This window comes from Cynocephalus volans, chromosome 1 (genome assembly GCF_027409185.1).
Source record: "Cynocephalus volans isolate mCynVol1 chromosome 1, mCynVol1.pri, whole genome shotgun sequence".
NCBI lineage: Eukaryota > Metazoa > Chordata > Mammalia > Dermoptera > Cynocephalidae > Cynocephalus > Cynocephalus volans.
The window spans coordinates 43,289,737-43,361,825 of NC_084460.1; positions in this window are offsets into that span (position 1 = coordinate 43,289,737).

The following is a 72,089-nucleotide window of genomic DNA, read 5'->3' on the forward strand; positions in this document are numbered from 1 at the left end:
CCTGCCTCAGGGCCTTTGCACTTGCTGCTACCTCTGCCTGGATCATTTCCCCCCAGATACTAGACTGTCTCCCACTCTCATGTCCTTCAGGCCTCTGCTCCAAACCAATGTCCTCTGAGGAGCCCCCGACTTTTGATCCCAAACCCACCATCCCCGGCCTTGATTTCTTTCTTAGCATCAGCCACTTCTTGATATGCACTAGACATATTTTATCTTCTTATTGATTGTCCCAGGTCAGAACATGGGCTCCATAGTGTCAGGACCTTTATTTTTGATCCCCTGCTTTAGACCTCAAGCCTAGGAAAGTGCCACAACAGGGACCCCATCTCCAGCTGATGTTGGGCACTGTGCCTCTCAGCCTCGACTGACAAAGGCAGCAACTTCTTAACTTGGCTTCGCCTTCTCCTAAGTGCAAACCACTCTGCAACCAGACGGGCCATGGGGACCCAGGAGCCCAGTGGTGGCTGAGCAGGTGGAGAAATGCTTGTTAAAAACAGCAAGGGGGAAACTCCGTGTTTAGATGGTTTCTACAAAAAGCATAAAGATTGGGAGGTACTTGTACATCTCCATCAGAGCTCTTGGGTGCCCAGGTGCATTGTCAGTGAGCAGTGATATTTCAGAAGGAACCTTCCTGAGTAGTAGGTCTCAACAGTGGGTTTAAAATATTCAGTAAACCAGGCTGTAAACAGATGTGCTGTCTTCCAGGCTTTGTTCTATTTATAGAGCATAGGCAGTGTAGATTTAGCATAATTCTTAAGGGTTGTAGAATTTTTGGAATGGCAAATGACCATTGGCTTCAACTTGAAGTCACCAGCTGCATTAGCCCCTAACAAGAGAGTCAGCCTCTCCTTTGAAGCTTTGAAGCTGGGCATTGCCTTCTCCTCTCCAGCTGTGAAAGTCCTAGATGGCATCTTCTTGCTGTATAAGGCTGTTTGGTCTGCACTGAAAATCTGTTATTCAGTGTAGCCAGCTTCCTCAATGATCTTAGCTAGATCTGAATGACTCGCTGCAGCTTCTACATCAGCACGTGCTGCTTCACCTGCACTTTTATGTTATGGAGGCAGCTTCTTTCCTTAAACATAATAAACTAACCTCTGTGAGCTTCAGGCTTTTCTTCTGATGCTTCCTCACCTCTCTCAGCCTTCATAAGATTTAATGGAATCAGGGCCTTGCTCTGGATGAGGCTTTGGCTTAAGGGAATCTTGTGGCTGATTTGATGTTCTATCCACACCACTAAAACTTTGTCCGTATCAGCAATAAGGCTGTTTCACTTTCTTATCATTCAGGTGTTCACTGGAGTAACAGTTTCCTTCAAGAACTTTTCCTTTGCATTCACGACTTGGCTGTTTGGCACAAGAGGCCTCGCTTTTGGCCTGTCCTGGCTTTCGACACGCCTTCGTCACTGAGCTTCATATTTCTAGCTTTGAGTTTAAAGTGAGAGACATGTGATTCCTCCTTTCCCTTGAACACTTAGAGGCCATTGCAAGGTATTAATTGGCCTAATTCAAATTTGGTTGTGTCTCAAGGAACAGGGAGGCTGGAGGAGAGGGAGAGAGATGGGGGAACCACTGTTCAGTGGGGCAGTCAGAACACACACACCTATCATTTCAGTTCCCTGCCTCAAGTGGGCGCAGTTCACGGTACCTCAAAACAAGTACAACAGTTACCTCAAAGATCAGCGATCACAGATCACTGTAACAGATTTAATAAATAATAAGGAAAGAGTTGAAATATTGTAAGAATTGCCAAAATGTCACACAGAGACATGAAGTGAGCACATGCTGTTGGAAAAATGGTTCCAATAGACTTGCTAGACACAGGGTCACCACAAACCTTTAGTTTGTAAAAAACATAGTATCTGCAAAGTGTGATGGAGCCAATACTGCGAGGGGAATAAAACGAGGTGCGCCTGTGCGTGCATGTGTATGTATATGTATATGCATGTGCATGTATATGTGTATGCACATGTATGTATATGTACATGTATGTGTGTATATGTGCGTGCATGTGTATGTATATGTGTATGCGTGTGTATGTATATGTGCATGCATGTGTATATGCATACAGGTAAATCCCGGTTCATATGGCTCTTCCCCTAAGGATGGACGTTCAGGCTGTGAGGTGGTCATCAGTATGCTTATGAATGATTTCCAGTTCTTCTCCCTCTGGGCAGATGGTACACCTGCACTTCTCTGCCCTGTGCTGAAGGTAGTCATGGTCATGTGACTTACATTGACCAGTGACATGTGAGCACAAGTCCTACATGTCACATCTGGGCGGAAGCTGAAGAGCCAGTCCCTGATTTCCAGGTGCCCTTTATCCTGCCTGGGCTGTCATGGGCGCATGAAGAAGGAGCCACCCTCAATCTGTGTCCCTAAGCAAGGATGAGGCAGAGTAGAGCCCCCAGCCCACCTGACACAGCAGCTGCAGACATGCAGCATGCGTGAGAAACACCCTTTGCTGCTTACGCCCCCGTTTTTTAGGGCGGCAGCTTCTTGTCTGTCCTCATGGATACAAATCATTCCAATGTTTCTGTAACATAAACAATGCTGCAATAGCCTTCTCAATTTCTCCTTGATATGTGTGAGTGTTACTCAAAGTTAGATTTTTAAGCAAAAGATGTATCCTACAAAAGTGTTTTCTTTTTGAAGAGTAAAAATAAACTTTCTGCTAAATAAAATTTCATTTGAAACTTCTGAAGTGCCTGAACTTAAATATGTATTTAATCGATCACTCCCCATCCAATATAAAGCTCCAGGTAACTGCCATCCATTCTTCCCATCCTATATTTTTGTTGAATTAGGCACAGTCATAGTCTGTGGTTGGCCTGGGGATAATGAATTTTGAGGTTCTCAGCCTGAAAGAACTCACAGAGACCCTCTTGCTGAGAAGAGATAAATTCAGATCCTCTGCCCCTCCCCCTCTCCCCTGTATTTATTTGCCCTGACCATAACCATGCACTCTCTGTTGCCTATTGATCTGCAGCTACAGGAAATGGCAGGACAATCACTTTGCAGGGTGTCTCCTGATCTCAGAACCCAGTGTCAATTTGCACTTTGCTCCCCTGTATTTAGCCCAGGAGGAGTTAGCAAAAGTCAAAAAACTACTGGTACAATGAACAGTCTTCAACCTTGCCAACCTTTGTCCAGGCCTGTCCACACGTTCCCTGCAGTTTATGGCTAAATCCTGTTCCCTTTTCCCCATGATATTTTCTCACCAGGATCCCTGGGATGGAACAGGTCTGTGGACTAAGCAGAATTCTTGCCAGCTGGTTTTATTACTCAGGTCTGAGCTGGTCTCTCAAGCTGGCCACAAAGGTTAACTGAGCTCCATCTGCAGATCAATTAATCACTAACAAATGTGGGCGAGTTTTCATCCCCTTTCAGGCCACAGGACATGTTATAGACAGACTGCCAAGTCATTTTAAAGCTGTGAACATTCAAATTGCTTCTGAGCTGAGTCTATTCTAGAACATTGCAATTTTGAGCCTTTGTGTAGCTCTGATTCTTCATAAACTGGTAATGGGTATGTGGGGAGCATAAAGAGAAATTGGATGGCTTCCATTTAGGATGGCAAAAATGGAAATTTGAACAGAAGCAGAGGAATCATCATTAACCCTCACAATGCCCCCTGCACCTTTAGAGGTGGGAAGCAATATCTCTAAAGTGTCTGTGTTGTTTACTAGGCATTCAACTTGGCCTGCGTGACACTGGTCAGGCTAAGGTTCTCTGAATTCCCACTTAAACGGTAATTGTTTCCAAATGGGCAATTATAGACATAGCAAGGGAGATGGGGGGGGGGCATGAGCAGTCCAGAGAGGAAGAAAATAGCTCATGTACAAGTCGCTTTCACCATTCACTGAGGATAATCATGAGAGAATGGCAAGAAAGCTAACGTCTTGTCCAACACCAGCTAGAAATTTAGTCATGGGAATCAACAGGACCACCAATAACAATTATTCCATGTTCATGTGCTTCACCAGTGTAAACTTACTAATCTGAATTTCTGGCACCTATTTCCTGGTCTTATAGTAACCACGCACTGATAAACAATCACTCTCCGTCTGTCACTTCCTGGGTTCCCAATGTGTTCCATGTCTGGGGCTAAGGGTGGAGCATGTGACCTGGTCTGGCCAGTCAGCTCACAAATCCCCTTACCTGGAAGTGATTTGAGATGAGCATGTGACACTGGGTGGTCCACGCAGGCTGAGCCCTGTCTCTGGAGCAGGAGTGACTGGAAGAGATGCACTCTGGGGCAGGTGCTGCCAGGTGTCCCCCACCAGCTCCCTGCCCATATTCCTCCAGTCCAGAGGCTGAGAGGGCCCTTAACTTGCTTCCCATCCTCCTTTGCAGTGAGGGGTAGTGACACGGCCCTCTCCAGCCCGTGGAATCGGAGGGGGTGTCTGTTGGGGTGTGTGGGCGGGAGGTGGAGGGGTCCTGGGGAAGCTTCACTCCACCTGGTAAAAAATGAGAGACGTGCCAACAAGAGGTTTCCCTTTCCTACTTTCGTTGGATGCTGTTGTGTGAGCACGACATGCTTAGAGGTGCAGCAGCCATTTTTTCACAAGAAAGAAGTACTCAGAGCTCTTACATTTAGAGTTACTGAATCACTCTCAGAGCTAACTACCTTCAGACTTCTTGGGTAAACAATATAAAACAAAACAAAAACCACAACTTTATAATTAAGCTACTTTTAGCAAGATTTTGTTACTTATGTTCAATCTTGTAAATAGAGCTAGTGGGAGCCATGCTGCTACCTTATTGAGCCCTAGAATGACACTATAATAAAGAAGAGCAGAGCTGCAAGTGTCCTGCTGGCATTGTTTGAGCCCCTAGATCCATCTGCAGCTAAAGCCTTATCGCTGAATTGTTCACTTACACGAGCCAATACATATTCTGGTTGCTTTCTCACACAGTTGAATACATCGAAACTTACAACTTCTGCATAACAAAGGATGGCATAAACAAAGATAAGGCAGAGATAACTGGCTCATACATAACAAAGGATGAATTTAATATGCTGCAAAGCAGTAAGAAAAATACAAATAATCCAATAGAAAGATGGATAAAAGATATGAATGGATAGTTTACAGAAGAGAAATGCAAATAACCAATAAATATATTTAAAGATGAGACTCTGACCTTTAAGTAGGCAAATGAAAATGACAATAATTTTTTTTTTCTTATCAGATTGGCAAGGCAAAACTTGCTCTGCTGTGAGTAAACAAATACTTCCTTTAACCAAACTAAAGAGGTACAGGCATTTTGGTGAGTACGTTGGCAACAGCTACCAAATTAAAATAAGAATGCTCATACCTTTTGTGTAAATCGGGGTCTAGGCAGGAAAAATGAAATCATTCTAATCTGAAAGACAAATAGCAAGGATAATTTCCACAGGTTATAGAAAGGCTGGAGGCCAAATGGTAGATGCTAACGCAAACTGGAGTAGAAGGAAGCCACTAGCATCTCTAGGGATAGTGACAAAATGAAGAGTGTAATTCCTGGAACTCAGGGCTGGAGTCACCCGAAGGTGACAGAACCACACAGGGGCTCTTTTCAGAAGCTGAAGCCATGGGAGAGGCACAGGTACTGTTCAAAGCAAGGCAAGAGAAGGAAAAAAATCAGTGTTCAGACTTTCACTTCCGGAAGGAGGGAGTAGATGCACTTTTCCCTACTTTCCCAAGTACAGTTAAACCCCTGGCGATTATATGTAAAAGAAATATAAGACTGAAAAGCAGGGGAAGAAGGCAGACCAGTTAGGGACCTCAGGAAAGGAGGGCTGGCATGGTGGTGAGTTCCTAGGCTTTCTTTTTGACTCAAATATTTTGGACTGAAGAAGTTGGCAACCTGGAAATGCCAACGAGCACGGACAAAATGACAATCTCAAGAAAAGCCTGCTTTCTCTAGCTGAAGGACCAGAAATGGGGTGGCCTAGCAAGAACAAAAATTTTTAAACAATAACTACCCCACTCCAGACAAACACACAGAAAAACCTCAGTCCTACCTCCACTCATTCCACCAAAGACCAAGTGAGAAACCTCACTTTCACTTTCACCCAGTAGTGGCAAGACGCCCAAATCCCCACTGGGGTGGTGTCAGAGAAGTCTGGAAGCCTAGACTTCCATCCCCACCTGGTGTAATGAGTCCCCACCCCCATAGTGTCAGTGGAGGCCAGGTACAGAGCCTAATGTGACATCCCTGTGCCTCCAAGCCAGGGTGCTGTCAGCAGACCTGGTGAGAAGCTGAACTTCCACCCCCACCCAGCAGTAACGAGGTGCCCCTCTCTCTCCAGGGTGTTGGAGGCCAAGAAGGGAACCAGAACTTCTACCCCAACCTGGCCATAAGGAGGCACGTCGCTCCTTCCCCCACCAGCATGGTATGAAAGGGAGCTGCTAACCCCGAAGATTTAGAGAATATCTAGAGGCTCCTAGCATAACACCCAAGACATCAGGGATTCCATTGAAAATTGTACATCTTAGCAAGAAGCAGGAAAATGTTAACTTGAATGGGAAAAAACAACCAACAGATGCCAACATTAAGATAACACAGATGCTGGAATTATCTCACAGTTATTTTAGGGCAGCCTCTGTAAAAATACCTCAGTGAGCAATTGCAGATGCACTGGAAACGAATGCAAATATAGAAAGTCCCAGCAAAGAAATGGATAGTTTTAGCAGAGATAGAAAATATAATAAAGAACCAAATGGAAATTTTAGAATTGAAAAAACACAATAACTAAAATTTAAAAATACTAAATAGTTCGTCTCAATAGAAGAATGTAAGAGACAAAGAAAAGTGTCAGCAAACTGGTGGATAACACAGTGGAAACTGCCTACTCTGAACAGAGAGAAAATAGAAAGATGATTGAATAAATAGCGCTCTAAGGCTCATAATGAAAACCTGCAGACCCCTGCCCCCTCCCATTGCCACAATGATTTCTACTCTTCAGAAACCACCACTCATCTCTTTTAGCTGTTCGTTGTTCTATCTCTATATTTCTAAATAATATGTTTACATGGCTACCAGTTGACTTCTGTATTTTAAATATCATCTATTGCCTACCTGCTATAAAGTAATGAATATTTCGTTCTTAGACCAGTGCCTCTGAAACGTTCCCCTGCTCCGTTGTTCTGTAGAGTTCTATCAAGACTTCACACAGTGCTCACACTACCAGAACTGGGTAAAAAGCATTCACAATTGACTCGTGCTATAGACTTTAATTGCCTTGCTTTTACAGCTTTATTGTTTTCCCTAGAAATAATTGATCTTCTCCCACTTCCTTAATTTTCTATGGTGCTATCATGAATCCATTTCAAAATCCTCTGCCCTGCCCATAACCCACCTCCCGATGTGATCACACCATTAGGTAAGAGGACAGTTTTCTTTCCTGGCAGCATCGCTCCAGGAGTGACTGCTCTCTAGATCTGCTGCAGAGCAGCGATCTGGACATTGTCCTGGTTCTGCAAGTCCGTCCTGGGGACTCTCTCCCATGTCCTGTGGCTGGGATCCCACAACATCCTGCTCTCGAACTGACCCTCATTTGGGTGGAGCACATCCTCCTGCCAGGGCTTCCTGAGAAAGAGCCCCAAGGGGATGGTTCTCTGTGAGCTTGCAGATCTGAGATGTCTTTATTTTGTCCTTGCCCTTGATCTGTAACCTGACCCTGTTTTACATTCTAATTTGGAAGTAAATTTTCTAAGACGTTTGAAGGCACTGCGCCATTCTCGCTTCCAGGGTTTCGTTCTCAGTCCTGGTCCTTAATTTGAGATCAACTCTTTCTTTCCGGAGGCTTTTAGGGCTTTCTCTTCCAGACTTTTATGAATTTATGATGATATTCCCAGTGCTGGGTCTTTTAAAATAAATTGTTCTGAGCACTATGGGGGCTCAGAAAGTTTATCTGTTATGTAATTAAAAATTAATTGTAAAATCCCAAAAATGGCAAAAGGAGAAAGTCACCCATATCCTACCACTTTTTCCTTTTTTGGTAGAGTTAAAAAAGTTAGCATAGTCAGATTCACCTACCACCGCCTCTCTAGATCAGACCCAGGACCTTGGGCCACCGTGCTGGGAGCTCCCTCGATGCTTGTCCAGCCTCTCCAGGAGAAACTCAGACCCCTGGGCATGTCACCCAGGCAGCACGGGACAGGACAGACCAACATACCCCACCCTGCCAGGGCCCTCTGCCTGAGGTGACCCCTATCAGAGCAGCTTTGTAGATCTAGAAGCAGAGCCAGCCCTAAGGGCTGTCACGAAAATATCTTTCAAACACCTTCAGGGCTGGCACGAGCCCCCCTCCAGCCTTGGGATACAACTCCTGTTTTACCTTCTGTTGCTGAGGGCAGGAAACCCTCCAGCAGACCAGGAGCCAGGACACAAGCCAGCAGCTGTCGCCTCTGAAACCACAGCCCTCCCTGTGCCGCCCCTGCCCTCTGTGTGCTGGGTCCAGCTGGGCCTTGGCCTGGTGCACAGACGGCCTTGGGGAGCCGGCGTCCTGGTCGGGCTGGAGCCTCGCAGATCCACAGGCAGCCTCTGGCTCCTCCACCCGCTGGGCTCCAGCCCTGTCTCTAACTCTCTTTGCTTGAGTTACGTAAATAAACAAACACACGAGTATGTGGCTGGATCCCTGCCCTGCTTTGGATCCCTAACCCCAGCTGGTGTGCTCCCGACTTGCCAAGATCTGAGTAATTGAGACGAGGGAAGACCTCTGACTCCTCGGGTCTGGGCCATCTGCGGGAGCAAGAGTCCCTCGCGGAAGACAGTCATCTTACAGTTTCTTACACGGCAGCCATTTTTGCTCTTGTATCATTGTCTTGCTAAGCCCTAAGCTCCATAAAAACTAAACTATATGTTTTCAATTTATCGATCATTTCTCTTCCCTCTCATTACACACAACAGATTATTATCTCTTAAAGGCAGGTCTGGAGCTTATAAAAAATGCAGATTCTCAAATTTAACACCTAAACTATAGAGGTTGGACCCAAAGAATCAAGCATCTTTGCTAGATCTTCAGGCGATTTGTAAGCACATCTACCCTTGAAATATTTTGCTGTAGATAAGAAACAGACCTATGTTTCTCTACAGCTAAAAAACAAGACTGGCCCTTCTCTTTTGGAATTTGTTTAAATTTAATGTAATTATTCCTATGATTTAACCTTACCTTCCTATTATTGATTTTCTATTTGCATCACTTTTTCTCTCCTTTTCTGCCTTATTTTGTATTAATTAATTAAGAGTTGGGGTTTTTTGAAATTATCTTATTTGTTAATCTTCCATTAGGTGATCAGTTTTATTTCTATTATTCTTTAGAGTATATCCTATAGATGACAATATATATCTCCAACTTATTAGAGTCTATTTAAATTGCAGCTTTACTCCTTGGACAACGGAAGCACTTTAGAACTCTAAAATCATTTAACCTACTTCAGGCTGTTATATCATTCTTGTCATATAATTCAATTATCTCTCTCTATATATATATTATATACTTCCACAGCTAATTATTATTGCTGTTTTGTGCACTCATAGTTAATTTAAATTTCCCAATATACTTACTTTATCTATTATTCTTCATTCTTTGTGCATTTTTTCATTTACAATCATTTTTACTTCTGCCCAAAGAACTCCATTTAGTATTTGTTTTAAGGCAGATCTGCTGACAAAAAAATTACCTCTTTTTGCTCATATGAAAACATTTATTTCTTATTCGCTTTTAATGAATATTTTTAATGGGATAAAATTTTGGATTGACAGTTATTTTCTTTCAAAAATTTAAATATGTTATTCCATTATCTTCAGGTTCAATTGTTCCTGTTGAAAAGTTGGCTGTCTTTCTTAGTGTTTCTCCTTTAAAGGTAATGTCTTTAGATAATGTCTTTTAGGTAATGTTCTCAGAAGTTTTATGTAATGTAACTAGGTATATATTTTTTTCTGTTTATCTTGCTAGGGATTATTGATTCTGTGATTCTGTGACTTAATATCTCTCATCAACTAAGAAGAATTGTCACTTATACATCTTTAGTATATAGTACTTCATCCTGATTTTCTCTTTCCTCCCTGTTTAGGATTTAAGTTACACTTAAGTTAGAAGTTTTTATCATGATCCACATGATCTAATGCTCCAATGCTCTTTTGTGTATATTACATCCATTTTGTTCTCCATGCTTCAGTATTGGTATTTCCAACAAACCTGTCTTCTGCTTTGTCTAATGTGCTGTTACATCAATCTATTGTATTTTCCATTACAGTTACTGTATTTTTCAGGTAGCAGCTACTCATGTAATTCTTTTATAGATACTGCATTTCCCTAATATAATTATTCATTTTTTATCTTTTTATTGAATATGCTAATAATATATATTTTAAAGTTTCCCTCTGATAAGCCTCATTAACAAATAATCTGTGAACTTTTTCTTATTGTCCACCATTTTTTTCTCATGGTTTTTGGTTATTTGGTCTTCATTCTGATATGCCTTATAATATTTTTATAACTGCTAGGCATTTTTCAAAAGATTTTGTGTCTCTTGATGAGGTTATGTTTCCCCAGAGAAGATATACATTTTTCCCCCTGACAGCCACTGTAGTGAGGACAGATCGTAGTGATTGTAATAATTCAAGGTGGAGTTTTCATCTTTATGAGTTCCAGTTTATTTTTGTTTGTTATTTCTTTCCTAGATCAAGTCCTTTGAGAGACTCAACAGAAACCATTGTTTGTTTTTTTGTGGCTCCACTTGTTTAGTGATCAATCCCTGAACTCTATGTTTTGCTGTTATGGCATTATAATATTTGGACAATTTTAGTTTCTTAGCCTCTCAGCTGCATAAAGCTTGGCTTTAAACCTCTCACTCTGCATAGCTTAGGAATGAGTAAATGCCTCAAAAGTGAAAGTACTGCAGAAAATCAGACTCCTTTCTAGTAGCTCTCAGATTCCATTTTCTCTGAGGTCCCAAGATCTCAGACCCTGGCTTTTTTGGTAGCACCAATCTTCAAGTTTTATGTCTCCACATCCTTGAGCTTGCTGTAAAGGTATGAGTTCCTATAACTCATGGCTCCTCTCTGCTTACAAATTGGCAAATTCCTCAAAGGGAGAAGAAGTAGAGAATGTAGGGTTTACTTCAATGTTTTTCCCTTCACTCTGGAATCTTGGTCATTTAGGTTCTGACAGCTTATGTTGCTCAGTGATGCCTTCAAATAGGGTTTTTTTTCCTCAGCAAATTGCTAGTTGTGCTGTTGGTCTTTTTGTGATATGGAGTTCTGTTATTGAAAGTTGCCATATCTTCCGACAGATAAATACTAAATGACATCAGTTATTAGGGCCTTGTGGAAGCACAAAATGGCAATATTCCAGAGATGGTCAACCCCTTAGAGAGCACCTATGCAGAGCTTCCCATTTTCTAATATGAGGGATCTTCAAAAAGTTCATCAAAAAATGCATATTATCTTTCAATTCTATTTTTCCACAAACTTTTTGAAGAAAACCTGTGTATGTAAGTTCTATGTTTATAGAAAAATGCAAATGTTTTAAATTTTGATACCTGATTATTTTTGAAACACTATACTTGAAAATAATTCAAGAATAAAAAACTTAAGGAACTGTAGCACAGATGTTAAAGCATAGATTCTGAATTACACCATCTGGGTTCAAATCCTGCCCTAACTTCTGCCTAGCAGGTGACCCATAGTAAGTCATTTAATCCCCATCTGTAAAGTGGGAATGATAAGAGTACCTACTTCATGAGATGTTTGGGAGAGTAAGGAAAGTTAGCATACATGAAACACATAAAACCTATGGTCATAAGGGCTAGGAAAGTGATTATTAAACAAAGAAACAAACCAGTTTGCAGGACAGAGTCCCTATTTAAGCTGATTTTAGCCCACAGGCCACCATGTTTAACATCTCTCTGGTTCACCCCTCTTTACAGATGAGGGCAAGTTTGAGGTATAGGAAAGAGAGGGGATCTGCTCAGGCATACATGCAGCTCCTTAACTGTAAAACTGGATCTAGGACTGGAATTTTCTATTGATGAATCTTATCAATTAAATTGTGTGCTCTGCAAATCAAGTGGCAATTTCCGTTGAAGGTAGAGAGGTCAAATCTCCCTCAGACTATACATAATTCTCTAAGTGGCACATCTGCCCTGACTTCACTGCGATCATTAGCAGAGCCCCGTGTGCTCCAGCTGTGAGAGGAGAGGGAGGCCCTGACTTATCATAGCTCATCTAAATGTTTAATAATGCTCCAATCTTCAGATCACTGGGGTAATCAAACCCAAATGAGCCTGGTGCTCAAAGCCACAGAATAACAAGGGGAGTGAAAGGAGTAATGTTTCTTTAATGAAAATTTTATCAACACAGATTTCTCATTGAATATTAAGGTCTCGGCATGAAGACTGCAGCAGAGCAGCTTCTGCTGCGACCTTGACCTTTATCCCTCAGAGACACAAGTGCAAAGTCAGGCTGGTTTCACTTGCTCACTTGGCAACACAGGGGATCGTCCTGACAGCTGAAGGAGGATCCTGAGCCTGGGGACAGTCGTCTCAGACCCCTGTTCCTTCGGAAGGTTTCCTGCAGGTCTCAGCACCCCTCTTCCCACGGGCTGCTCCTCCAGAGACATCCCACATCCTAGGCAGTAGCACCTCGGTTCTGCCAGCTGCTCAGCCCGCATCCTGGGAGTCGTCCTTCACTTGCTCATGCTTTCCTCCTGCTACTCTATTCATTCAACTCATCCTCAACCTCCCTTGGCCCGACCTTCACTCAGATCCCTGAGCTGGGCATCTTGGACCTGCCCAGCTACCTGCCTGGCCCCACCCACTCGTCTCACCTGAGTCCCTCCACGGCCTCCTCACTGGTCCAGCCACTTCTGCCCCGGTCCCCTCTGTCTCCTCACAAGGTCCAAGGGCCTGTTCAGAACAAGTCACAGCATGTCATTCCTTTGCTCACATCCGTCCAAAGACTCCCATCACACACAATGAAAGCCAAGTTCTTTCGGTGGCCTGCAAGGTTGCACAGGGATCCGGTCCTGCCCTCTCCCTGATCTCAGCCCCGACTGTCCCCCTGGCCCACCGCCCTCCAGCCACACTGGCCTCCTGCTCTCCAAACCCACGGCACATGCCTGCCCCAGGCCTCGCACTGGCTGTTGCCTTTGCCCTGGACCATCTCCCCAGAACCCACAGCTCCCATTTCTTCAGGACCCTGCCCCACGTCTCCGTCTCAGAGAGGACGCCCAGCACCACCCCTCCCCACCTCGGCATCTGCTGCAGCTGTCTCCTGGTCACCACTGCCTGGCTCCTAACGTCCTGTGGTCTAGCGTTGCTGGCTCCCCTGCCAACCGGGGAGCTCCCTGAGAATTTGCTCTGTTCGCCTTTTCCTCCACTGCCTGGAAGAGCCTCAGCTCATGGCCTGGGGTCAACAGCGATTCCTGGGTGAGTGCAGAAAAGAGCAGCGAGGCTCGGCATGTTGCTAAAGTAAACTCACCTGCATTAGTGGAGCACCTGCTGCTGTCAGGCCTGATCCGGGTCCTGGGGACACACCAGGGGACAAAAGAGCAGGAGTCCCGGCCTCGTGGAGCTGACCCTCCGTGCATGGACAGACACTGAACAACCCACATGCTGGTGAGGCACTTCGGTGCAGACAGAGCTCCCAGGAAGCCTCTTCAGAGAAGAGGCCATTTGAGCTGAGCTCTAGGAACGAGAACAATCCGTGTGAAGATTGGGTGAAGAGCACAAAGGTTTAGAGTTTTCCAGGCACAAGGAGGAAGCCTTTACCTTCAGCCATAGAGACCGAAGGGACATTATGACATGGCGACGTCGTGCTGGGCCTTATGATGATGACGGCAGCTGATGCTCACTGACCCCTGCACACTTTGCAGACATCATCTCACTTAATCCTCAAATGACCTGATACGGTAGGTACTGTTATCAGCCCCATTTTACAGATGTGGAAACTGAAGTTAATGAGTGCCCAGTCACATTTCTGTAAGGCCATTATCACAATAATGCTCTGTGATAATCCACCCCAAACTCAGTGACTTATAACACCCGTTACTTCCCAGTGCCCAGAGCTGCAGGTCATTTGGGGTCAGCTGATCCAACTAGGCTCTCAGGGGGCTACTCTGCTTTGAGCTCGGCCACAGGCTACAGGTCAGGTTCAGGTCAGCCCTGCGAAGCTGTCATCAGCCTTAGGTCTTTAACAGCATCTTTTCATGGGAAATGGCAGGAGCCAAGACCCAAGCCAAACCCCACAGGTGTATTTAAGGTCTACGCCTGCATCATTCCCCCGAGTGCTCCATGGGCCAACGCAGGTCCCCTGGCTGAGCCCACATCACTGGGAGGCCCCATGATGTCATGTGGCAAAGGGAGATGTGCTGTCCTCTAGCAGGGGAGTGAGGCACTGGGACCCAGGGTCCCTGACCACAGACCCTCAGGGTGGTGACGCCGCTGGGCACTCCTCTGGACAGTCCCCCACCCCCAGTGTTGTCTTCACCACCATGTGGCACTGCCTCAAAGTCACAGGGAGGGGTTGAGAGTTTGATCTGGGAGCAATGGGCAGCTGTACTGGGTGGAATAGTGTCCCCCAAAATTTCACGTCTACCTGGAATCTCAGAATGTGAACTTATTAGGAAATAGGGCCTTTGCAGGTTTAATTAGTTCAGTTAAGATGAGGCCATACTGGATTAGGTTGGCTCTAAATACAATGAGTGGTGTCCTTATAAGAAGGCCACGTGAAGACACACAGGGAAACATCATGTGACAAGAAGCGGAGACTGGAGTGATGCATCTACAAGCCGAGGAACACCAGGAGCCACCCGAAGCAACAAGGGAGGCCTGGAGCAGACTGTCCCTCAGAGCCTCCGGAGGGAGCCACCCTGCCAGCACCTTGACCTCAGACTTCCGGCCTCCTGAGCCCCAAGGAAAGAATTTCTGTGGGTTTAGACGCCCAGTCTGTGGTAATTTGTTACAGTAAACCTAGGAAACTAACACAGAAGCCCTCAGAAGGTTCTCCGGGGGGAAGCACGTGGTCTGATCTACATTTTGGCTGTGACAAGCAGACAGTGGGTGTCTCTGTCCCTGAATTAAATCCCTGAGGGCTGCCTCGGCCGTGCTCTGGCCTCAGCCTCCGTGAGGGGAGCGCCAGGCTCGGGCTCACGCCTCCTCCAGCCCGTCCTCACCTGCTCGCTCTCACAGGGCGTTTCTGGTCCACTCTTCACCCCAGCACCAGCTCTGTGGGCTGAACGATGTTGCTTGTAGTCACTTGTTTGTTGACATATTTGTGCCTTTTGTCCCTATTTTCTTCAGGAACATGTCAGAGCATAGAGGAAAGCCCTCCACCCCCCACAGCCACACATGACCAGATACAGCAACGCTAAGCGGGTCCCTCTCCTGTCAGGGCAGGGAGAAGACCCTCGGCCTGAGGATGTGGAGCAAATCACCTTTGGCTCCTGAGCCTCAGTTTACCCGTTTGCAAAATGAGTGGGTTTGGCTAAATGTCTTCCGAGGGCTCCTCTGACTCCAACCTTCTATGATTCAAATACTTACAACTTCATTCCACGGTTCTTTCACTCATTCCACAAATGCTCATCAAGAGCTTAGTCTGCAGTTGGCCCTTTTCTTAGACCAAGGATCCCACAGCGAACAGAGAAGTTCCTCTCTCGTGCAGTTGATATTCCTGTGGGTGCAAATGACAATAGGGAGATATAAAAAGAGTAAATCAATTTCAGATGGTGACAGCTCTGTTAAGGAAGTAGGGACGTGGTGGAGCAGAGCCATGGGCTTCCTTGGGTAGGATCGGGGCGTGTGTTCTCTGAGCAGGTGACCCCTGAGCTGAGACAGGAAGGGCGTGAGGGAGCAGGGCACGGGCAGGCTGTGCAAGAGCCTCCAGGAAGAAGCGACAGCAAGTGCGAGGGCCCTGGGGCAGGACAACTCGGGGTCTGGAGGAAGAGCTGGAGGCCGCTGTGGCGGGACTGGAGGGAGTGACGGGAACGGTGGTGGGAGACGATCTGGGGGAACCAGCGGGAGCCACGTGGGGCGGTGGGAGGTGATTGGGAGGTGGCGCCCACCCTCTCCCTAGTGCAGGGGGAGCCACTGACACTTTTACTCAGGAGCGACACAGTCTCACTTGCATTTTAAGGTGCTCACTCTGTGCGTGTAGAGAGTAGATTTGGGGGACAGGAAAAGAGTGGGAACAGGAGAAGTGTCAGGGGCTATTGCAGTGACCCAGATGAGGACAGAGGTGCAGACTCGGGGACAGCACAGCAGCGGCAGGAGGGGAGAGGACAGACTGGAGTCTGTTTGTAACTGAATGGATTCGTGGTGGCCGGAAGAAGAGGGAGGACCCGAGGATGCCACACGGGTCATTGGCCTGAGGAACGTCTGGTGGCACCACCTACTGGGAAGGGGAACACTGGGTCTTCGGTGGCTTTGTTGAAAAGGGGCCAGATCTGAAAGCCCAAGAGGCTGCGACTGCTCAGTCCCTGGGCTGCCTCCCGCTGGGTCATCTGGACTGGGGGCCGGGGGCACGGTGGGACCCGCCTGCCAGTTCCCATGCCCAGGCCTCGGCGAGGACTGAGCCCTGTGAATACCGTGGATGAGGGCACGGCCAGCATCTGGTGGCTGCTGGGCAGAGCCGAGTCCGAGATTTATGAAGAAACCGTGAGGAGCTTAGTGATCCTTCAAGGAGCGTTTCACTCATCACGATCCTTCCTGACACCCCAAACCACAGGATGAAGAATTGTCAGAGGACGGCGTTCTCCCAGAACCTGCAAGACTGCCATTTGGATTTGAACAAGGCTGCTTTCTTAGCCCCAGCCTCCCTCGAAAGCCCGTGCTATCCACTGGAAATAAATTTAGCTGCAGAAAAATGTTGAGATTTCAGACACTTGGCTTGATCAAGGACACGTTTTTCATCAGTCCAGCTGTTGTACTTCTCAGAAGGCTCTGGGGCCTTCATTAGACACCAAGTCGTCTTTTACGTGCAATAAAGAAGGAAGGAACAAAGGAAAGAAGAAAAAAAGGAAGAAAGGAAGAAAGGAGAAAGGAGAAAGAGAATTTTGAACATCCAGATGACAAATAAAAGATTCACAGATCTGTTCAGATGTTCTGTTGACAGGACACCAAATATTCAGGCAGTTTTGCTTATTTAAATGTTTGAGATGGTAGGTCCACAAACATCTCCCTAAGAATCAAGCCTTTGTCTACATTTCCTTTTTTTTTGGGGGGGGGCGTTGGTTACTTTCCCAAATCCACACAGAAACCCCCCCATTCAGAATAGTAATCACCATGGTTCGTGAGCATAAGGCAGACGCGGTGGCCCCATGTGTGCCAGTGTGATGCGCTGGCCCTCGCCACCTGGTGTGGCCCCCCCCAGGGCCTGTGAAGAGAGAGCAGCTCTCAGCTCCGCCTCATGGGGAAAGGAAAGCGCAGGAAGTTGGAGAACTTTCCAGGTCAGACGAGGCCCTGCAGGGCCGGATATGCCCCCGGAGCCTCCTCCCAGCGCCCTTCTCCAAAGACACTTCACTGTCTGCCCAGGCAGAAGATTCATTCCTGGTTGCCTTGGCCTTCAGAGGACCTGCCCTGGGTGTCAACAGAGGGTTTGCCAGGAGGGCGGGACTGGCCTTCCTTGGTGAGTTCCATGTGTGTATGGGGCCAGAGCAGGAACCTGGCAAAGCCAAGCTCAGTGTCACCTTACAGGGGAGGCCCAGAGGCTCGTGCGCTCACCTGCTGTGGCTCCCACCAGCCCCCGGGCAGCCGATGCCCCCACAACCCAAAGTCAGAGAGAGGCGGAGAGTCACACTGCCTCCTGCATTGCAGCCACAGGGCAAGAGGTCCTCAAGATGCGTCCTGACAAAATCTAGGGAGTAGGGTCAGCCTGTGCGTAAGAGTCACAGGGCCCTTGCTGTGCAGTTGGTTGTACATTTTCCCAGGCTAAAAAGAATCAAAACAAAAAATTCATTATATATTGATACTGTACAGCTTCTTTTATTATTATACATACACAATTGCACAAAGTAGTAAATCAACTTTATTCACTTTAAACAAAGTTCCAGCTTCAATGGAGAAGTCATTTTTCTACCCTTTTCTGAGATCCTGCCTTATGGTATCTTTTTTTCTGTCAAGGGAAGGTTGCAATCCTGGTTCTCACGATTATTGCTCCTGACAACACTGAATGGAAAGTTATAAATGCTCAAAGGCCTTTTCCTCCCTTATGAAAGACACATTGTAATACATATTTTCAAGATCCATTTTATTCCTTCAAGAAAAAAGATGTTTCATAAACTAATAGCAGGTTTGTCATTTATATGTTTGGAGGTCATTGGGGAAGGAGATATGAATTATTCTTTCTGTTTAAACAGATTTTGTTTTGTGGCAGCAAACTATCAGGCGAACAAGAAGGGCATAAATGTAACTCTAAAACAGAAGGAAATCACTGATTTTCAAGGAAATATGTAAACAGTAAGAGAATGCATAACAGAATGTGTTTATGGATTTTGAATCTTGCCAAAACTAAAATAGTTTTTAAGAAAATGTTTTAAGCATTGTTGTAAACCTTGAATGCATCATGTTCAAATATCTTAGTAGACATGACAGCATCGGGGAATTAAGGTCAATCTTTAGAAAGGAATAAAAAGCTAAGCTAGAATTAACTTTTAATCTCATAATGGATGAGAAAAAGCATTTGGATTATAAAAAGGAAGTCCAGACAAAACAATATCCTTTTTGAAGTTTCAAAAAGAATAAGTTGATATTTTTATTTTATGTATATTTTTCTGAACATTAATGCTAATTGTGTGCATTGCATTCATTTTTATTTGTCTTATTGGAAAATATAAATGATAAAGAGGCTAATAAACTTCAGGCATGGTTCACCTGTGATGTCTCCATATTCACAAGAAGACACTACTGGATTGACACAGCATCAGGGGATTATCCAGCACACTGTGATCCAAACTGAGGCCTGCAGAAGAGAGAGCAACGTTACCATGAAAGGCTAAATCAGCCCCAACTAAAAGGCAATGTTTTGTTCTTACCAGAGAGGATGTTCTCTGTGGGGTCTTATAGCTGGTCTCCAACCAGTAAGTTTTCATTTATCAGTGCATCTCAGATCTTTCCTAAGTCAGTCTCTGTTTTAGTTAGACTGTCCTGATTACAACGGACAGAATCTAAATAAAGTTAAAAAAAATTTAAAAAGACAGAAGGAGGGGTTATTAATTCATGTCATTAAGAAGTTCAAGGGTAACAGCTTCAGGCATGGCTGGATCCAGGTACTCAAATAATGGTATCAGAAAGTGATCTCCTTCCACCTCTTGGCTCTGCCTTGCCCTCTGTGAGTCCTATTCTCAGGCAAGCTCTTCTTTTCTGGCATCTATTCACAACCTCAGGAGCTCCAGGAAAAAGATTATTTTTCTGTCCCAAAGTTTCAACAAAAGTCCCCAGAATTGAGTCTCACATGTTTATCCTTGATCCAATCCCTGTCACCCAGAGCAAAGAATTTTCTGTTGGCTCAAGCTCAGTGCTGTTGTAGGAAAATTACCCATACTCAAACTTTGAAACAAGGCTTTGCTGCTTAGAAGAGCTGTGCTATGGGAGAGAAAGTAGAGAGAGAAGTCACCAGTTCCTACATGGGCTTTTATTACCTTGCCTTGGAAATGGCATAACAAAACAAGCCCACTCAGACTAAAGGAGAGGGGACATAGACCCACCATTCATAAGAGGAGTGTCTAAACCCATACAGCCATGTTTTAAAACCACCATACTTTGTAGTCAGCTCACAACATGTCCTGGACTGGATTTTCCTCTCTCCCCGTTTCATTCTTTCCAGTCCCCCAAATCCAGGTCCTAGGATCACTTCCCCAAATATCCTACCTGCCTACAAAGCTTTGTCTCAGGCTCTGCTTGTGGGGGATCCCAAGTGAAGACACTTTCTATAGCATCAACCTCAAGCAACTTGGGGACCCTCCAGGCTTATCAGATATGGTTTGATTTCAGTGGAAATGAGTTTTACATTGAGCCGCTTCAGTTAAAATATGTGATTATGCTCGAGAGAAAAGGAAACTCACTCGGGTAAATTCCGACATAAACACACCCTCCGCTTTCTTTCACAAGACTAGTTTATCTTCCACTTTTTAGATCTCTCCCATTAGTGGCTGCCTGCATTCCCTAAACCTTGCATTATTTGGAAGAGCTTTGTAATTATCTTTTAATTCTTTCTCAATTTTCTGATGCATCAGCATGTATAAAAGAGAGAAGAAAAATTGCTCTCACTTTTTTATTTAGCCTTGTCATTCCTTTGTTACAGTGTGGCAGGGTCTGGTTTGACTCAAATTGCTCCACATCTGAGTAGCCCCATTAAAAAGAAATTTCCGGGAGTTCAGATTTGCTTTCTCTGCTGTTAGGTCACTTTACCCCCATCTACCTCGAGCATATATAGTTCAGAACTGGAGATCAAACAGAATTCTGGTTTATTTCAAAGCATTTGCCATCAATCTGGGCCATTCTTAGTGATTTTTCTCCCTTTCCTAAAAGAAGTAATCTGTAGTCTTTTAGCCCTAAAGAGCAATTAGCATGCTTAAAATCTTCACTGATTAAGAAGTTATTTCAAAGACAACCTCTGTTTGATTTACTTTATCTCACTTATGGGAAGCTATTTCAAAAGCAGGGTTTTTTAATAAATTAATGATAGTGCTAGGACATCACGGGTCACAAAGATCTTCAAAGCTCCCAAGTAGACAGGTAAGGCACAAGCAAGACTGTCGCCATGTTGGTTGGATTCTCATCAGCCACTCATCACACTGTGGGTTGAGAGGATGCCACCTGGTCTATATGACAGAAGACCAGAAGTTTATCAACTACATCAAGGTGAGAGTTTACTCTATGCCCAGAAACTCTTCCAAGTGCTTATCGGGTATTAACCCATTTAGTCTTTCTGAGGAAGACACTACTGTCTTCTACCTCAAGCATAAACAAGAGAATACTGAGGCCTGGAGAGCTCCTGTAACTAGATGGTAGGTGGTTCACCTTGAACCCAGAACTCCAACTCCAGAGCTAACTAATGTATCTCTCTACTTGGAAACTGAGCCCTTCTTTGTGTCCCCTTACTGGAGACTGGCTCCTAAGAAGCCCCTCATGCCATGAATAGATAAGAGCACTAGGTCAAGGGCATGTTAGGAGGGTTTTCTCCTGTCATCAGTAGGAGAAACCGTAGATCTTCTTGGTTTTGATTTTTTCAGTCCTTCTACCTTCAAGCAGGTCAGCCAAGTTCACAAACCACCTCCCTCGAGCCAGGCAGTGTCCAGCGACCTGCCCTACAATGGATGACCCAGAAAGGAGAGGAGAAAAAAGAAGAAAACACGCTCCCTGGCTCACTCCTTGTATCTTCCTGCTCTTTAATTTCAAAATAAATAAGTGGTGAACATTTTCACCCTGCTCCTCTGGGACAAGACAGTGATGGTTATAGAAATGAACGTACTGATTAGACACCCTTCACAGACCTGCTGCCTTTTTTTGTGAGAGGCTGTAATTTGAGTGCTGTTGAATTCTAAGTCAGTGAAATGCTAAATGGAAGCACATAAGCCAGTATAAAAGAGATCCCCAAAATAACATCACAGGGAATGGGTCTTTTGATAATATATTCCTAAAGAGTTTTAAGCTACGTAACGTTTTCTGCCCCCAAATTGGCAGCTCTTACCTCCAGTTTCCAAATTTCCAGATTTCCATTCCAGAATGTTTTTCATGTTGCGAAATGTGCTTGCTGCTGATCTCCCCGCTACGCTGAATGGTCTCTTTTGCATTTTGCAGTTAATTTTAACCTGAGATTGATGACTTCTTTCATGCTGAGTCACTGGAATGGGAATGGCCTGATTTTCAGTTCTATGTGGGCAGAGAGATGGGGCTTTTAACTAGCGGAGAAGCAAAGCTCAGCATATCCCTTAAAAGACCCAAAACAATAAACCCTGCTGGCCACATGAATCTCTGATGCTCTTGGAGAATGAGCCTTCTTTTGTAGCTTTTTTGTTACAGAGAAAGGGAGTCTGTCTGGCCATCTGTCAAAATCTAGACAAGTAAAGAAATATTTAATAAGTGTCATGGCAACATTTTAGGGGTTATGAAAGGAATACAAGGAGAAATCTCTCTCTTCAGGGAACCCACATGATTTAGGCAAAGACAAGTTTTTAAAACGTACAAGAAGGACGTGTGTGTGATGTTACTGTGCCAGATGGACATGTTAAAAACTCAGGTTCCCTGAGTCCCGACCTCCAGACAAGTGCTTCTATTATAAATTATGTGTTTTAATTAAGTATTCTTGCTTTCCCAGCTAGACCAAGGATGCCAGGAATTCAGAGACTAATTGTTCATTGTCAGCATCATCTACTACCTCTTGAACCAGAGAATAAGAAATCCTCAGTCAATTTTGGCCGACAACTTAATGACTCTAAGAATCCTGAGAAGACAGATCTTGCTTTTGGCTGGGAGAGTTAAAAAGATGGAAAAGTCTTCATTTCATGAGAGATCGTCATGTTCCCTTGCACAGGAGTTGTATTTTCTCAGAAGCTGACATCGCTTTCAGGCATGAGGCCCGTGAGTGAAATATGATGTATATTTCATGTCAAAGCTGAGAGTGACCAGAATGTAAACCTGAGCTCAGCTCTCAATTTGTACCTGGTCAGATGAACCTGCTGGAAAATGCCCTCTCCCTAACAGCCTAAAATGATTTGTAATCGCAAGGAGAGGAAAAAGTGGAGTCATTCTTCAACATTAATATTTGGAGCGCCCCCCCCCATACAAAAAGGCTCTTAGATATGTCTCCACACTGAACTGATTTGAGCAGAAATTCCAGGCCCTAAAGGGAGACACTTAGACCAGAACAGCTATTAGCAGTGGATACAGATAAACCAGGCAGTTAATATTGTACAAATGTGGCAACAGAGGGCGTAAGTCAACAAAAAATTAATAAATCAAAATTAGCATATTAGAATAGCCCATGTTTAGTTCATGCTGAGCATGGTGCCAGCTCAGTACTCCCAAATCACTGCCTCCTTCTCTCCACTTCCCTGTTTACAAATCTCCAGGTTCCCTTAAATCTCCTCCTCTCTGCCTGCTTTCCCAGCTCTCCAAAGCATGCCCATCTCCTCCCCTGGCGGGCTCCCTCTCCCTGAGCCCTGTGTGCTCCCAAAGCCTGGGCTGGGTGCAAAAGGGATGTGGCCCTCTGTGCTGGGCCTTTAGGCAGAGGCACAAGGGGCAGGAGAGGGCACAGACGTGTCAGCTGGCATTCTCCGTCCTCCTTCCCCCATATACCAGGTCCCTTCTCTGCTCGTCCCTGCCCAGGGCTCAGTGTCCAGGAACTAGCTGCTGAGAACTGCATCTCTTGGGCTCCCTGCCCTCTGGTGTGTTGGGTTCAGCCAAGGGAGGCACCACCAGAGGTCAAGGGCAGGAGAAGAGGGAGGTGGGGATGCCTCTTCCCCACTCCATCCCTCTGCACCTGGTGTGACCACAGCCCTGTGGGCAGCCCCTTCCCTGCACAGCTCTCATGGGGCTTTCCAAACCCTCTTGTCCACTTGCCCCTTCAGCCCTAGAGCTGCCAGCAGCCCCCTCTCTTGCTAGTCCCGAAATGCTTCCAACCCTTATCAGTTCCCTTCATTCTGCTCAAAATTCTGCAGAAGTGCCTTGTTTCCTGCTAAGGCTGAGTCTGAAAGAAACTGCCAGACCAGCATCTGGAAGACAGACAGGAATCAAGTCTCTGACTCAAGGGAGTCTCAGCACAGAGCAGGAGCCCAAGTTTGCAGTTCTGGGTGTGATGACCCTGTGTCCCGCAGCAGAAACCAACAGTGCCCTGTGTGGCCCGCATATCCCAGCCCTGTGCCTCCTCAGCCCTGCACACACCATGCCCTCTGGGCACCCCAAGCCACAGTCTGCCATGGACTTTGCTCACGCAGTTGAACCAGTTTACAGAGTGGTGAGGGGCCTGGGCTCTGCTCGGAATCCTGGCTCAGCCCCTTCCAAGCTGTGTGACTGTGGGGACGTCACTTCCCTTCTCTGGCCTCAGTCTCCTCCTCTGTAAAATGGGTGTCATTTTGGGACCTGCCTCATGGGGTAGGTGGGGGCTTAAATGGAATGCTCCAGACACAGTGCTCAGGTCTGGGCCGGTGTCTGGATGGGCTCAGTAACCTGAGCTCTGGTCATTTCCTGTGTCTGGGACTCACCCTACCTGGCTTGCCACACACAGCCCAAGCTGCTCTGTAGAGTGTAGACACTGCACAGGCCTCTGCCCTTTGAGATATGTGTTTTCTCTCCATGTCCTGCTCTAGCTCTCATCGCTGCCTTTAAGGAAATGTAGTGTCCTGAAATCAGCAGCTGCTCCCCCACCTTACCACCCACTCATGCCCAGCCACTTCCACTGGGCTCCCAAGCTCCTGCACCCCAGAACATCTCCTGTCGAGCTCACCTGTGCTCTATCACATGGATGCACCCAGTCCCATCTGTCCCTTTCACCATGTGATAACACAGCGTTCATCCCCTACAAAGGATACAGCAACAAGACACCATCTTGGAAGCAGAGAGAGGCCCTCACCAGACCCAAAGCTGCCAGCTCCCTGATCTTGGACTTCCCAGCCTCCAGAACTATGAGAAGTAAATTTCTATTCTTTATAAACTACTGAGTCTCAGGTATTTTGTATAGCAGCACAAACAGACCAAGACGCCCTCCCAGGTCCCCCCACCCTGCCGGGCCTTCTCAGCCTCTTTTGTGATCTTGTCCTCCTGCCACTAAATGAAGAGTCCCCTCAGGTTCCACTGAGTCTGTCTCCTCGCCTCACTGGGCTCACCCTCCTGGGGTCTCAGCCTCCCCATGACTTCAGGAGCCACGAACACACAGGTGACTCCTTAACCACACCTGGCCCAGGCTGCTCTCCCAGGCTTCAGACCTGCATGTCCATATAGATGTCCCGCAGTCACTTCCAACTCAAGCCAGTGAGTTCACCTCCATGCATAGCCTCTTTAGGTGTCCCACCTCAGTGACTAGTGACTCCAGTCATCCAGGTTCATGCCAGAATCTTGGGCATCTCTCCTGTCTCCATCCTCTCCCTCATATCTCAATTCCAAGTCCTACTGAGCCAGCTCCTAAACATCTCTGACTCTGGTCCATTCGTTCCTCCTCTGTAGTTACCCTCCTCGCACAGGTGACTGGTCTCTTTCACACACTGACTGCCTCGCCCATCTCATAGATTGCCCTGGTCCCAGTCACCCTCTATTAGTCTGTTTCTGTTGCTTATAATAGAATACCTGAAACCGGGTAACTTATAAAGGAATGAAATTTATTTCTTACAGTTTTGGAGGCTGGGAAGTCCAAAGTCCAGGGAACACATCTGTTCAGGGCCTTCTAGGTGGGAACTCTCTACAGGGGCCCATGGTGACCAGGTATCACATGGCAAGAGTGGCATAAGCAAGAGAGCTAATCTTCTCACTCTTTCTCCTTATAAAGTCATCAGAACCACACCCATGACAACTCATTAAACCATCAACCCATCACTCCATGAATGGATCGATGCATTCACGAGGGCACAGTCCTCACATTCCAATAACCTCTTAAATGCCCCACTTTCCAGCACCATATTAGGGAATAAGTCCCAATGTGAGCTTAGGGGGACATTCAGACACAGCACACTTATACCATGAGCAGAGTCATCTTTCCAAAGCACAAGCGTGGTCATGTCACATCCATGTTGAAGCCTCACTGAGTCCTCCCCACTGCTTTGAAAGACACCTCCCTGTCAGCATGGCTGACAGGCCCTGCATTGTCTGGCTCCTGTCTCCCCTGCAGCCCCACCCCTGCCGCCTTCTCTCATCACGTCCATCACTCTGCTCTAACCACATCGAGCTTCATTTTGTTCCTTTAACTTGTTGCACCGTCTTTGCCTCCAGGCCTTTGCATGTGCTGTTCCCCTGCCTGGAGCTCCTTCCCCTTGCTCTTTTCACCCGGCTGAATCCTTACTCATCACACAGTCTCAGCTTAACTGTGGCTTCAAGACCCAGCTCAGAAGTCACTTCATTTCCAATTCTTCCCTGGGCCCCCACACCCCTTGGTGTATACTTTAAAACACTGTGATGGGCATTGCCCTTCAAGCTCCTGCCTTCTGCTAAAAGGCTGGGCTTTCCTTTGGGGAACCTCTCAGTTGATTTGCTTTGGGTGGGGCTGATTTCTCCACCACCCCCAGTGACCCCATCCAGAGAATGGAGGTTATTCACTGAACTGTTCTAGAACCAGGTATGAAGAATCTCAGTCCATGTTTCCACCCATCTCACTCCAGGCTGTTGATTTTGTTACCGGGCCCAGGTCCAGCTGCTTGTCCCCTTTCAAAAACAGACCCCTCCAGAGTCAAATGTTGGTGAAATGGAAGTCAGCTTTTATTCAGGAATACCGGTGACCTGAGGAGAGATGACAGGTTAAAGCACCTCTCTGGTAAACCTGAAGGAGAATGGTCAGACTAAAGCCATCTCCAAGACTCAGATTTACTGAGTGGTTTTTTAAGAGGGGCCAAGGGGATGGAACGTGGGAAATAAAAAGCAGGAGGGAGTGGGACATGAGCTGTGGGGCTCTGTGCAAGGAGCCAGGAGCAAGGTCTCATCAAGGCTCTTTCTGGTTTCTCTCCCATCCTTGCTGTTATCTCAGGGTCCTGCTGGAAGAGTGAAATCAGCACAGATCTGCTTAATGTTTTCCTTGGTTTCCCAGGGTCTGCATAATACATGAGAGTCTGCAAGTTTACAGCGTCAGGCTGGCTGGAAAAGAACTTTACATTTATGTAAATAATGTCATCTTGCCCCATAAGCAAGGTTCGAAATATCAGAAAACCATGGGAAAAAGAAATTCAGAGAAATGCATGCCAAGAAAAAAACCTGACTTTTAAAATCTTTCAAAGCTCATGAGGTTTTAGGTCCCAACATGGCTTCAGTCCTGCTCACTCCAACAATTTGTTTTTGAGTAGTTATCTCATAGTTAGTGTAAATAATATAGTAGCTTAGCTCACCCATGGTCTGTTCTCAACCCTTTCACCCTAGCTACTTTCCAAAAAAGGATGGCATCTAACGGAGTCCTGGACAACAAAATATAAGCACAAGTCTGCTGTGAGTTTCTGGAATGTTTTGCTTTCCCAATTTACTCACTGTCCTCCTCTCTCTTCCCCATCTTCCAGCATTTGATGTGATGGATGTGATGGACGGAGCCACAGCAGCCAGCTTGCAGACATGAGGGAAAGGCCAAGAGGACTGCACAAGCCTTAGTGCTGACATCTCTGAGATGCTGAATCACCACCAGGAATTTCCTACTCCATATTTCTCATAATTTGAGGAAAATAAACAGATAGATGATTAAGTTTTTGCAGTGGGGCTTGCTGTTCTTGGAAGCTGAAAGCATTCCTGACTAATGTGGTTAGTTTTCTGTTGCACTAGAGAACACTAAGGTGGTCATTACTGAAGATTCCTCAAACTACTAGACTGTCTGGACTGGAAAGAATCTCAGACAGAGGTCAGCCAGTGACCTGCCTCTTGGGAGGAAAAGAGACATGAAATGGGTCCTTTCTGGGGGGCTTGTTCAGATGGCTTTGGGGAGTGGGGCCTTGTTTCCAAGCCCATGGTTGCTTCTCTGATGTGTGCTCTCTTCCAGGCAATGATAACAAGAGCCCGTGTTTGTTGAGGCTTTGTGCACCCAGTGAGAGTTAAACACTTTACTTATATTAACTCACTTAATTCTCACCAAAATCCTCCAAGCAAAACCCTCTTGTTTTCATTTGCATTCACATAGGAGGAAACTGAGGCACAGGGAGATCAAGTAACTTATCCAAGCATTTAAATCCAGATATTGCCAAGTGATGATTCCAACCCCGGGAGTCTAGAGCCAGAGCTCCCTCTCTAAACACTTGCCTACATTGCCTTGGTGAGGTTTCATAAATACCAATCTAAACTTCCAGTAAGAGATTCTTAGCATAGTAGCAAGTAGGGGTAACCTAGCAGGGCCACCTCTTTTAACAATTCCATGGGCACTGCTCCCATGGAACACTATGCCAGTAGTGCCACTGGAGCATGGGTCACATTTTCTAATTTTATAGGTTTTCAACAATTGCCCGAAATCGGGATTTTTTTAAAAAAATCTGTTTTAATTTAATATATCTGCCTTGGCTGTGTACCATTTGATTTTTTTCTTACGTAATTTTTTTTTATTGAGATTAATTTATATACCCTAAAATTCACTATTTTGGAGTGGACAGGTCAGTACTTTTTAGTATATTCACAGAATTGCACAACCATCACAACTATCTAATTCTAGAATATTTTAATCACCCCAAAAAGAAACCTCATACACTTTAATAGTTGTTTCCCATTCTCCTCTCCCCCCAGCCCCTGACAACCACTAACCTATTTTCTGTCTCTATGAATTTGCTGTTCTAGATATATCACAAAAATGACATGTGAAATATGCAGACTTTTGTGACTGGCTTTTTTCACTTAGCATAAAGTTTTCAAGGATATTCTATGTGGTAGCATGCATCAGTATTCTATTCATTTTATGACTGAATAATATCATGTTAAGTGTATATACCACATTTGAATCCATTATTTATCCATCAACTGATGGACTTTTGGGCGTTTGGGTTGTTTCCACTTTTTGGCTATTATGAGCAGTTCTGCTATAAACATTCATGTACAAATTTTTGTGTGAACTTATGTTCTCAGTTCTCTTGGATATATGTCTGGGAATGGTGTGTATTGCTGGATCATACAGTAACTCTATGCTTAACATCTCAGGAACTGCTAAACTGTTTTCCAAAGTGGTTTCACCATTTCACATTTCCATAAGCAATACATGAAGGTTCAATTTTTCCACATTCTCACCAATGCTTGTTACTGTTCATCTTTTTTATTACAGCCACACGAGTGGGTGTGAAGTGGATCTCGTGGTTTTGATTTGCATTTCTTTCATGACTAATATATTGAGCATCTTATCATGTGGTTATCATTAATTTGCATATTTTTTTCCAGAAATATATTTTTAAAGCCTTTGCGTATTTTTCAACATTGGGTTGTTTGCCTTTTTATTGTTCAGTAGTAAAACGTCTTTTTACATACTAGACACCACTCCCTTATCGGATACATGATTTGCAAATATTTTCTCTCATTCTGGTATTGTATTTTCACTTTCTTGATAGTGTCATTTGACGAAAGTTTTTTATTTTGATGAAGTTCAGTTTATTTGTTTTCTCTTGTTGCTTGTGCTTTTGATGTTACTTCTAAGAAACCATTGCCTAATCCAAGATCAAAAAGATTTACACCTATGTTTTCTTCTAAGAGTCTTAAAGTTTTAGCTTTTACATTTAAATCTTTGATTATTTTGAGCTAATTTTTGTATATGGTACAAAGTGGGAGTCACTTCTCTTTTGTCACTTTCAAGATTCTCTTTTTACCTTTGTCTTTCAACAGTTAGATTGTAATGTGACTAGGTACAAATGTCTTTGAGTTTATCCTACCTGGAGTTCATTAAGCTTCTTTGAAGGTTTTCATCAAACTTGGGTGTTTGGGTTTTTTTTGTTTGTTTGTTTTGCTTTGGGCCAATATTTCTTCAAATGTTTTTATGAAGCTTTCTCTGTCTCCTCTCCTTCTGGGACACCTATTATGTGTATGCTGGCATACTTGACAATATCCTGCAGGTCTCTGAGGCTCTGTTCATTTTTCTTCATTATTTTTCCTTTCTCTTCCTCAGTCTGTATTATCTCAACTGACCTGTCTTCAAGTTCAACGTTCTTTCTCCTGTCTGCTCAAATATACTCTTGATCCTCTCTAATAAATTTTTATTTCAATTATTGTGCTTTTCAACTCCAGAATTTCTACTTGGCTTTTAACATTTTAAAAGTAATATCTCTATCTTTATTGCTATTCTCAATAGCAAATGTCATTCTCCTACTAGTCTTTAGTTCTTTAAACATGGTTTCCTTTAATTGTTTGAACATATTTTAAATAACTAATCAATTTTAATTTTGCCTAGTTAAGTACAATGTCTAGGCTTCCTCAGGGACAGTTTCTATTGACTGGTTTTCTTTGCGTATGTGGTGTACTTTATTTACTGTATATCTCATAAATTTCTGTTGAAAATTGTACTATTTAAATAATACATTTTGGCAATTCTGAAATCAGATTCTCTTCATTCCCCGGGGTTTGTTGTTTTTGCTATTTGTTGTTGGTGGTGGTGGTTGGTTCGTTGGTTCGTTGTTTAGAGAATTTTCTGAACCAATTCTGTAAAGTTGTAATCTTTGTCATGTGTGTAAACTGAAGTCTCTACCGGGTTAGCTTAGCAGTCAATGATTGGACAGAGATTTCCTTAAATGCCTGAAACCAATAAGTTTCCCAGTGTTTGCTGAGAGACTTTGTGTATCTGTTGGGATACTCTGTCAATACTCAGGCAGGCAGTATTGACAGCTCTGCCACAGCCTTCACTTCCTGCTTGAGCAGAACTTTAAGTCCATCTAAAGGTGGATGCTTATGGCCCTTTTCCTGAGCGTGCACACAGTTATGCACATACATGTGCCCTTGTAGATTCCCGGGAATATGGGAACTTTTCAAAGCTCCCTATGGGCATCTTCTTCTCCAGATTTCCCATTTAAGCTTTTTGATTAGTCTATTGTTTTCTCCAACTGTTATTACCACCTTGGACAGCTGTGACTTCAAACAATTGCTTCTGATTGTTTTCAAAAAATGTTATTGGAAAAAAAATGCTGTTTATACTAGTTAAGAATCAGGTCCCATAAAGATGGCCTTTAGAGAGGGGTCTTCCAGGGAACCATCAGCCAGGTCAAATAGTTGCAATTCTCTGAGGATGAGGCTCTGAAGAAGCTCCAACCCTGTTCTGCCCCCTCCAGGAGCCACCTGACATTTGGTTTTCACCACAATTGGGGGCTGTTGGTTTTTGAGGAGCTGGGATGAGGGAGATGGAAATAGGACTAGTTAAAACTTCACGTATCTTGCTTATATTACAAAGATTTGAACATTTTTCTTAAACAAACACCCTCGGGCTGCTGTAAACCTTTGGTTAATTTCCCAGAGTTCTGAAAAAAATTGATTCTGACAATTTTGCCAGTGTTCTCATTGATTTTATGGAGGACAAGATTTTCAGAGGTCTTTTACTCTGCTATTCTTGCAGATGTCAAGCACATTTAAGCTAAAAGCAATGCTGCATCTCATTGTTTTTTTTAAAAATCACTTATGTAGCCCAAACAAAACATGTGCACAGGCCAGATATGACCCAAGTGCTGCCAGTTTGCAACCTCTGACTTAAGAGGCCATCTTCCCTTTCTCATAAGCAATTTCCTTCTCTTCTCAGAATTGTAGATTGCCCAAATACTAGAATCAGAGCACCCATAGGGATGTCCAGTTCTGAGCCCATAGTTTAAGAGGAAACAGAGGCCAGAGAGAGGCAGGTCTTTTTAGTAAAAGGAACACAGCTAGTCTACAGTCCCTGAAACTCTCCATAAGGGCTGTGTCTCCTGAAAAATGGATCTGTCACCAACAACAGAGTAGGGGTCACCGGCTTACATTAAAACAGTGGCTCATTTTGATTGTGTAAAACTACAATCTTGTAATTTGTTGGGTTTTTTCCTTTTAAAAACACTCCAGGACCCAATGGTGATTAGTGATGAAGAGATAAATTGTGATTTTTCATACAAAAGAATAGTGTAAAGTAGTGTAATGAACAAACCACAACTATACAGAAAGCATGGGTAAACACAAACACAATGTCAAGTGAGAAAAAGAACACAAAGTGTATATACTGGGTGATTCCATTTGTACAAAGTCTAAAAATATGCAAAGCTAATTTTTGAGGACAGAACTCAGAACAGTGATTATCTTTGGGCAGTGCGGGGAATGATTGCAAGGGTATAGAAGGGAAAATTCTGGGTGCTGGTTAGGTTCTCTTTCTAGATTCATGCAGAATGCTCTTACACAAATTTGTCCAGTTTGGAAAAACTTGTTGAATTTTATAGTTGTGAAATGTGCATTTTTCCATTCATGTGCTATATTTACTAAACAGTTTACTTAAAAACCTTCTAGAGGTTTCCATGTGGATTTTAAACATACCTGGGATTCCCCCCAGCCCCAGGTAGACTAACGCAGATTTTCTGCAGGTTGCTCTGGAAGAAGTATCCCATTCCAGCCCAGCGATGCTGTTGTGTGGATCCTGGGTTTGGAACCACAAACACTTCAGAACAGACATCCCCGAGCCTTGCTATGTTCACAGAGATATGCTGTGGCTGTTTTCAGACTTAAGGACAGTATGAGATGGCCTGATGGTGTCATATTAGTTTACATGAAACGTTATATTTTACTCTTATTTCACGGCTAAAGATTAACCACAGGGTGTTCTTAGATCTAGGCTGGGCAGGAAGAGGTTACTTAGCAATATTTAGTTGATGGCATTTATGGAGGAGTTAGCTGTGCTTATCACAGCATCTGACAAGGAATGTCATTAGGTTTCATGAAGTCAGAACAGAGGAACTGTACTGAATAATAATGATGGTTAAAAAAAAAGGCTTCCTAGTGAATCACATGTTCCCAACTTATGCCAACATCAAGGCCTCCAGTGCAGATCATTTGGACCTGCTGCTGGGTGGAGTAACGTCTGAGGCACATCGTGGTGGCAGTAGGCAAGACCATGTGGACTCAGGATGCTCCAGAATCCCAAGAAGGTGCTGCTACAGACAAGCCCCAGCTGGGCCAGACCTGTGGCCTCCGTGGTTGCCATGGAGACAACTGGACAGGCAGAATCAGAGGGGAGAAAGCTCCGGTGCCTCTGGTCTAGGGCGTGTGCTCGTGGTAATGAATTCCACCTGCTCTCTTCAAGGTCAAGCCTAAACACAGTGAGGCAGAGATACTGAAGCATTTGTTCTGCCGCATCCATCCTTTGATCGAGTTGTTTCTCTGGTTGGCAGAAGGCCAGGAGCTTCATGCCCCATCCTGCAGCAAGAAGGTGGAATCCTCCCTGGAACTGCTGGGGCCCCTCTCAGGTCCACAGAACCTGCAGCTCACAACATGCATCTGAGCTTCCCTTCCCATCAGCTTGGCAGGGATTTGAAAACCACACTAACATTCCTTTTATTCCTTTGAAAAATTCCTTATATTTTCTGAGCTTTGGTATTCCTCTTAAATATGCATGTAAATATAATTTAAATATCTTTTCTGTGTGTACTAAAATGGCCAGCTTCAGTTGGGAAACACATACACAAACACATTCCCCAGTGGCCAAGTGGCGTTTGTTGTCTTTGATTTAGAAGAAACCTTACCATGCTTTCAGTGCAGTCTTCAACCCACAACAGAAATACCTTTCTTAACAGCCTGGCACCTTCTTTCTTTGAACATGGCAGGCGGGAGAAGTGTATCACTTAGCATGTTTGCAGTTGCAAATAGCAACAAATATGTCAAACGGAATTAAGCATTAAAGGTATGTACAGGTTCTGCATTTGGACAGGGGCCTCAGGCAGGTTTGATCAGCCTTGGGCTCTGTTTCTTTGTGCTCGGCTTGCTCTGTCCCCAGCTCTAGAGGTTTCACTCCCCTGGCTTTCCTCAGGGTCCCATAATGGCTGTCACTGGACTAGACTGCTGTCTGTATCCTCTACTCTCCAGAGGGAAAAAGTTTCTATTCCCCTAGCATCCATCCATCTAAAGTCCCACCTTCACTCTGATTGGACCAATATGCCCAGTCCAGAATCAGTTCTGATGGCAGAGGCAAACATTGCATGTTCATTGGTTTAATCTGGGGTTACTGATCACCCTGAATCAATCACAGTGGTGAGAGGAATACGATCCTGGTGTGGATTCATCTCCAGATTACTAAATGTTTTCATGATATTTCTTCTTTCTTCATAGGTTTGGATGCTCCAGACTTGAAAAGAGTAGTTGACCCTGCTTTCAGCTCCTCTTCCCACACTCCTGGGATAACCAGACCCCACAAGCTCCTGGGGTTGGGGAATATGGACTCACAGCAGAAATGGATACAGGAGCCTCAAATCCAGGGCCTTCATGGTAGCAGAGGAGGCAAAATGCACACACACACACATGCGTGCACATGTGGCGCACAAACCTCAGTTTACCTGTCCACCTGCACACACACACCTCAGCATACATGCCCCAGCACACATGTAAAGAGTGTTGCAAACATACCATTTTTGGAGAATATGCTCAGGGTAAAAGCTATGTCCCAGCTTCCCTTCCCCCATTCCCAGCTCTGTTTCCAAACACTATCAGGTCACAGCACACAGAGGGACATGGTTAAATACCCAAGGGTCTCACCACTGATAAATCCTAAGGATTGCTTAGAAGCAGGATTGTGTGTCCTATTCTCTGAGGGCTGCAGACAATCTTCCTCCTTGTCCCATAACATATTTGTAGTTAACACAGAGTTGCCAATTGTCAGAAAATAGGTATACCGCTTGGGACAGTCACTCAGCACTTTCCTGAGCTCGGTTCCATTCACCAAGCTGAGTTTTTCTCTTGGGGTGTCACGTCCAAGTTGGCTTCTCGGCTTGCTGCTTCTTCAGTTATCTCCCTGAAACAAATTCCCTAAAACTGACTTGCTGAGTCCCAGTGCACAGCTTTCTGTCATTTCTAAAGGATATAAATTTCCTTATGTCAGCCACCAGCATTACGGTTTCACAGCATCTACATTACATATTTCTCAGCTTTCCAAACCTGCATATATCAAGCTGAAAGACCGGAGCTTAAAATCAAAAGAGCTGAATCACTGTGCTCCCTGAAGCTTAGAGGACCATTTAATTGGGGCTGTCAATGCCCAGTAACAAAAGCAGATTTGCAGTCATTTTATTTTATTCACTTATAAGGACAATGGAAGCTGTTCAATGGAAAAGTGACTAATTGATCAGTCATATAGTCATTCAGCAAGTATTTTTTTGAGCAACTACTCTGTGCAAAACACTGTTAGGTGTGATGAAGTATACAAAGAAACAGAAAACATTTCAATTAAATGAGGCAAATAATGACCAGATCCTGCCATGAACAAGAACTCTGCCAGGTTCTGCAACACGGTGGTGAACAAAATGCAGATCTGGTCACTGTCGGGTGACTGGATAAAGCAGTGCACCCGCCAAACTAGTGACTCCAACTTAATAAAGGCTCTGTTCTAAATAGGAGACAAAGTTGGCCACAGGCAAAGGCTGAGAAACACCTTCATTTCCTGCAAATCATGTGCTGCGTGGAGAATGTGGCCCTCAAGGAGACTGTGGACTGTGGTGTCCTGCCAGAATCGCAGCTGTGAGCACTGTGTCTGGACTTGGACCCTGCAGGACAAAGCTGGCTTAGTCCTGCTCACTCTGACTGTGCATGGAACATTGGAACGCTCCATGCCTCAGTTTTCTCACCTCTGAAAACTGGACACTGGTCCCTAATTCATTGTGAATGAGATAGTGCATGTAAAGAGCTGCAGGGAGCTGTGCCTGGAGTCCAGAGAGTGGGAGGGAGGGGGTGACTGTCCCTATTGGAGGGTCACAGGAGGCTTTGGTTCCCACTGGATCCATTGAGAACTCTGTCTTTCACCACGGCCAGCAAGGGTTTCTTGTGTATGTTAAAATAAAAACTTTAGACAAATTAAATGTAAATTTCTTCAAACAAAGAACAATTCATGAATCAAGCAGCACTCAAAACCAGAAGAGGTTCAGAGAGCTCTGCCCAACAGTGTGAGCAGCTGCTTTTATGGGCCCAACAGAAAACAAAACAGAGAAATCACTGATTGGCTACACTGGCTGATGGAGTTTGGATGTGTTGTCCCCTCCAAAACTCATGCGGAAATTTGATCTCCAATGTGGCAGTGTTGGAAACTGATTGAGTCATGGGAGTGGATCCCTCATAAAAGGATTAATGCTCTCCCTGGGGGAGGGGGGAGTAATGAGTGAGTTCTCGCTCTATTAGTTCCTGCGGGAGATTATTGTTTAAAGGACCCTGGCATCTCCTCTCTCTCTCTCTTGCTTCCTCTTGCCATGTGATCTGCTTGTACCTACTGGCTGCCTGTCACTTTTCTGCCATGAGTAGAGGCAGCCTGAGGCCCATGCCAGAAGCAGCTGTCCCAGAATGGTAAGCCAAATAAACCTGCCTTCTTTATAAATTACCCAGTCTCAGGTAATTCTGTTATAGCAACACAAAATGGACTAAAACACTGCCCATATGCCTTGTTGGAGCAAGTATGATGAGTTGGCTGCCTGTGAGCCGCTGAAACCCAGATATTTGTTACAAAAAATATTCTCCCAAATTAAGTTACGGTTTGTTTAGTTACTAAATAAGGTGTGGTTTGATACATAGGAACTTAAAGTAAGAGACAGCCTCAGGCTAATGGTCTCCTGCTTGCATAAGGACCGCCCCGCCTCAGGGACGTGTCATTGCATCCAGACATGGAACCCAGCTGTGCGCCTCCCAGTCTAGCAGAGGCTTCAAAGCCGGCAAGACCAAGTGTGTGACCGGCAGTGCCCCCATTTCACCGAGCCATCCCTGCACAGCGTGGGAGGTGACTACGTGCAGAGCTGAGGGTCACAGAGGTCACTCTCCTGGCTGGTTAGTCTGTTTGTGAAGGTGATAAGCAGATATGAAAAGTTAAATTAGTACTAAAATGTAACTAAGTGAAAGGGAGTGGCTCTCAACCAGCACAACCCTCCTAGGAGACATTGGCCAATGTCTGGAGACATTTTTGGTTGTTACACCTGGAGGAGAATGCTCCTGGTATGCACTAGGGAGAGACCAGAGATGCTGCAAAATATGTCACCGTGCACAAGACAACATATAATTAACCAGCTCAAGATGTCATCAGCAATGGCTGGTGCTTGTTGGAGTGGGAGAGGGCGGTTTAAACTGGATCTTGAAGGACAATGAAAGTCGGAGGAGCAGACAGGAAAGGGACGCCTCCCAGGAGGGGGTCACAGCTCAGCAAGGTTGGGGAGGGAGGAGTGTGAGGGGGGCGGACGGGCTCAGCTGGAGGGGCAGTCAAGGCAGGTGAGGATGTGTGGAGGCGTGTGCTTTGCTCTGCCGGCTTTGTTCTGTCTTCTTCTGATGAAAGGTCCTCAGGCTTCCACTGAGGAACTCCCCACCTCGTCCATGTGGTCAAGGAGGGACTTTCAAACTACAACACCCTCCCCCAGTCCAGGGGTTAACATGTCACCAACACAGGCCAATCTGGTCCTATTCCAGGTATCTGAGTTGTGAGCAGAGTGACACAAGGGTACAAAAGGTCAGAGTGGATTCACCATGATGGTGGCACAGAAGAGCCCAGGAGATGCCCTGATGCCCCCAACTCCCCTGAGTCTGGCTCTCCACATTTTATTTCCTGTAGTTCTGTGACTTACCCCATGTCCTTCCAATAAATTTCTTAAAAATTGAATCAAGGAATACGGAGTTGGTTTCTGTTGCTTGCACTCAAAGTTGGGCAGGAGCCTGTGGCTTGGACCCTCCTCAGACTTCACCCACATGTGCTTGGAATCTGACTGGGCAGAGCTGGGTCTGACAAGCAGACAAATAGGCCACCAAGTGGAGGACCGTGGTGTGCATTGTTCTGATGGCAGCGAGACAGAGAAACAGAGAGGACACGCAGGTGCAGCCAGGTTCGTGCAGACACTGGACGGCCGTTCTCCCTCCTTCTTGGTAACGGAACCTGCTTTTGTTCACCTCCCTGCTAGATCACAACATGCTAAGGGATGGTGACCCTTTCCCAGCCCTGAGGGGAGCAACGTGATTGGTCACTGGTTTAAGAGCCAATCACAGTAATCCTATTTCCCTTTGTTGGTGATTGGTTTAAGAGTAGGTGTGTCATCCTGTTCTAGCCAATGAGGTCCAAGAGGACAGCTACTATAAGCTTCTGGGAAAGGTTTCCCAAGACACACATGACAACAATCCCCCAACGCTTTTTCCCTTCCTCTGTTTTGGATGTGGGCTTATGATACTTGAGCCCGGGCAGCCATCGGGAAACCCTGAGGTGAAGGCCCCGAGGATCTCAGACATGAGGAGACAGAGGCTTGACATCCTGGAGCTGATGAGTAAGCCAAACTGCAGTCACCTTCTCTGAGCTTATTGTTAAGTGAGCTGATAAATGCCTTTTTAACTTAAGCCAGTGCTTCTGAAACTTCAGTGTACACACGAGTCACCTAAAGCTCTAATGAAAAATATAGATTCTTATTCAATAGGTCTAAGATAAAGTCTAAGATTCTGAATTTCTGACAGACTCCTGATGCTGATATTGCTGGCCCATAAACTCCACTTTGTATAACAAGGGTATGAGCCACTTTTAGCTGGATACTCTGTCACCTGCTTCTAGAAGCATCCTAGCCCTTATAACCATTTGCATATTAACCTGCCCACTGGATGCAGTTCAGTCTCACCTTCCTGCCAATCAGATCCACCTTCCTCCACCTGTGGGAGGAGCCAAGAGACAGGCTGTGGAGAGGAGATGGTCCTTCTTCCAAAAGGCAAGAATGCTTCTGTGTGCTGCGAGCCCAGGTGAGAGAGAGAATGACAAGGACGGAGGTGGAGCCAGATGGCAGGGACAGGTGCTGATCTGGGCCACTCTGGGTCTTCTTTATGGTCTGTTTTTAAAACCCAGATGTCCTGTCAGTGAAGAGCAATTTTGCCATGTTTATTTCCTTTTTGGGAAAGAAGCAATAAAACCCACATTGTCATCTATTGCCTAATCTTTTCTGGTTTCCAGGCACGTCCTAGTTTTCCACATCTTGGAGAGCATTTGGAGCATCCTGGGCTTTTTCTCTGAGGAGGGCCTCAGGGTCCCTGCCACAGGATGACTCGCTGTGCCCAATGAAGCTGGGATGCCTTCCTGAAAGTCAGGGACTCCATGTGCCCAGCTCAGACCCAGCTCTCCCATGAAGTTGAGAGCTTCAGGCTGGTCATCTAGGGAGGTCGAGAGGTGGAGGAAAATATCACAAATGGCTCTGCCATTCATGCTGTGTGTCCTTGGGTGAACAACTTGACCTCTTTGAAAACCAGCATCCTTCTCTGTAAACAGCAGGAGTTGGGCAGGTGATTTCATAGGGTCCTGCCTTCTCTAAGCATTTGGGGTCTTGAAATTCTCATGAACAGGGTCAGCTTCGGTCACTGATCTCCATCTTGGCTGCACAGTGAAGTCACCCGAGAAGCTTTAAAGATACCAATCAATGCCCGGGTCTTATTCTAGAGGTTCTGATTTAATAGGTTTGGGATCTAGCTTAGGCATCAGGAATAAGTTTCCCAGGTATTTCTAATGTTGAGAATCACAGCTAGACCTGATTTTACAGAAGAAACTGAGTTCACAACTTTGGTCACAAGTCAGCACCTGTGGGATCCACATGATTCCCCCTGGCAAGTGTGGGGATCTGTCTGTCTCTCTCTCTCTCTCCCTCCTCCCCCCTCCCCTCCCCTCCCCCACCCCTCCCCTTCTCCCCCTCTCTCCCCATCCCCCTCCCCCTCCCCCCTCTCCCAGTCTCTTCCCTCCCCGCTCCCTCCCTCCCTCCTCGTCCCCACCTCCATGAGCTAAGTCTTTCTCAAGTAGATCCTGCCTCTGCCCTGTGAAAGGACCTGCCACAGGAGTTGCCACATCTGGTCACCTCCTTGCACCAGGGAGAAGGGGAGTTATGGGCAGGGACACGTGGACCTCGAGGTCTCCTGTGTCACCCTGCCTCACACATGAGCATCTTACATGGAGCTGAGCACATGACAAGGGGAAGCTGCTGTGACAAGACGGGGACAATGAGTAAGTCAAAGAAGAAAGAGGAGCAGATAATGCAGCTTTCATTGAACATTATCCCTGGATGTTTGTTTGCTGGCGGGAGATGCCAGCTACAGTCCAGGTCGTGAGTAGCTCCGTAGGGTCCCTGGGGTATTAAGTCCAGTGCCAGCACCGGCGGCTTCACTCACAGCTTCTCTTCAAAGTGGGACGGATGGTGAGCACCTCCTGGCCCAGGCTCAGGAGAGCGCAGGAGGCGTCTCTGTGCGGCTCCGTCCTCGTCCTCGGTGCTCTCAATGCAGCCAGAGAGCGTCCTTCCTGGCGAGTGTCCCGTCCCCGAGGCTCCCTGGGGAGCGAATGCCCAGGGGCAGCGGCTTCCTAATCCCTTCGCTGGAGACTCTGCGGACTCCCCTGGGGAGACTCGCACGTCCCAGGCCACTGCTCCATCGCGCTCGCGTTGTCCCTTCTCCTCTCTCCAAATGTAGGTTCCAGCCCGATGGAAATCTGTGCTGTGCCACCAATGTGCCACGCTTTTCTCCTTGAGCCACGCAGTTCCCTTTTCTAGAACCCCCATCCCACTTAATCCCGCTGAGCAACGTGGGATCTGCGTAGAGGACACACCTCGGGGGGACCCCAAACACACAAGGGGGAGGTGGGTGTTTATCCCCCGCCCCTCCGGTCATCGCTGAGGGCTGCTCCCGGGGTTCCCAGCGTCTCCAGTGACCACCAGCCCAGAGAACCGCGTCCCTGTCCAAGGAACCCTTAGGGAACATTTCCAGGACAAATGCCCATCCCCCACATTTCCGTCCTCGTGGGACACTCCTTCTGATGGTGACCCCGGCCCCCTCCTGCAATTCCTCCCAAAGTCCTCTCTCCTCCAAAGACTGGAGCTGGGGGTCCAGCTCTGCCTGTGTTTCTCAAGCCCTAGTGAGCGTCAGAATCCCCTGGAGGGCTTGTCAAACCCCAGTGGCAGTCCCAGCCCAGAGGTTCCAATTCAGTAGGTCTCGGCCGACCCAAGAACTGACAACAAGGACACAGGAGATGCTGCTGCTGCTGCTGGAACCACACCCCGAGGACCACCGCTGTCCACTAGAGCCACCCATCCAGGGCAGTGACCACAGGCCATAGGTCACCTTCTTTCTGCCTCACTCAGAGACTTCTCCTGGGTGCAGGACCTGCATCATGTGGCTGTCATGGTGGCCCCTGTTTCCTGTGACCTCCTCTCCTCTCACTTCCCCCCACTGTTCATGTTGCTCCAGCCACATTGTCCTCCTTGCTGTTCCTCCCTAAGGATCATCGAGGCCTATCCAGACCCAGGACCTTTGCACCTGCTGTGCCCTCTGCTTGGGGTGCTCTTCCTGGGCTTGGTCACCTCCTCAGAGAGGCCCTCCCTGACCTCTTATATGACCTTGCTCTTCACCTCTCTTGTCCTTTATAGCAACTATCATCTCCCAACACATCCTACAATTGGTGGTTCAATGGCTATTGCTCGTCCTCCAGATTATAAAGAAACCTAATGTGTGCAGGGGCATAGTTTTTGTTCCCTGCCCTGTCCTGGCACCCAGAGCGGTGCCTGGCAGGGGCAGGTGCTCAGTAAATACCTGTTAGTGACTGAGATGCAGACCCTTCCCTCTACTCTCTATGCCTTCCTTTCTCATTTTGTAGTAATGATTTTTAAAGTTTTTATACATCATCTTCTTTCCTTTTTGATTCTTACATCTCTCGGAACACCGCTGGGCAAAAAATGAACTTCTAGGCACTGCAGGTGCCGCAGGTCCAGGCTCCATGCTGTGGCCCTGCAGTGGCTGCGTTCCTTCATGTCTCTCTCTCTTTTCTGGCTCTCAGCAAGTCAACAGCACTCCCTTGGCTTCCATTTTCATCCATTTAAGTTGGGAAAAATTAAAAACAAATGAAATGCACTTAAGAGAAAGCCTTGAGGAGCTAGCATGCCACTGGAAGTGAATGGAATCCTTTTGGAGTCTTTATTATGATCAATTATTTATTGAGCCCTGATTATGTTCCTGGTGCCACCAAGACAGAAAGGAGACAGGGTCTCTGCCCTGGGGGCTTCCCATGGAAGAAGGAAGAGTTGTGAGACTAAAAAAAGAAGTCCCAGCTGAAAAGACAGTGGCACATCACCTCAGGACTGTTCTATGCCTGTATTATACTTTTACTTTTAATGACGTTTATTTATTTTCTCGTTTAAAAGTAATAGAAAGTTTACAAAATATTCCTAGAAAACTTAAAAAAAAATACAACTCCATTCAGTATTTTCATTGCACATGTAAAAAGTCTACTTGGTTTATAAAATTAGGATTTAGTTTAATGTGTGCTCTTCAGATTCTGCCTTGATTTTTACTTTACAGTATATCATACATTTTTATGCCATAAAGCAGTCTTCAAAAACATAAATTTCAATAGCTTCAAAACATTCCATCATATAGATGAACAATCATTGACATCAAAAGTCTCTACTCGTGGACACTAAGGTTGTTTTCTCTTTTTCTTTTTGTGTTCAGTCTTTGTTTTGTTTTGATTATAAATAACACTGCTGTGAACATGCTTAGTTAATAGCTTTGAATTATTCTTATTATAATTTCAGTTCATAATGGGGAAGAGGGAAAACCTAACACTAAGTATGAAACTCAGTCCTAGAGCTTTCTCCCAGTTCTGTTTGCAGAGAAGGTGGGTCTGAAGAATTTTGCTGAATCTGATCAGCCACATATAAGTTGGCATCTGTGCCGTGGCCTTCACCAGGAGCAGAGACACACTCCCAGGGACGTCACACCGCACCTCTTTTGTGAAGTGCAGAGCCAGGCCCAGGGGCAGGCTCCTGGTGGAGCTGGCCTTCCAGCACAAGGAACCATGGAATCAGGGGAAATAATAGATAAGCTGGTACAAATTTGTTTGTTTGTTTGTCTGTTTGTTTAAAGGAGCATCTCCATGTATTCCTCTCTTATTTTTTAGCTCAATATAAGAGAGGGTCTGCTCTACAGCAGGTCTACAAGTCTCTGAGCTCCCCTGAGAACAGGAGCTCCACTGAGGCATGGACGGGCCTCTGGTTCTTCTGTCTCTGCTGTGAGTGGATGCAGGAGACATGGGGTCTCCTCAAATTCGCTTGGTTCAAAGCACACCTTGCCAGGGACGATTCTCCCATTTTCTTGTAGCACACAGAGAACGGTGGAAAAGTGTGTATCTCCACCTCATATATTTTAAACTTCTTGATTTGATATGAAAGATCAAACCTCTGGCCTGATGTTTAATATGGACTTGTCCTATTTATGGAGTTATCAACGAATGATTTTTCATGTCTCTTTTTTTAGAACGAGCTGCTCTGGCCATGGCTCTGCCTCTGAAGGGCCAAATGCATTGTCGTCCCCACAATGTCTGCTTTGGAAAGGAAAGGCTCTGTGTGGCTACATGGTCCTTAGGACCTTAATCATGGCAACTGGGTGGACAAGCCATTTTAACTGGACATGACACTGTTTTTTAATCAATAGCTCCTGAATGCTCATGTGAGCATTAAGAATCTTTGACTGCAAACAACAGAATGCCAATTCAACCCAGCTTTTAAAATAAAAGAAAAAAAATTAAGGCATTGGTTCTGTCAGCAGAGAACTCCAGGGGTAGTGTAGGTTGCAGGCATGAGTGGATCCAAGGGTCAAATGACGTTCTCAGGATCCATGCCCTGTCCATCTTTGGCACTGATATCATAGATTGGCCTGCTCTCTTGTGCTGTGGCAAGATGATCACCAGCACTCATCCTCTGGCTCCAAGTCCAGAATAAAGAGTGTTTCACACCTGCCACAGATCTAGGAGATGACCCTACCTTTCCTGAACCTGATCTTAGTCTTCACTCCCCCCTAAGCCTAACATTTATATTTAAAACAAGGCACTGATAAAATGACTATTTAATTGCCCCGCTGCCTCAGTGCGTGAACAATGCAGACTATTCTAACAGCTATCCCAACTGTGGCTTGATTTTGCTGGCATCGGTAGCTGTGGAGCACTATGATTTTCACAGATGCTTTTATGAGCAAGTTGCCAACAACTTTCACAAGCAACTTTATATTCCCCTCACTTCTATGCACTCGCCGTGCCTGCTTTTTCTCTCAATCTGATCAATTAGTCCTGTTTCCTCTCTTTCCTGCTTATTTTCAGATCCCTCATCACTGAACTTCTGATTGAAGAAGTGTCCAGAACGAGGCCCTGTAGCATTTAGGATGCTCTCAAAATACGAATAAAGGAATGAACGCCCACAGAGCCATCATCCCATCCTGACAATTCCCCTTCCTCCTGATCAAATGGCCGTCCTCGCTCCCCAGATGACTTGCAAAGGGTAACACGAAGCCAAATGGGCCGCCTCGAACAGGGGAGTTGCCCAGACTTCAGGCTTTCCTTCTCTAGCAGAGGCCCTCACGTCTGGTTAAACAACGGTGCTGCTTAAGTCAACAAAGGTCAGCTCCAGACACGGGACACGTGACATCATTGGAAGCAAAGTGGGTCTGTGGAGCCCTGTGGTTGTGGGGTCTGGAGGGGAGACAGTGAGACAGGAAAGGGTCAGAGTGGAGCAGCCAGCCTGGGAATCGGGTGCCACCCAGTCTTCCTTCCTGGGCACAGGCACAGGGTGTGCGGTGAGAAAGTGAGGGCCTGAGTGAGCGAGCGAGTGAGCATCTGCCTGGAGGAGCTGAGAACCACTGAAAAGGGTGAGGACCCCGAACGGCTGAGACATGCGGCTTCTCCCACCGCATCCCCAGGCCTTCGCTCCTCTGGGTCCTGACTTGAGTGCTGACGACCATTTATTATCACTGGTGTCACCAAGAGGTGGCCTGGGAAGGCTTTAGCCCCTTTCCCTCACACTCCCAAATCCACTCGAACAGACACTGAGATCACTTACATGCAAAAGTAGCATATAAGCTCCCTAAAACCCCTTACAGTTAAATCGCGGCAAGTTTCTTCCACGTGGAAACTCTGTAGCTGTGTGGCTTCGGGCTAGTTACACAACCTCTCTGAGCCTCACTTGAGTCTCTGGTCCAGTGGAAATAACAGCGCCCAAGTCCTAGGGAGTTTCGAGCCATAAACCGTGAGACAACACAGCAGCCCAGCCCAGCCAGCGCCCAGCTCTCGGAGGTGGCAGTTCCAGCGCCTCCTCTCCTGCTCCTCGTGGGCTGGAACAGAACTTTGTCCTCCCTTCTTCTTGCCCTAAAGATGCACAGCGATGATGCTGCTGATGGCTATTCAGCAATAAGCTCCACAATGAGAACAGTTGTCAGGAGGGGACACAGTTAAATTCTCTCCAGCGAAGATGTCAGAGTGACCAAGACAGTCAGACTGATCCACAGAGGACACAGACCAGCCCTGCTATTTTCTTGTCACCAGGAAGAGGCCAGCTCTAGGCTTGACAAGTGTTTAGTTTAAGAAAGGTTGGAAAACAGAAAATGAACTGCCAGAATGGCATCCAAACAGCTTTTCTCTGTGTTAGAGGGTCTTGATGGGCCCTCAATGTCTGACTAGAGAAGAACAAAAGGCACACACACTCTGCCGAGCACGCTGCTGGGGCTCCACTACACACAGAGCAGGCCTGCCCCTTGGGAACACCTGGGGATGCGACACGGTGGGCAGGGACCCACCATCTGACGTGAAGAGGCTCTGGGGGCAGAGGAAAGGGTGAGGTGCTGGGGAGAAGAAGGTGCAGAAGGGGTGCTGAGTGGTCTGGATGCTGTCGAGCGCTGCCCTGTGTGCTGATGAGGTGGCTGGACCAGCTGGGCCAGGGGATGTCCCTGCAGCTCCCTGACGTCCCCTCACTCCCTGGTCTCTCAGGTCACCCTGCTCAGTGAAGGGCCAACACGGGCCCTGGCCAGGACCTGGTCCCACTTACCTCAAGGCGGGGATGTGTTTCTGCCCTCCGAGGACTGAGGTCACAGGCAGATTTACAGAGGGTTTTTCCTTCTTCACTGAGCACTTTCCTCTCTCAGCCTGCGGGTGGTTATTAAGAGTCTCCCACCTGCAGGGCCTCAGAGAGCGAACAGGAGGGTCAGTTCTGCAGCTTTGCTGCAACCCCTCCTTGCTCTGCTCCTGCCCCCAAGGGCCTGCAGACCCCATGCCCAGCGACTCTGCAGAGAGTGCAGCCAGGGGCCAGCGGCTCTTCCCCCGATCCTGGAAGCCTCTCCCAGCCCCATGTGCTGGGCTCCAGGCTCCCCCAGGTTTCTGTCTCCCCAGCCAAGATTGTTCCCATGAAAACCCTTGGTTCCCAGAACCCACCATCCCACGTGTAGCAAGCACAGACACACAGTAAACATCATGTAAATTGATCCCATGCAAGGACAAGGGCCAAAGGCTTGCTCCTGAGCCCTGGGCAGCTGCAGAGGAGGACAGTCGCCTCCTCCAACCCCAGGTCTCCCAGGTGACATCCAGACGCCATCTGGCCTGGGAGTTCTCCCAGCCAGCTCCGTGCTCGGCTCCTCCAGCTCAGCGTGTGGAATCCGTCCCCAACACAAAAACTTGCTGACCAGGTGTGAGTGCTAGGGCTTGAAGCAGCTTGTGTCCCTGTGAGTGCGGACCTCAAGAGCGAAAGGACAGGTGAGGAGGCGACATCTACCCTGGACCCCATGCACAGCTCCACCCACTCGGGAAAAGGAGCGAGCACATACTTTGCTTGCAGGGCAAGTGTTTGGCCCACACTCATCGCAGGAACACGTGGATTTGCTTACAAGACCGGCACAGTGGGCACCTCATCCGTGGGCGCCTTCCTCTAGGAACACGACACTGAGATGATCAAAATTCTAAAAGGGCCATCGAATTACTCTCCAAAAGGAAACTGTGAAGACAGACTGACAATCCAATGAATGGTAACAACGGGACAGCCCCCAGATTTGGTCTCAGCTCACGGTTCCTTCCTGCACTGTCTCAAGCGAGATGCAGGGAGTCAGGATTTATGACAAGGGACAGCGGGATCGTGACGCAGGAGGGTCTCAAAAGCGGGCCCAGCCAAGGTCAGTGGCTCCCTAGGGAACCACTTCCAGGGTCAACAGTGACGTGTGGGAACCGTGTTTGAAGTGAGCTAAGAGACAGTTCTCGGGAGGAGAAAAACAGACAAATATTCTTGCGCCCCGGCTGGCCAGCTTTGCAGCCTGTTTTATCTCATTTCTGCTGATCACCAAAATCCACCTTCCACTGGCTTTGTGATGTTAAAATTTCAGTCATCCCAGTGAATGCCTTGGCCTTTCTGGCCGGTGTTCCACAGACGAGGTGGCAGCACCGGATGGAAGAGGGGTGGGTCTGTGGGCCTGTGCTTCCCACCGCTCAGGGCGCTGTTAGCCGGGACAGGTCTTCTCTAAGCCCGAAGGACAGTCACAGCATTGCTGGAAATTGCACTTGCCATCGTGGAACAAATTCCTGAATAAATTTCAGACCCATTGTTGTGACTTTGGTTTCAGTCCAGTGACACATCGTGGCCAATTATGTGTCTCAAAAGCATCTGTGATCTTCGTTTCCCAGAGGTCTCAGATATTGATGCTGAAAGAGAAACACCAGTATGTCCCCAAGAGGCAGTAAATGGCCCATTTTAAAAGCAATTTCTAAGTGACAGATAACTTTTATTATAATCGCTATTGAGTATTGAGTCTACTCAGTGGAGACAGAATCCGTTCTGGGACATCAATGTCTTTAGTGACTCAGAGGAGGCAAAGGACCATCCTCGGGTGATGCTGAGTCTGTGGAGAACTGACCTGGAGCAGGCCCTGGGCCACTGATGTACCTGGTTCCACATTTCGTCCCCACATAACCACGATGGTAAGTTACAGGTGTCACATCACATCACTCTCCAATGTGGCCACCTGAGGACGCCCTCGATGAATGTAAGCTCCACCTGACACGTGATCAATGGGCCACAACGCTGCACGGAATCGCAGGCACAGGCTGGGTCCAAACCTTTAGAGCAGCGGTTCCCAGGCAGGGCAACTTTGGCCCAGAGGACATTTGGCAACAGCGTCTGGGAACATTCTGGTCATCAGAACTAGGAGAGGGGAATGTTACTGACATCTGGCAGGTGACATCTGGCAGGTAGAGGTCCAAGAGGAAAGTCCTCACAGCAGACTTACCCTGCCCAATATGTCCATAGAACCCATGGTGAGAAGCTCCAGTTAGAGCCACAGTGAACATCTCATTCCATCTTCTGGATGTCGCCAGGGATGCACGTAGCTGGACGCCTGGCCTTTCATTCGCATATTGCTGGCCTCGTGCAGAACCAAATCCACGCATAAATCAGCTGTCCTATTTCCTCCCTGCCTCCTTCCTACTGTAATTTTTCTTCACAGTTTTATTTTTCTGTTACTAGAGAAATGGTTAAAAAAATAAAATAGGCTGGAGAATCACCAAAAACATTTTCCAAAATTAAAAAGAAGTAATTTGGGAAAGTAGAAAACGTGTGAAGACACAAGACATGAGATCCATCAAAAAGCTCATCGTCTCAGGAGAGGAGCAAAGAGAAGGCTCCGATGACAGCTGGTTGGTCACATGAGAGCGCACCCGGCACGCAGAGGAGCTGGGGCGGAGGCCGCCGGGGAGGCCCCAGGAAAGCAGGGCCGGGCCGGACCAGCCCGGAGCCTCTCAAACTACAGGTTCGGCCTCCCTTGGTGGGGCCTGAATTCAATTCAGTGCATCGTGACCAGCATTTTAAAACATGACACAACAGAATCGAGGGGAAAATATCAAAGGGCATCACTTAGTTGAAGGTGAATATTGTTTCACGATATTTTAGTTTCATAAATTATGTGTGTGTGCCAGGACTTGTAACACATACCTCTTACAAGGGCTGTGTTCACAACAGCTTGAAAAAATATGGGAGTGGATGAAATGATGGAGGATTTGGAAAGAACTAAGTATCTGAAAGCAAATTTTGCAATTAAAAAGAACAAGGAAATCATTAATTCAAGGGAAAACGAAAGCTGTATAATAAAGAAAATGCAACCACGTAAAAATACTTTGCTCTGCTGTAAATAACATCTACTTGGCCACATGACGTAGATGCTGGCTGTGATGTCATTAAAAATAGTGCCTTACCCGTGGTGGTGCTAAGAGGTATGGGGACAGGTGGAGAGTCAGCCCTTCCTCTAGGGCAGCAGACATTGGGGAAATAACGAAGCAACTTGAAAGCCCGTGAATCACTCACTCTTATAAGATTTGGAAGAAACTTGCAGAAACAGCTAAAGGATTCATTGTGGGTGTCACTGGGAAGAGGTGGGCAGGGGACAGACAAATTCAAGGGTGTTTGATTTGGTGACCATGTATCATTTTAATTTTTTTAAAAAGGGTCTCAAACACTCAGGACAGGGAGGGCATGCTGGGTTCACTGGGAAGAGCCCAGGGACCTGGGTGGCTCTTGGCTCCATCACTTACAGCCCCATGACCTTGAACAAATCCCTCCCCAGCTTCTGACACCAGATGACCAATCTCCAAAACAAAGAGGTCAGATCAAATTATTCTGACCTCTCCTTCTGACCTTGTGAGTTCGAGTCTCCTTGTGGAGTAGCTCAGGATTCTGGGCATCACCTACCTTGTCCCATGTCACATAACGGCAGCAAAATGAGCACATGCCCAGCTCAGAGTAGGCACCAGGAGGGGTGTGCAGGTTTGCATCAGTGCTGGTGGAAATTGTCACAGCCTCCTGTGCTCTCCAAGATGAGTGGGGTCCTGTAGCCAGGACTTGTGGAATTGCTCATCCCTAAGCCCCCACCCCAACCCCACAATAGAGTCAGAAAGGGGGTCTCCTAATCAGCTAATTTTCACAAAACATGGTGTGCCCTGGTAGGATCCCCTGGTAGGAGAGTAGATGACTTTGAGAAGCACATAGAAGGAGCAGAGGCTGCTGGTGGTCCCTTGACATCCATCATCCTCTTCATGTAATACTAGAAATCCCAATTTTTAGCTGGGCTCACAGCTGCCCACACTCACAGTGAACTCCCCACCTGCCTTGCAGCTGGTGTGCACCTTCCCAGGAGACCTTCAACGGATCCATGTGCCCCACTGTCCCTTCTCCCCTTGCCTCCTGCTGACTGTGATCAGACATGCACATCCTTGGGCACAGTCTCCTAAGATGACAGAGCACGTCCTGTGCTCTGGAGGAGGCTGCTTCACGCCCATGGAGCTGCCCCCCAGCTCCTGCTCCTGCATGGAGACTGTCACCTGGAGAGGGACAAACCTCTGTCCCATTAAGCCACTGGTGTTTTTGGTCTCTGCACAATCTGTGAATGTACATACAAATAAATATGGGGAGTATATTTTTATATTAATAGCTATTTATTTACTTTAATGTCCATTAGGAAGAAGATCTCAACTTTCATCAAACCCATGATTCCACTAAGGTGAGCGACCAGCAGTTCAGCAAACACTGGCGACCCTCCTCAGCCACCCTCTCCACCGTGTGGGGGCCACAGCTTGAAGCCCTTGCCGATGCCCGGCTGCCCAGCCCCTGGACTTGACCCCTGATTCGAGACAGACTCTGCCCCCTGAGTGATTGCTTTCTCGTCTCATCACATGGACACTTAGCTCAGCGCCTGCTCTGCTGGGCTATGCCCTGACCTCCCACGGTCACTCACTGAATGTGCTTCCGGTGCTGGCACAGACCCCGTGGTTAGCCCCTGGTCACTTCCCTGCCCTTCCCCAGCAGCGTTGCACAAAGGGTCTGATGGTCCTGCAGGGCCTGACTCAGGCCTGCCCTGGCCTTGGGGTCCACAAACACTCACTGCAAATGTCCGCAAATGACCCCTTGGGGCAGGGGTCGTTTCTGAGCATCCACGGCCTCTAGAGTGGGGTGGGGTGCTCCAAGCAATCTGAATCCCTGTGGGATTCCAGCATGTCCACAGGGAGCCCGGCGCAGGTGGGATGTGGCAGCATGGGCATCGCAACCAGTGGGAAAGAGGAAATATCCACTTTTAATTAAGCCAGACCTCTTGTCCCCCAAGTTTAAGGGGACAGAAGTATCTTCACCAACTTTGTTGTATGCTTTCTGGGGAGTGACGGGAATGTTCCTAAGAAGCAGTGGTTTGGACCTTTGCTTTGGCTGAGATTTGAAATTCTCACATCAGTCTTCAAATCTGTATATGCCAAGTGTGTTTTGTGTCCAGCCAACTGCGCAAGGTCCCAGGCTTGGGCTTCCTCATCTGTAAAGTGGGAATAGTGATTATGCCACCACGTGGGCTCGTCAGAACCCAGTAAGACAAGGCAGGAGGACCATCGGCACAGGAGAGCCACAGCATGAGCCGTGATGATGCTGTGATGGTCATTCTGGAAGCACAGTGACAGCCCACCTGAGCTTACAGAGGGAAGGAAGTGAGCCAAATCCACAGTCCAGCCAGGGTCCCTCGGGCCAAGGAGATGGACAGTGACAGCAATTATTGCCACTCTGCAGAGAACAAGCCAGTCACTGTTGCTGCCTGGACCCCTCATGTGCCCTCTCTCTGCCGCTGCAGGTCATTTGGCCAAGAGCCAGCTTGCTCAATGGCCAGATCACCACCTGAGGGAAGCCACTCACAGGTGACTGACCCGCTGATCGGCCAGTGTGCTAAAAACAGTCGAGCAAATACCTACGTGGGGTCTGGAACAGTCCAGGGAATGTGACCATTGCCAACGCAGGCGCAGGGCTGAGGCAGGCCTCCCCACGCACTGGGGAAAAGCTGGAAAACGCTGACGTGGGCATTTTTAAAGTGGTGTTTAAGGCATAGGCATTTGTTGAATTTTTTTCCCCTCGTACTCTCCTGTCCTCCTCCTCGGCAGCTGTAAACTGTCTCCGAGGCAGCCGGGCCCTCGCCCAGCCCGTGCCCTGAGCGGGGCCCTCAGTGAGGCAGGGACGTCATGAGCTCTGTTGGGACCCAGTTTGTACAAAGTGAACAGGTCTTCGCTTTTTCACTCCATGCAGAGTAAACTTCTCAAGCGTATCAGTGAACAGTCATGGATTCTACTGCAAAGAGGAAACGTCCCCCAATCCTCTTCCATCCTGTGGACCCCTAACTTCAAGACGTTCTCAATCTCTCTCAAAGAGCCCCAGACCCGTAAGTGCTTAAGATTATTTCTCATTTTCTGAGATTCAGTGGGTGAAATCCGGCAGCTTTTCAGTGTGCCGTGCCCAAGCTGGTTTAAGACGAAGAGTCCAAAGAGAACTTTGCTTTTCTCTATGTCCCTTTGTCACAAGATCCAGGGACTCAACAGGACCCAAATGCTCCCTTCAGGGTCAACTGAGTCTGGGAATCACTGACCCGAGGCCGAGTTGAGTTTTTCTGATGATGCTGGTGTTGGGCAGCAGCTGGGTGGGCAGGTGTGAAGGACGGAGGAGCACTGGGGAGAGGTGAGGACGGCGGATTCACAGCACGTCCTGGGGAAGCCCTCCCGGATGCTTGGCCCCTCCTGCAAGTTCCCCAAATGGGAGCCCAGCAAGCCTGGGTCAGGCCTGTGACCTCGGCATGGACAGAGTCCTAGAAACCCTGGCCACTGCTCCTGAAATCCACGTTCACCCACAACGGAGCAGAGTGGACAGAGCGTCCACGTGGCTCTGCCCCTCTTCTCACTGAACTGGCCATGGTTCCCCTCATCCTAGAGGAGTTTGAGGGACACTTGCCCCAAGAGTCGCAGAGCTCACAAGGATATAAGAAGCCTGAGACCCTGCATGCAATGGCACAGTGTGACATTAATGCATTAAACTAGCAGCCTCAGCAACATTAACAAATTTCCAGGCAAAGACTGTGACGTTTGTTTGGGAAAAGGGATCATTAGATGTTTGCAAACACTCCTGTGCTGTGGAAGGCCCTAGGCTCTGACAAATGATAAACGAGAAAATTAGAGGCTTCAGGAAAATGTTAATATCATCCTTTGTAAGTCTGTCCCTTGGCAGAAAAAAAAAAAAAATGGTTCCCCAAAGCAATGAAGCATTTGGTTAGATGCTTTTAAACACCAGGAAAAATGACTGTGACTATTTTACATACTTTTACATATCTTGACTTGTCTTCCCCAGTCCTACCAATGCCTTGGCAGTCTGTGGCAGTAAAGGTTGTAGGTTCAACTGATTTTCCTCCAGTTCAGTGTTTCTCAGCCTTTATTTCATCATCACCCCCAAAGAATCTGCTTAGACATTTTTTTCTTACTTGCCCCGTCCCCAAGAGATTTTAATACCACAGAAACACTGTACAACTGTTTGTGCACTGTGAATATATCTGAGAGAGAACATGGTCTGGTTTATATTTTAACAGGATTGTCTGTCTGAGAACAAGTTGGGGGTGTGGGGCAAAGGCTGGAGCAGGGAGACCAGACAGGAGTCTACTGCAATGGTCCAAACAGGAGATGACAGTGGCTTGGACCAAAGGGTAGCCGTGAGGGAGGTGAGAGTGGCCGTGTTCTCCATCTGTTTTCGAGGTAGAGCTGGTGGGTTTTGCTAACAATGAGGATGTAACCCCCGAGCTCTCAAGGACTCACCGAGTGCCGGCTCTATTTCTCAGACTAACCCTAAAAGGCAGGTACTTGTTCTGATTTTATGGAAGCCTGAGACACAGAGTGGTTAAGTACGTTCCTCAGAGATACAGCTAGTGAGGGGCAGAGTTGGGACTTGAACTTGGACAGAAGCTACACTCTTGACCACCCTGCTGTGCTGCATGGGTTATTTGGAATATAAGAGCATAAACTTGGATTCTGGCTACTACCTGCTCAGCTTTCCCTACAGTACTAGCTATACCTTCCACTGAGCAGTCACAAGGAGCTTTTCTAACATGCCGCTGCCTCAATCCCTGGCCTGTCCCGGAATCTTACTGTTTTCTCCTCCAAACCCCAGCTCTTTCATCTGCCAACCCTGTGCTCTGTGATCCCTGCCTAAGATCCCCCTCCATCCCACCTGGCCAAACCCTCCATCCAGGTCCTGGAGCTGAGAAGAGTAAGTTTGGGTCTTAGTGGTGATAATCAAAATACTTAGTAACCAATATGAGGAGTCTTCAAAAAGTTTATGGAAAATGCATATGATAAAAAAGCTATGCACAGATTTCAAAATTTTTTTGCACTGTAATACTAACTTGTTATAACATGTCTGAACAGGATCGAGTTTGAGGCACTAAGAAGGATATGACATCAGTTTTAAAAGAGCCCCTATCAGAGCAACATGATTTCTGCTAAAAAGCAAAGCAAGAACAAACATCAAATTTTATGGTGAAGCTTGGGTGCAAAAATGGTAAAATCACTGATGCTTTATGCAATGTTTATGAGGACAAATGCCCCCTCAAAATCAGCAGTTTGCAAATGGATAACTTGTTTTAAGAAGGAACAAGACGATGTTGAAGATGAAGCCTGCAGCAGCAGACCATCTACATCAATTTGGGAGGAAAAAAATTAATCTTGTTCCTGCTCTAGTTGAACAGGACCAATGAGTAACAGCAGAAACAATAGCCAGCACCACAGACATCTCAAGTGGTTCAGCTTACACAACTCTGAAATGTAAAAGCTGAGCAAACTTTCTGCTGCATGGGTTCCAAAATTGTTACACCCAGTTCAGTTGCAGACAAGAGCAGAGCTTTCATCAGAAGCATTCAACGAGTGGGATCATGATCCTGAAGACATTCTTTGAAGAATCGTTAACAGGTGATGAAACATGGCTTTACCAGTACATTCCTGAAGACAAAGTGTTGGGCCTTAAAAACTAACGCCCCCTTAAGTGACATTACAAGCAGCGCCATCATGGGCCCATGAGGGCGTATTAACGTGGCAGCCTAAGATGGCCCCGGGAGGAAGTAGGGTGGGAGTGTCTGCGGGAACCTTGCCTTAGCCCTTATTGGCCAAATAAGTGCTTCCGCGCTTGTGAACACTGCGTGATTGCAATAGCTAGGCATTGAGACAGGATGCATGCTCCCGTAATCTTTAAGCTGATTGGAGGACATAAAAACCTCCCTTCCCCATTTCCCTTTAAAAGCAAGTGCTTGTGTGATAATAAATGGAACTGCTTGACAGAACCACTGCATCTGAGTGTCCTTTAACGGGCTGGTTGGGGCCAGCGGCTGTGCTCACCTCTCTTCATGGCTCTCTTCCCCCGTCTCCTTCCAAGGGGACCGAAGGGAAAGAGGAATCTGGGCAATTTGCTTGCCCGCCAAAATGGACACCTAGGGAAAGACTGATAACGAGGCGTTTTTTCTAGGGCTGTTCGGGTCGGCCAGCGGCGGACCCGACAACAAAGCACAATCAAGAGATGGAAGTGGTCCAGTCAAAGCAAAAGTGGACCAGTCAAGAGCAATGGTCATGGCAATAGGTTTTGGGGATGCTCAAGGCATTTTGCTTGGTGACTTTCTGGAGGGCCAAAGAATGATAACATCTGCTTATTATAAAAGTCTATGAAGACAGTCAGCCAAAGCTTTAGCAGAAAAACACTTGGGAAACCTTCACCAGAGAGTCCTTCTCTACCACAACAAAGCTTCTGCTCATTCCATGCTTCAGACAAGCGCAATTTTGCAAGAATTTCAATGGGAAATAATTAGGCATCCACCTTACAGTCTTGCTTTGGCTCATTCCGAATTATTTTTATTTCCTAATCTTAAAAAAATCTTTAAAGGGCACCCATTCTTTTTTCAGTTAATGTAAAGAATACTGCATTGCCATGGCTAAATTCTAAGGGCCCTCAGTTCTTTAGGGATGGACTAAATGGCTGGTATCACTTGCAAAAGTGTCTTGAACTTGATGGAGTTATACTTTATAATATATATAAAAAATAGCTTATTTTTTTTTAACTCTAGTTTTCCATGAACTTTTTGAAGTCCCCTCTTATAGCAAAATACATTTTAAAATATATTTGGTTTCATTTTCTAAGTAAACTAAACTCTGATAAAAATACTTTTTAATTGACAGAGATGTAAGCTGTAGCACAAACCACTTACCAAATTACATAACTAATTTCTAAGTCATCTGTTAGTTTTTAGACATTGGTGACACCATGATGTTTGGCACAGCTGTCACTAGCTAAATGATGCTCCCATGTGAGCCATGATGGATAGAGGGAGCCACATCCACCTCTTCCAACCACCTCTTGATTAAATTAATGATCAGTAGGTCCCTGGCACCAAGCACTTGTTACAGACAAGGACAGATGGCCATGCTACCCACCCATCACAGCCATGCACGCACTGGGGTCCCACCTCCCCCCACAGCCCTGACAGGAGAGTCTGCCCCACTGACAACTAGCAATTCTTGGACAAATATCCAGGCTGTGCAGTACTCCAATGAAGTACAATCTATTCTTGTTATTCACGGTAGTTTTGTTCTGTAAAGTCACTGCATACACAGAATTAACAAATACTGAAGCATTGCTCCTAGAGGAAATACAGGGTTAGGTCCCCGTGAGCTTGTGATCACAACGTCTTCATCAACCGATCAACACATAACCTTGTTTTATGGGTGTTTCTGTTTAAAGACACTTCATTTAATACATATTATTGATCCATTAACATTGAACTTACAGCCAACAGCACTATAACTCATGCCTGAACGAGCCCGTCTAAGGCACATTCCAGCCTTCCTGTACTTAGGAACTCCAGGCAGCTCTTCAACACTACCTTTGGGATCCACTTTAATGTAAAAAAAACACTCAAAAAAGCACAAAAATGTGAAAAACATGGCACCAAATATACCACAAAAAGGACACTCATTTATAGTCAGAGCCAAAACAAGGCAGGTGTGGCCTGCTTCAGCCTCAGCTGGGAACATGCACTGGAGCATCTCAGAGTTTTCCCTGCTCTGTCTGTGTCTGCACATGACTGCAAAAGCCCTGCAGGCATGGGTGTGGGGTTACAAGTACATTTTAGCAAGTAGGTGAATTAGCAGCTATGGAATCTGTAAGTACTGAGGATCGACTGCATTTCGCACTGTCCTGGTGCATTCTAGCTGCGATCCATCCCTGCGAAGATCGATTTTTCCCAGGGTGCTGCCACAAAACTGTCTGCTGGCCTCTCTGACTTGCCACACACCTGGTGATCATCAGCACATCCTTTTTTTTTGCCTTGCCCCTCCCTACACGAGACTTACTAAGGAGCACCTCTCCGGTGGTCACCCCTTCTCTGACGAAACCCTCGTTCCCCACCACCACGTACCCCACACGAGGCTGGGTTAGGACACTCCTTGTCACACTGACCCTGTGCCTCTCTCTTACTGTGTCCTTCTCATTGTCCAGCCCCTGATGTCCAGCTCCCTACACAGGGTGGTAAGGGATGGCTCACCTGAGATGAGATCTGAAGGGAGCATAGGAGTTTGCTAAGCAAAGACAGGGATGATGGAGGTGCGCAAGGGCGAGGAAAGGGCTCCAGGAAGTGAGGACAGCAGGTGCAAAGGCCCTGTGGCAGGAGGGAGCAGGGTGGATATGAGGGACTGGAGGGAACCTATGTGGGTGCAGAAGAGAGAGGCTGAAATCAGAGGGGGTGAGGCCAGACCACCCAGGCCTTGCTGTCCATGTGAAATATGTATCTGTAACTCAACAGTGACGGAAACCAGTGGGTGTGCTGCGCAGAGGTCAGGAGGAAGGTGAGGGGTGGGAGGGGGAAGAGGAGGGAGCCTGGAGGTTTATTCAGATATTTCTTCGGCACTGAGGATGAGGTGGGGGCAAAGCAGTGACAAACGCTTGCCTTCGTGGATCTTACGTTGTGGTGGAGGGAGATACACTTTTATACACAAAACACCTCAGTGAGAGGGTAATAAGTGCTACGCAGACAAATAAAGCAGAAAGAGAGTGTCACAGGGAAGACCTCGCTGACAAGGTGACATTTGAGTAGAGAGCTGTGGAGGCGAGCCATGCAGATGTTGGGTGGAAGTGCGTTCCAGGGAGAGGGGACAACAGAGGCTGAGGCACTGAGGCAGGCTGGGGGACACCGGGAACAGCAGCGGGGCAGGTGGATGGAGCTCGTGGGGTGGAGGGAGGGACAGCAGGTGGGGCAGGGAGGTGACAGGGAGCACGGTCATGAGGAGCGGTGGTTCCTTGAAAGAACCTGAGTTTATATTCTGAATTAGAAGCCATGGGAGGGTCCTGAGCAGAAGAGGGGCAGAATCTGACTCTGGTTCTCATGGGATTCCATTGGCTGCATGTGGAGAACGGACTGCAGGGGTGAGGACTGGAGGAGGGAGACCAGGGGGAGGCCAGGCAGAGGGGATGGTGGCCTGAGCCAGGTGGTCACAGTGGAGGTGAGAGGGGGTCCGATGCAAGCGGTCTCTTGCAGGTTGAGCTGACAGGATTTGCTGGTGGGTGGGAAGTGGAGTGTGGAAGGGAGAGAGGAATCCAGCAGGACTCCCAGGGGTCAGCCTGAGAGCTGAGAAGACCAGCTGCCGCGATGGGGCTGGGAAGACTGTGCTGTCGTGGAATTCCTCTGCTGCCTGTGAGGGACAGCTGGAGGGGGGCACAGAGTGGGCGACTTAGGAGACTGCCACAGTCCTCCAAGGAAGAACATGCGTTTCCTTGGAATTTTTGTTGGTCCGATGATCTGCTTCCTGTGGGAACGACCAGGCTAACCAGGTTTTGGGAGCCTGCTGTTAACTGTGGAGGTGGGTCATGAGCTGCATATAACCAAGTTTATGGAAACGATTCAACTATCCTGTATCCTATGACACATTTATATATTATGAGTCTGAAAAATCCTTTCTGTTGGAAAATTTTATTTAATAAACAGGGCATGTGTTATCACTTAGGCAAATCAATTAGCTCCTCCAGACATTCATATCTTTATAAAAAGAGAGATTTGTTTTGACTGTGATGACGGTGATGTCATCTCACCTGCAGCAATAGTGTAATTTCAGGCACTTAGAGAACAAAGATGAGGAAAAGAGAAATAACAGAAGTCACAGGATTGACTAGAAATTCAGCCTAGAGCCCAGCTGCTCTTTGTGACCTACAAGTGAGTCATAAAATCAACTTGATGAGTTGGAACCAACACTTCAAGCAATTACATAGCATAAAACAGAGTGGAAAATATCAGAGTATATCACATAGAGTAAGGATATATACCATCTTGTAAAAATGTTCTTTCTATTTGCATGCACACATGTATGTGAGTGCGTGTGTGTGCATGGACATATACTGGTATCTACTGTAAATCTATTTTTCATTGTGGTCATTCTCCAAGATAGTTAAAAGCCACTGGACTAAAACACCTTGGCAGTTCCATGACAGATTTTTCTACAATGAGCTATAGCGTTCTCTGTTATAGAGGCGGGCGTACTCAGCTTTATCAGCTCACAGCTCATAGCTTTTCCTATGCTAAAGAAGAGACATTGAGCCCAATTATTCCTTTCCAGAAATTTGTCAAAATCTAAGGGGCAAACAGACAAGGCCAGGGACTAATTTCTCCAAAGCGGGGCCTTTCCAGTAGTGTTTTTCAAAGGAATGCGTTGGCTTGACAGTTGTTAACTCCATAATGAAAAACGTCAGCGGGCGTAGTGGGAACCATGGGTCTGGAGCATCAGTGGTGGAAGGAGAGACACCTGGAGAAGGCCCTGAGCCAGCACATGCTTTGTATGGGCCCCGCCCCCAGCCTGGCCACACCCCTGCCTGCCTTATATCCTTTTCCCTATGGTAGACCCTGCCAAACAGTTTTCCAAAGCAGTTGGAAAGAGGACATCTAAAGATCTAAAGATGTCTAAAGATGGACATCTAAAGATGTCTGTCTCCTCTTTATATGCAGATGAAACCTGTCCAGGTAGGAGTTCTTGCTTTTCTGCCACAGCTGCCCCCTTCCCTGAGGCCACCTCCTAGTGCACACTAGTTGGGACAGCAGGCTCCTTCATCACTCAACAGACACTAGCGAGACCTGCTCTGTGTCTGAGTTTTAGGCTCTGGCACCAACAGTGAGGGAAGCAGGCATCTCCCTCTGAGACGACCGTCTAGCGGGCTGGCCAGAGGGATTCCAGGGACAAGAGCACATGGGGGACCACTCTGTGGGTTATCCCATCCCAGCCATAAGCTCCTGAGGGCAGCTCCGGGCTTTATGGGTTGTTTCCGCCCCCATGGAGCGATTTACAGCCCAAGTCCCTGGAGAGTCAGTGGTTTATGAGATGACTTCACCTGCCACCATCAAGGGGAGGAAGTGACTGCTCAGAGCCCCTGTGTTTGTGGGACCAGAGCCATCACTGGCCAGAGTAAGCTGCTCCTGACAAACCCTTAGTCGAACTCTGGTTCCAGATCCTTCTCACACAGTGAGGGTTGTAGCTCTTCTTCCTGACACGCATCTGTGGACCCTCACCCCCAAGAAGTTACAGCTACTGGGCGAACAGCCCTGAGTTTTCTGAGAGTCCTGTGGGAAGATGGCCCCTGGGTTTGGGCAGGTGGCCTTGAAGAGCCTTGAAGGCAGCTCCAACTGGGTCTGAGCATGGGAGTGGGTGCAGGGGACGCTCAGTCCTGACCCTGCCACCACCTGCTCAGGAGACATAAGATGTGGGCTGTGTCTCCTCAGAAAGAGACAGGTGTCAGGCTTCTCCAAGGTGCTATGCACAGCTGGGAAGTGACCACCCAGCCTCCACCAGTAGAATTCTGAACACAGTGGGAAAGCTGCTGTCCCTCCTGCACAGCCTGGCCACTCCTGTCTGCAGGTTTCCATTGTCAGCACCGAAGAAGCATTTAGAATAGCATGTGGGACTAGGCAGGTACTGGAAGGGCTTGTTAAGCTGCTTAATTCTGGACGCTCACTCCAGGAGCTGCCGAGAATCTGAAGATGGAATTGTGTGAAACATTCGTGGATTTGCCCCAATATTCCAGCCAGCCACCAGTGTGTGTGTGTGTGTGTGTGTGTGTGTGTGTGTTTGTGCGCGTGCACGCGCACAGTGTTGTTGACTGTAGAGCTCACTGACTTGTGATCCCTGCTTCCCGCTCTGATTTAACACAGGACAGGGCAGTATTGTATAGTGGTTAGGAATGCGGTCTCTGGAGCCAAACTGCCCAGGCTCAGGTCCTGGCTCTGCCTCCTGAGCGAGTGCCTTGACCACTCTGCCTCAGTTTCCCCATCTGTAGCAGGGGGAGCTTAACAATAGCACCTGGGATTGGTGTGAAGATTAAATGAGCTAATAAATGTGGGGCACATGGAATAGCACCCGACGTATGTCAGCTTCCACCACTCTGCATGGAGGACATTTCCTGCCTTGTGCCCAGCAAACTCACTCCCAACAACTCTTGCTGTTGGTAGAAAGAATCTGCAATTCTCCTGGGACCTCAGGTGCACCTGACTTCAGGCTGGCCCTCAGAGGTCATTCTCACCTGAAGAAATTCAGGCCACTAAGGAGCTCCCCAGAGGAGTGATCACAGGTCAAAGTTCCCTTCTGAGGATAACTTGTTAGCATCAAGGAAGGTTTCAAATGTCCCTGCCCAGGCCCAGCAGATCTGCCTCACGAGGCGTGCCCTGGAGCATCCTCCACCCACTTCCATGAGCAGACACTCACCCAAGGGCTGTTTCTGATATTGAGGAATATCAGAAGCCACCAAAACATCCATCAACAAGGAGGGGCCACACCAGCCCTGGGGGACCCTCCCCAAGGAAAGCTGGGCACAGAGAGGAATGAGCAGGACCTTGTGCACAGATGTGGACAGAGCCCAAGGCCACCGGTAGGAAAACACAAAATGCGGAAGGGCATAAGCAACGTGTCAATATACATGTACACACACATATGTACATAAACATATATGTGTATTTTTAAACTCCTCAAGGGAATGCTATATACACATGAGATGTGTTTAGATACACTTCTGTAAATACATCAATTGCTCAGAATCCTCCAGAATTCACTCCAGGCCCAGGAACCTCTCAGAAGCCTACAACCCGGCCCTGCCAGTGGCTCTCTGAGCTCCCCCCTCCCGCCCCCCTGCCTCTGCTCCTGCTGAGCCTCCCACCAACCCTGGAAATGCAGCATGATCCCATCTCAGGCCTCCACTCCTGCTGTCCCTTCTGCTGGTGGACTCAGGACCCCCTCCCTCTGTTCAAATGCCACCTCCTCCCAGAGGCCTTCCCTGACCACCAGCCCTGCCAGTCCCTTTTCTTACCCTGCTCTGTGTTTTATTGTTTATAATTTGCCTCATTCAGCAGAATGTCTGCTCCATAGGGGCCATGCTTGGCACACGTGGGTACTCAATAAGCATTTGTTGAAGGAATTAATGTTTCTATATCTTAGTAACCACACAGATGACTGCACAGAAAAAACCCTGAGAGTTACCTGCCCACACATAATCAAACCAGTGATTACGAGTGAGCAAGTAGAAGCCTGGGGAGATCATGAGGACTTGAGCTAGTCTTTAATGTTTTGTTTTTCTTACAAGGGAATATGCATATGTGATACTTGTGTAATGAAGATTAATCCTAATTTAAAAAATCAATTTCATGCAATATCAATTGCACAATTACAAAACAGAACTTTCAGTTTCCTTGATTGAGATATCTGACACCAGGTGCTTCTTCATCCTGAAAGAACCAACTTTACAGTAAACAAACAGATTTTGGTGCATTGATAACAATAACAGTAATAACCATGGCACCTGCTCCTCCTGTGAACAGTCATGCAGGGCTTCGCTGATTCCAAAGCGCTTTGCCTCACATGACCTCACCTGATCCTTATGACAATGTGGTGAGGTTAGAAGAAGAGGATTATGATTATTCTCACTCTGCTGCTGAAGAAGACTGGGTGTCTTTCTCTGTGCAGTGGGCACCTGCGTGTGGATTACAGGCAACTATTCACCTTTCCCTTGTTCACCTGACCCTGAATCTCCCAGCCCAGTAGCCTCATGGGCCTGACCCCAACCCCAGCTCTAAGAGTGAGCTGCGATCAGCCTGACCCAGGCAGCTCTTCCCACTCTCCAACCTTGATTGGTTCAATGCTAGGCACCTAGCCCAGGTGGGTCAGTGTGGGGTAGGATGTTGCCTGGGCTCCCTGGCCCTTCTGAGTTTCCCTCTGGACAAGGTGGATGAGATGCAGCTCTCAGAACCACCACAAGTCTCCTCTTGCTACCCTGAGAGAAGGCAGTCTGAAATGAGCATTGACCATGAGAGAGGGAGGAACCTGGAGACCTCAGGGAAACTGAGCTGCAGCCTAATCCAATCACTCCTGGGATTTTATCTCTGGGATTTTTGAAGGCTTGAGCCCATAGGTCCCTTATTGCCCAAGCCTGTTTGCTTTGAGTTCTCTGTTTCTTGTAGCCAGAAGCCATCTATCTGATTCTGACTTGTGTCACATAATAATAAGCGGTAGATTATTAAACCAACGCCTTCACTGCCTGACTCTTTGCATGCAATTCACACCTTCTCAAAACAACCTGGTCTTTACATCTAACTTTGGAGTTAGAAGAGACACCTTAGAGGTCATCTAACGCAGCCCCTTATTGTAGCCCAAGGCAAAGTGAGGCCTCAGAGGAAGTAATGAGCCCAGCTCACAGGGAGGGTCAGGGAGACAGGGCTGGGCTTTCTGCCCCTGGTTGCTCATGTTTCTAGGTTAACATAGTACAAGAGACCACCTGTGAGAAGACAACCTGGGCAAAGTTCATATCTGCACAACCGAAATGAAGTAGCAAACACATGCAGTTGTAGGCCACTCAGCAAGAAAACCTCCTCCACTCTGAGTATCTGGATATAAACTGGTATTTTTCCTTTTTCTCGCCAAATTAGATGAGTTTCAACATTTTTATTTGATACTACTTCTTGGGTACAGATTTTCAGTGTTACTTTAACCACATGTTTCCACAAAACAACAGCAACAACAACAATGAAAACCCTTAACACAGAACGTAAATGCACTGTAAATTAATAACCAACATTCTACTCTGCCCTCACGCCCTGTGGACTGACTATGCTGGTGTTTTCTGTTGTTGTTGTTGTTTGTTCTTTTCATTTGCTTGTTTGCTTTAGTAATTTCTCCTAAGACAAGGACACAGAGACTGACATATATTCTCTGGGTTACCTAAATCATGATCACGAGAGAAGCATCCCGAATTGGGATTTCAAGGTCATGTTCAAGGGTGAAGAGGGCAGGAGCCAGACAGAGACTGTAGCTTTGATGGGCTCAGTGTCGCTGTCCAGGTGAGAATTCTATGTCTTGGAGATTCACCTGCTTGAAAATGGTCATCAAAGTAGTAGCAGATTCTTCAAATCTATGTCACTCCTACAACAAAGATTCTGTGTTGAATTTTTCTGGTAAAAACAACTGTAATTTTAGGTCACTGTAAAATGCCTTTTGGTTTGTGCTGAGCTACTGACATTAAGAACTTACGTAATAGATGCTCAGCATCTGCCATCTTTCCAAAGCAACTTTGATGTTCGTTTACTTCTCCCAATCCACTCAGCACAGTTTAATACAAAAGTGATTTTTATAGTCCAGTGATTCTTGGAGAGGAAGTCACCTTATAGCCAATTTTTAACTAATAAGACAATGATGCAAAACAGACTTTAAGGAAAATTTTAGAAAAATCACCCATGTAGTTGCAGTTATAGCAGATGTTTTTAGTTGAGACAGGGAATTTTGGAATCAGGAGATCCATATTCAAATCCTCTGTACCTGCCATGTGACTCTGGGAAGGGTGCTTACCTGGGGACGTCACTCACTTGACAATGTCACTTACCTGAAGAGGTCATTTATCTGAGAGGTCACTTCCCCTCTCTGACCAGTGTCCATCCGTTCAAGGATTGTTGAGAAAGTCCAAAATCAAATTATATTAAAAATTATATTCTTGCTTCTCAAAGTATGGTCTGCAGATAAGCAGCCTCTTCATTGCCTAGAAGCTTATTTAAAATGCAAAGTTTGGGGTTCCATCCAAGTCCTAGTGAAGGGGAATTTGAATTTTAACAAGACCCCCAGGTGGTCAGAAGTACATGAAAGTGTGGGAAGTGCTGCCTTATGGCACTTTGCACTGCTGGGTGCACAGCAGGGACTCCACACTGTCTGGCGATTGGTACAGGTTCTTACTGTGTGAGATGGCTCATTTTATTTGTCAACTTAATTGGGCCACAGGATGCCCAGATATCTCATTAAACATTATTTCTGGGTGTGTCTGTCAGCATGTTTCCAGAAGAGATTAGCATTTGAATTGGGGACTGAGTAAAGAAGACGATACTCCCCAATGTGAGTGGGCCTCGTGCAAACCACTGAGGGCCTGAATAGAACAAAAAGGCTTAGAAAAATCATGCCGCCTGGTTGCTTGAGCTGGGACATTGCTCTTCTGCCTTAGTGCTCGCGGTTCTCAGGCCTCCAGACTCAAACTGGAATCTATACCAGCGGCTCTCTGCCTCTCAGGCTTTCAAACACCACCACTAACTTTTCCAGGTCTCTAAGTTGCAGACAGCAGATCATAGGACTTCTCAGCCTCTGCAATCATGTGAACCAATTCCTTATTTTACACATTTATATCTACATACATATATTTTTAATGAGGTGAAACTCACGTAATATTGAATTAACTATTCTCTTTGTTGTTGTTGTCTTGGCAGCTGGCTGGTACAGGGATTGAACCCCAGACCTTGGTGTTGTCAGCACCGTGCTCTAACCAACTGAGCTAATAATCCTCTTGGTTCTGTTTCTCTGGAGAACCCTGACAAAAACGTTGTGTTATACTTCTTTCTCACTTAACAAATGTTTTTTGTGCTGTTTAACAGTTTTCATTTAAGTTCACTTACTTCACAGTTTACATGGAGTTATTTTTAATGTCTGCATAATCGCCCACTAAGTAGTTACACCACACCTTGTTCTCCTGTCTCCCCATCTTATTTCTAGCATTTTGTTATTAGAAAGTAGAACTTTCATGAGCATTCTTCCATATATAGCTCTCTTTCTGGGGGAAGAAAAAAACAAACAAATGAAGACACAAACAAACGAAACACTAAAAGAGAAAGAAGAGAAAAAAAGAAAGACAATAATAAAAAGACGAATCATGTATCTGTCTCTTTAAAGTCAGGGAGTGTTGAGCGTCCCCTTCAATCGTACTGTAAATTAAGGGAGCAAACTATGCACCTGGCTGCATCCACTGGGCAGTAATGGGGCACAGAGACTATTGCCCCACCAAGTGTGCACAGAGAGCTGCAGGAGAGGATGTGATAGGGGCAGAGGTATTGGCCACACCTCCATGGCTCTAATGTCTCCTAATCACCTTGGAGCAGAAGCCCTGCTAAGTCTCTGCCACAGCCAGTACAGAAACCCAGGGGCATGAGGCACTTGGGGCTCCGGTCTGAGGTTCCCTCCTTCACTGTCCCTGGTCAGCAAAGACTGTGCTCCATGCAGGGGCCTGCTGCTCTGAGCTGTTTCCACGATGGGCAGAAATGGGGCTTTTCCTTCTCCAGAGCCATTGCCAGTTTTACAAGAGATAAAAACGTGCAGACCAAAGCTCTCAGCGCCCTGTGCTCGTGTTCCAGAACTCAAACAAGTAAATGAGTAAGAAATTAGTGCGTGCAAGCGTGGTCGTGCTGTGGGGGGAAAGAAAGGGGAGGGGCGCAGGGGATGGGGAAGGAGATCAGGAGTTCAGGGCGTGGGGAAGGGGTGAGGGGCTGAGCAGGGGACAAGGGATGGGGAAAGGGACCAGGAAGTCAGGGAAAGTGGGGGGGGGCAGGGGGCCCTCACAGCTTAGAGCTGTGGGAGATCAGAGTCTGATGAGGGAGGACTTGGGGCCTAGGTTTCCTTTGCTGTTGACCTGAACAGAATGCAGCTGAGTGGACAGAGAGTGAGTTGGAGTCTTGTCAGGATCTCAAAGAGTTCTGGGCATCTCTTCCATCCAGCCCACTGGGGCAGAGGCTGGAGGAGGCCTGGTCTGCAGAATATTCCACAGTATTGCTGTATCATGGAATTTCTGGAACCCTCAGGGCTGCCCCATTGGCCAAAGCATCTCCCATGACCTCCCCCAACCCAGCAGAGGAAGAACCTGGGGCCTCCTCCTTCTGGAACATTCCCTCCAGAGGCAGCTGCAGGTGGATTCTCACTTCACGTGGGACAGCATGACTCAGAGCTCCCAGAAAGGCCATTGATTAAATGCCATGGGGGAGAGCCATGATGTGGTTCTGCAGAAGGTGGCTCAGAGCCACAGCAGGGCCAGCATGATTGATGGCCCCGGCTTTCACAAACACCCCAGGTCCCTCAGCTCCTAGCCCAGAGCATACTTGGGGTACAAGTGTAATTAAGAGAAGAATTTCCTCTTTACAACTCATTCTCTTTCTCTCAAGTGCTGAGGTGGTTACAGATTTAAGACATCACAAGCATGATGTCAAGTCACAGAGAAAGAGCAGCTGGTGGGTCCGGCTTCAGGAAGGGACATGTGAAGGAGGACAGCAGTGTAGTGGCCACCCAGAGCTATCAAGTCCTAATCCCTGGAACCTGTGAATGTGACCTGCTTAGGAAAAAGGGTCTTTACAGATGTTACAAATTTAAGGGTTTTGACATGAAGAAATTGCCCTAAATTTTCCAGGTGGGCCCTAAATGCCATCTTACAAGTATCCTTGTAAGAGAGAGGCAAAGGGGATGACACAGACACACAGAGGAGAAGGAACTGCAAAGACAAGAGGTGGAGACTGGAATGATATGGCCCCCAAAGCCGGAGGGGGCTAGGAGCCAGTTTTCCCCAGCCTCCAGAAGAAACCAGGCCCTGTGGATTTCGAACTTCTAGCCTCCAGAACCACTAGAGAATAAATTTCTGTTGTTTTTAGGTATCAACTTTGTGGCAATTTGTTATAGCAGTCTTGGGAAACTAAAACAAGCTGGGAGAAAAAGCTGCCTTTATTTAGTTTGATTCATAGGCGAGGCAGGAAGAGAGAAATCCCAGGCGTCCGTTCCCTGCTACTGAGGAACAGTGACTTAATTCGTTCTAAGCACAGTTCCTCGGATAGCCAGGTGAGCAAGGAAGGCCACTGATATAGAGGGGAAAAAAATAAGGCTTTGTTCAAGGCCCTTTGAAATTTAACAACAAAGGAGATACAAAGAGCCAGCGCCCAGGTACCCCTCATGGGCTAAGTAAGTGGGGCTCCAACTAAGACAGGCTTCTTTTCACTCATCTATGTATTCATTTTCTGAGCAAATACTGTTCCAGGCTCTGGTTTGGGCCCTGGAATACAGCCCTGATCAGAACAGACCCGGTCCTTGTCCTCAGAGGGTGAACTCTGTAAAGGAGACACAATAAACAAGTAAATAAAACCCAGGCTGATGAAGAGGGTGGAAGTGCTCTACAGGAAATAAAGCAGGTCTTGGAGAAAGAAGGGAGTAGAGGCCACGTGAGACGAGGAAGTCAAGGGCAGACTCTCCGAAGACTGAACACTGAGAAGGTCCCAGCCACGCAAGGCCGTCAGGCGTCACTCCAGGCAAAGGGCACAGCACGTGCAAAGGTCTGGAGGCGGGACTGGGCTGGACAAGTGCAGGGAACAGACAGGAAGCCACGGACTAGAGAGGTGAGGAGAGCGGCCTTCAGGGTGCGGGGCATGTGGATCCATCCACTCCCTGCCTGGCAACACCCTGGGGGCACATGAACTGCACTGGACGCGATTGGAGGATCTCTTGTGGGGCGGGGCGCGTCACCGCTGATTTGCATGTCAGGCCATCATTGGTTGGCTGCTGGGCAGGAACGGAGGGCGGGGCAGGAACGGAGGGCGGGGCACGAGCAGGAGCCGGGGGTCCAGGCAGATCCTGGTGTGCAAGATGCGAGGCCGTGAGCGAATGTACCTTCCCGGAGCCCCAGCGTCCGCGTCTGTGAGTGAGGGAATCGCGAGCCGTCCTGAGGCTGCTCCGAGGATTTAATAAGCTGATGCCGGTGGTGGAGCCCAGCACACGGGGTCGGTGTCTTTCTGTAACTATAACAGTGGACCTTGACCTTCCCAGACTCACACCCATGACCCAGGAGGTAACTCAGGCCAAACTAACACCCCATCCGTGAGCTCGTGTGGACGCGGCTCCTTCACCAGGCCTTCATTCCTTCTGTCTGGACTGTTAGGGTTTCTTCACACACCGAGAACATGGCCTTGGCATTGGGACTGCTGCTCTAATTTACATCTCACCTGGGAAAGGCAGGGCAGCTAATTAAAGTGACTCTACTGGGAACAGAGCCGGCAGTGAATGAGGTGGTAATACCTGGGAGCAAGGACTGCTTTGCTAGTTCAACAATAATCCAGGAAATCTTAAAACACACCTTCGCTTGCTAAAGTGATTGCTCAAAGCTGGCTCTTTTGAATTGCAAAACCCCAGGCTGAGTTTAATTGAAACCATGACCCCTTCCCAAGGTTGTCCAGTGACATCCACCTGTCCTTCCAGGTGGAAGGAATTAAAATGTGACACCATGAGGTAGCAAGACAAATTTAGAATGTGGGGCATCTCCCCGGGCCACTGCTCCTGGGGATTCCACAAGCAATAGCATGAAAAATAAAATGGAGCAGGAGTCACTGTCAACCAAAACAGATGTTGGAGATTTAACAACCAAATACTGAGTGGCCCCTGTTGAATCCTGAATCTTCAAAAGCAATAGGGGGGAGGGAACCCAACCATTTGTGAGACAATTGGAGAAATTTGAATGTGGATTGAGTATGAGACAATTACAGGGAATTATTTTTAATTTTGTTGGAGGCGATAAAGATATTGCAGCTGTGTTAGAAATCATCCACATGAGGCCTGGGGTTTGCTTTAAAATACATTGGCAAAAAGAAGGGAGAGAGCTGATCATTGTTGAATCTGGGTGACAGGCATATGGTGGTCCACTGTAGTCTTCTGGTTGAAATATCCTTAGTAATTGTTTAACTATGCTCAATTTATTGTTCAGGTTGCAGTTTACTTGAGGAAGTATTGCAGGAAATTGCAGAACACAGCCCAGGATCCACCATGGTTTTGTCATTTTGGCTCATCCCCATTTAATCTGGGATGAACAGGGCATTTCACATGGGCATGAGCCCAGGGCCGTGAAATATGACCGCTTCTTCTATAGACGTGACTCTTTCTGAAAGCTCTGGCCAAGTCCTGAATGGAGGGGAAGGGTTTTATTTATACTCCATCTGAAGCTATCAGCTTGCTCATTACAAAAGCCTACCGGCTGATGTGATTTTATACAGGGCTGAGCACAACAGCCGGGGCCTGTCAACCCAGCTCTCAAGCAAAGATCCAAGGGAATTTTCAAGCAGAAATAATGGACCACTGTGGCTTTTTAAAGAGATATGATTTATCTCTGGGATGGCATCCAGGCTGGAGCTGTTGGAGGACCACAACAGGCTCTTTGGCCAGCGAAGAGGTATTTAATACCTCGACTTGTCTGCAGACAAGGACAGCGGAGCTTCCCAGGCTGAGGCACTGAGCTTCGCCAACTGAGGAGTTGGGGTGATTGGGGGAATCGGTGCTGAGCACAGAAAAGCGGATAACTCAGGTGCTGCAGAGAGAGAGTCTCTGCACCCCTATGAGGGTGGAGATTGGGAAATTTCTGTTGGATTGAACCCCATGATGGTTACTTGGAGTAACTCGGAGTCCAGGTGGAACATTTGCAGACGAAATCATGTGGTTTGGTTGGCTTCATTACTCAAAAGCAGGAATCTGTGTTTGGGAAGATGTGAATTATGTGCTGTTGACTGAAAACAGCTGCACACATACAAATCTTTTTAGCCTGTTAATTGAACTGTGACAGACACTGCCAGTTGCCTACCCCATGCTCTTCTTTCTTACTAACAGGACCTGATGGTCACACACTCCCTATATGGTGTCCATCCCTGGCCACTGGGCTCATGTGACACAGTTCTAGCCAATGGGGTGGAAGCAGATGTTCCTGGGGATTCTGGGAAAGAGTGGTTTCCTATTTAAGCCCCTTCCTCCTTCCGCCACCTCCTTCCTCCTCCCTTGGCCCAGGGCAGACACGGGTTGAGGAGCCACGACTCCTGGCAACCACAGGAGACCAGGAGAGTGAAGACACAGGCTAAGGATGGGGCAGAAGGACACATGGAGCCGGGCCCTGGGGGACATCATGCAGCCCCTGTACCTGCCCTGGACCACCTGCCCCTGGACCTGTCAATCTGAAATATGGAAATAAGACAAACCACTGTGCAGCTGAGCTATCCTACTTGGGCTTCTGGGCTTAGAACTGAACATAGTACTGCCTTGGAAAAGTGTCCTCATCTTGGCCCTGGTAGTCGAGGCCCTGAGTCCTGAGTCGAGGCCCTGAGTCCACTTACCTGTGCACTGGCTTCCTCAGCAGCTGGGGTCACCAAACTCATTAGTTCTATGATATAAACATATGTGGCCATCACCCTTCCCAGCAACTACCTTCACAGGTATAAATTGCAGGTTGGCTGAAGCATTCAAAACTAAGTTAAGAATTTACAAAACTTCCGTACTAACCATCTGATTCCTTTAGGATTCTTTGGGCGTGCAGCTGGGTATCCTACAAGTGCCCTTTGTGGAGGGGACATCACTTGCTGCATCCTCCAGCATCCACTTCCCCTTCTATCTGACAGAACCTGACTGTCATTTGAAAATTCCCCCTTTCCCCTCAATTCACATGTTTGGGGTAAGGCCAGCCAGGTCCTAGGGAGGTGTCTGAGCTCAGACCCAGCTCTGCCTGAAGACCAAGCACCATTTCTCCAGCATATTAACACCTCCCAACTGAGCCACCTGAGTTAGGTCTTCTGTCACTTGTCACTGAGAGAAACCTCCAATCACTGGTGCTGAAACATCACTGGCCCCTTAGGAAATCTTTAACTTGCCCAGAAACCCAGAAACCACTCTGCCTGCTGAGTTTCTCCATCACGATCATCCTACATGGGTCTCCCCACTGCCACATGGTGTCATTTTCCTTGGCGTAATTCAGTGAACTGCCAGGGAACATAGCTAGCATTGGCTTTGCTCACTTCCGGCCAGGAGAACACATTTTTGTCTAACACCTAAGTGTAATCAGCTCTTTGTAATGCAGAAATGGGAAGCTCTTATTTGCAGAGGAAAATGTAGGCATCTTTGTTTCTGAGGTTTGATTCAAAGAAAGCAAACCTGCCACCCGAGCTCCTTGCTGGGAGGTCAAACTCTGTTGTTTCAGCTGCTCCAAGGGCCCCTGAACAAGGAATTCTGCCAACAGATGAGCTTTGAACTTGAACTGCAACTCTTCCCTGGGCCTCCAGCCTGCTGGCCTACCCTGCAGATTTTGGATTTACCGAGCGTCTATAATCACTTGAGCCAATTTCTTAAGTCTCTCTCTGTCTCTGTCTGTCTCTACACACAGACACACAACCTGTTGGTTCTGTTCTCTGAAGAACCTTCACTAAATAATGCCCTCATTTTCACTATGGGCATAATCATACCTGCTCTGCATAGTTTTTAGGGCTAATTCACAAGAATAAAAGACATTATATTTCAATGTGCCTTGTTAATAATAATATTAATAATTACTCTAATCTTGGATTAAATATTAATTTA